Source organism: Schistocerca nitens, chromosome 4 (assembly GCF_023898315.1).
Source record: "Schistocerca nitens isolate TAMUIC-IGC-003100 chromosome 4, iqSchNite1.1, whole genome shotgun sequence".
Taxonomy (NCBI): Eukaryota; Metazoa; Arthropoda; class Insecta; order Orthoptera; family Acrididae; genus Schistocerca; species Schistocerca nitens.
In genome coordinates this window covers 226600251-226672339 of record NC_064617.1, presented here as the reverse complement: position 1 = coordinate 226672339, position 72089 = coordinate 226600251, and the positions used below count along the sequence as shown (strand labels likewise).

The 72089-nt window shown below is 40.0% G+C and overlaps 1 protein-coding gene across 1 annotated transcript; it reads right to left on the bottom strand.

Annotated features, from left to right (window-relative positions):
* Positions 1 to 12929: 12929 nt before the first annotated feature.
* Positions 12930 to 47244, bottom strand: LOC126252948 (RING-box protein 1A). Its single transcript, XM_049953961.1, has 5 exons — positions 47029 to 47244; positions 46913 to 46940; positions 46711 to 46832; positions 33411 to 33496; positions 12930 to 13656 (listed from the first exon to the last, which is right to left on the bottom strand). The coding sequence occupies exons 1-5, from the start codon at positions 47119 to 47121 to the stop codon at positions 13644 to 13646; spliced, it is 342 nt and encodes a 113-aa protein (XP_049809918.1). The 5' UTR covers positions 47122 to 47244; the 3' UTR covers positions 12930 to 13643.
* Between the last annotated feature and the right edge of the window lie 24845 nt (positions 47245 to 72089).

Genomic DNA, 72089 nt, shown 5'->3' with positions numbered 1-72089 from the left:
CACAACTGTGAGGTTGACAGAGGGTAAGTCCCATTGTACCAATTATTAGGGTTTCTTCCCATTCCATTCACAAATGGAACATGGGAAAAATGATTGTTTGAATGCCTCTGTGCATGCAGTAATTATTCTAATCATATTCTCACAACCCCTACGTGAGCAAAATGTAGGGGATTGTAGTATATTCCTAGAGTCCAAATACTGTTTGAATCAATTTTTGTGTAGCTTCAATCAGTAGATCCTGACCAATATATGGAATTTCAATATGAAGCAGAGAGGCAGCAGTCTCAATTGTATGACATGAGTGTACTACATAACTTGTCTTCTACTACATTTATAAAGTGGATGTTTATACATATCGGTACCTTACGTAGTATTTTACAATGGAATGGATTGCAATATGGCTGCAACTTGAAGTTAAAGTACTGTGGATAGAGTCAGGTTGATTAGTAGGTGAAATTTATTTGTATGTTGTCAGGCATTTGTAGTGTTTCATACAGAAATGGACTGAAACTTTCATACACTGCAAGTTGTTTGTTTAAATATGTGTTTGTGGCAGGCTTATTTATTGTTACGTCGCTTTCTGGATTGGTCAATATTTATGTGAAACTTCCTGGCAGATTAAAACTGTGTGCCCGACCAAGACTCGAACTCAGGACCTTTGCCTTTCGCGGGCAAGTGCTCCACCATCTGAGCTACCGAAGCACGACTCACGCCTGGTCCTCACAGCTTTACTTCTGCCAATAAAGCTGTGAGGACCGGGCATGAGTCGTGCTTCCGTAGATCAGATGGTAGAGCACTTGCCCGCGAAAGGCAAAGGTCCCGAGTTCGAGTCTCGGTCGGGCACACAGTTTTAATCTGCCAGGAAGTTTCATATCAGCGCACACTCCGCTGCAGAGTGAATATCTCATTCTGGAATATTTATGTAGCTAGCCCCAGTACGAATAAGGCACTTGACATCTTAAAAGCCAAATACAAGATATAAAGAAAACCCTACAAATCTTGAAGAGAAGAGAACTGAGGGAGATATGACTAATGCACAAAAAATTTGCGCTGGACTTCGAAATTTTGCGTGGGACGTGTGAGCAGCTCGCAACACTATGTTCCTTTTAGCAATTATGGGCGCAATTTGACGTAACAAATGAAAAATTGATGCTTCTACTGTTTAAAATATAAAATGCAGATTCCTCTTCCTTGACAATCTTGTATAGTGTGTGAAATTCCTCTTCGGTAGCAAGTAATGTCTTTCCCCGATCTACACCCTTTTCTGCGTTGTTTTGCAGTTCTGTCTTCTTTCTCTAACATACAAGCTATCCTTGCAAGCTGTAAACCAATTAAGTCCAATAAATGTCGTTTTCGTACAATGTATGCGCACTTCGCGCGTGAAGACAGTTGAAAATCATTTTGTTAAGATCACAATTTTAGCCAAAAAACTATTGAGTTGAGGTCAAGTGACTTGATGTGCCATGACATGACGGGCAGTGTGAATACACCTTGGCGTGATTGTGGCGCGACCGCCAGTGTGAGTTGACCTTGTTGCAGTAACTGCTACTTCTCAGTAACCGTTTATTTCTATCAGCTGAGTTATTTTTTGACACGTGTAGTCTTCGTCCTAAAGCCTTTGTCACATATTGCTATCAGCAGACGCTAATCTGTGCAATATATTTTGTTGTTGTAAATGGCGCATTTTAATTGCAACTTAAGTTTTATTATGGCGTTATTCTCTGGTTTATGTTTTTTGCTGCAGTATTACTTTGCAGTAGTGAGCCAAAATAAAATTTTTTGTTGCAGTAGCCTATCAGTTCTTACCTATTCAAACAACAAAAATTTAACTGAAAACGAAAACAATGATAAATTTCCGGGATTCTAAACAGTTTTCCGGAGAAAAAATTTCCGCTTTTTTTTCTCAAGGCATTTGCACCTTGAAAAAGCGGGCTGGAGTGGCCTTTACTCACAGCAACGTATGTGGATAAGACTGCGACAGTGTCGATTTGCGGACGGTATTGTAATGTGTGGAGACTATTCGCATGATGCTGATTCATTAAGCCATATCAAAATGTCAATTGCAGAGTACCTTAGTCACTCAGTTTCTGGTACTGAAAGATTTGCTCAAAAACAAAAGTATGCGGGAAGCATCAACGCCTTTGTATCCCACACACAACTTTACCTCATCACTTTCCAGTGTATCACAGCAATAGGATATTTACTCCCACCTTTTGTTGACGATTTCTTTGCTGCAGTCGCCAAATTTTGCAGGCGATAAACAACTACCATACACTCTCACTACTCTGGCCACCGCATGCATCGATAGTAGATTCAAAAATTAGGATCCTACGCACATGAACATAACCTAAAGTCTTCTCGTCTTTCTGCACTCAAAATTATCTTCGCAATTCCTATGGGTCTCAAATGTATGTGTTATGAAACTGATATACAACCGAAAATAATTACCATGTTCTGCATCCTTCTGCCCACTAGGATCTCTATTCAACCCTTGACTAGGTATAACCACAACTCCTTGGTTCCACGAATTCGAAAGGGTCACAGAAATTGTTCGTGGTATACACGTTTGACAACTGGCACTGTAGGTACAGTTTTATTGGCATCTTGTACGACCTGTGAGCCTTTGCTCCTAAAAGCACTACTCTACAAAGCTCAAGTAACTCATTAGTCATTAATATTGGAATAGTTCACTTGATGTCACTACAAATGCTCACATAAACTCAAGGTCAGGTGATGAAAGTAGCACTTTACTATTGATGGCTATATACAAATGAATCACTTTTCAATTACAAATAATAAACTAATCAAAAAGAATTTCTCCAACTCATTCCTATATGCTTGAAGTTGAAATTTTAGGAACTAGTTCAGTATTCTCAAAGCAGTAACTGTGGCTACTTACACAATAATTTGAATCATGGTTCACAAGGGACTAATGAATTCAATATCATACATCACACAAGCAACAATTAGCACTTAACACTGGGATTTTGACCCAAAACCAATATATAAGTTATTCAGTGGTTCAACCTTCTCATAGCTAGTTACAAATACCATATAAAGATGTGAAACAAATACTAACAAAGAGAGAGGGGGCTGGCCAGTACTTACCTCAGCTGTACTGAGCTGAGGTAAGTACTGGCCAGCCCCTCTATCTCTTTGTTAGTACTAGTTACAAATACAACAGAATACCAGTGTCATGAAACATTTTCTGCCATTTTCAGTTAATTCAATGGAGTCAACAGACGAAACAATGGAAAACTATTCTGCACTACTCAAGAGCATGCATTCACAGCTTTCTGGTTGTTTTAGCACATTTACTTGTCTTCAATTCAGCAACATGTTACAACAAACTAGTTTGTCCACACGGTCACAAATCACCAGAAAAGGGCATATTTATACCAACAGTACCAGCTTCCCATTATCAGTTTTTCTGGCTGGGAGCAAAGTAAAGGAGAACATGGCATGTGGCAAACATCCAATGCCCCCAACTTACCATTCGAAAAGTAGTAAAAGTAAACAACATAAAAGTCTTGAGAATTGAATAAATAATAATAGCAATAATAAAAATATAGTAAAAATTAATGTAGTGCTGTACACTTCATCATTTGGCTGACAATTATAAAAAGTTGGCTGTTCAGCCCACATAAGAACCACAATAGTAAGTCAACAGATTTTCTTAAGACTGCATTACTGAATTTCGTTCTGGTCCTTTTCAGTTGCATTAGAGAATAGGGAGAACAACTGACTTTACATATAGCTCTTTTAGAGTAATATTTGGCCCTATGGCATAAGTGGAATTCACATAGGCAAATGAGCATATCACGGAGCTAATGAAACATTGAAGATGGAAACGTTCTCTCACTGCTGCAGTAGCAGCTAAGGCAGAAAGAGTACCACATTATGCACAAAAAGAGAGAAATTACTGTAATTTATTGGTAAAATGAACTTCCAGTCAAAAAATTAAATTTTCTCATTGTCACTTATTATGCAAGAATTGTAGAGTATATCATAAGAATTACAAGAAAACGTCCATTGAATTTGGAAGGATAATTCAGCTCCAGTCCTGAAGGTAAGTAGATGGTCTTTGGTGATATTTCCAAGTCTCAGCTTTTTCAGCAACAGGAACATATTTTTGTATGGCTCTCAAAATCTGTCTAGTGCTGCTACCCAAAACTTGCCACAACTCTGGTCTATCAGACCTGAGGGGAGAAATCATTCAAAGCACATACACAGTACATCAAGTTTTACATCAATTCTACCTAATAATTATATGAATATGTGTAACACAGAGAAACACTGTACATCTAAGTAAAATATCTTGCAATTCATGTAACTGTGTTGTGTGCTTTAATTATGTACAACTGTACATTGAAGATATAATTGTGTCATGCAGAATTTTTGGAACTATCATTCCTATTGTAAGGATATTTTAGCCAGATTTCTAGGATTGGAAATGTCAATGGCGGCCAACACCTCTGTTTATCCCAGTTCCTTCTTCTCCTTCTTCTTCTTCTTTTTTTTTTTTGTGCTAAGAAATGCATTATGTGAGGTTGAATCAGCGCCCTGCAGAAGGAACCTGAAAAATTGCATTGTACTATTGGGAAAATTCGTTGAGTATGAGCTGACAGTAAAAAGTAAACACCAATGTGTCTGGTGCCGTAGACACGTTGATACTCGAGAACTGTTGGGGAAACAATTTGCTGCCATTTTACTGCAGCAGAAGGAAATCCCTCATTGTAAAAGTGGATAAAATTTTTAATCTGACAAATAGGTTTTTGAGGCAATACAATTATCTGCTGTAAATTACCTCATTTTAGAAAAGACAAACTGAACTGTACTTCATTAAGTGGCTTAATTTATCATTTGGGACAATGTAAGTGATTTATAAACATTAGTTTTGATTGAAAAAAAATAGACATTAATCAGTGTGCAACCTCTGTTCATTCAAATAGCTGCTGGTCATCAAAATAAAGAATAATGAAAGAAATATTTCAATGAACTGATTAGTCAACTAACTGTAACACGCAGAACTTTAATAATTACATTTTAGTTGATAACCCCCCCCCCATGAACCAAGGACCTTGCCGTTGGTGGGGAGGCTTGCGTGCCTCAGCGATACAGATAGCCGTACCGTAGGTACAACCACAACGGAGGGGTATCTGTTGAGAGGCCAGACAAACGTGTGGTTCCTGAAGAGGGGCAGCAGCCTTTTCAGTAGTTGCAAGGGCAACAGTCTGGATGATTGACTGATCTGGCCTTGTAACAATAACCAAAACGGCCTTGCTGTGCTGGTACTGCGAACGGCTGAAAGCAAGGGGAAACTACGGCCGTAATTTTTCCCGAGGGCATGCAGCTTTACTGTATGATTAAATGATAATGGCGTCCTCTTGGGTAAAATATTCCGGAGGTAAAATAGTCCCCCATTCGGATGTCCGGGCGGGGACTACTCAAGAGGATGTCGTTATCAGGAGAAAGAAAACTGGCGTTCTACGGATCGGAGCGTGGAATGTCAGGTCCCTTAATCGGGCAGGTAGGTTAGAAAATTTGAAAAGGGAAATGGATAGGTTAAAGTTAGATATAGTGGGAATTAGTGAAGTTCGGTGGCAGCAGGAACAAGACTTCTGGTCAGGTGACTACAGGGTTATAAACACAAAGTCAAATAGGGGTAATGCAGGAGTAGGTTTAATAATGAATAGGAAAATAGGAACGCGGGTAAGCTACTACAAACAGCTTACTGAACGCATTATTGTGGCCAAGATAGATACGAAGCCCACACCTACTACAGTAGTACAAGTTTATATGCCAACTAGCTCTGCAGATGACGAAGAAATTGAAGAAATGTATGATGAAATAAAAGAAATTACTCAGATAGTGAAGGGAGACGAAAATTTAATAGTCACGGGTGACTGGAATTCGAGTGTAGGAAAAGGGAGAGAAGGAAACGTAGTAGGTGAATATGGATTGGGGCTAAGAAATGAAAGAGGAAGCCGCCTGGTAGAATTTTGCACAGAGCACAACTTAATCATTGCTAACACTTGGTTTAAGAATCATGATAGAAGGTTGTATACATGGAAGAACCCTGGAGATACTAAAAGGTATCAGATAGATTATATAATGGTAAGACAGATATTTAGGAACCAGGTTTTAAATTTTAAGACATTTCCAGGGGCAGATGTGGACTCTGACCACAATCTATTGGTTATGACCTGTAGATTAAAACTGAAGAAACTGCAAAAGGGTGGGAATTTAAGGAGATGGGACCTGGATAAACTGAAAGAACCAGAGGTTGTACAGAGTTTGAGGGAGAGCATAAGGGAACAATTGACAGGAACGGGGGAAAGAAATACAGTAGAAGAAGAATGGGTAGCTTTGACGGATGAAGTAGTGCAGGCAGCAGAGGATCAATTAGGTAAAAAGACGAGGGCTAGTAGAAATCCTTGGGTAACAAAAGAAATATTGAATTTAATTGATGAAAGAAGAAAATATAAAAATGCAGTAAATGAAGCAGGCAAAAAGGAATACAAACGTCTCAAAAATGAGATCGACAGGAAGTGCAAAATGGCTAAGCAGGGATGGCTAGACGACAAATGTAAGGATGTAGAGGCTTATCTCACTAGGGGTAAGATAGATACTGCCTACAGGAAAATTAAAGAGACCTTTGGAGAAAAGAGAACCACTTGTATGAACATCAAGAGCTCAGATGGAAACCCAATTCTAAGCAAAGAAGGGAAAGCAGAAAGGTGGAAGGAGTATATAGAGGGTCTATACAAGGGCGATGTACTTGAGGACAATATTATGGAAATGGAAGAGGATGTAGATGAAGATGAAATGGGAAATACGATACTGCGTGAAGAGTTTGACAGAGCACTGAAAGACCTGAGTCGAAACAAGGCCCCCGGAGTAGACAACATTCCATTGGAACTAGTGACGGCCTTGGGAGAGCCAGTCCTGACAAAACTCTACCATCTGGTGAGCAAGATGTATGAAACAGGCGAAATACCCTCAGACTTCAAGAAGAATATAATAATTCCAATCCCAAAGAAAGCAGGTGTTGACAGATGTGAGAATTACCGAACAATCAGTTTAATAAGCCACAGCTGCAAAATACTAATGTGAATTCTTTACAGACGAATGGAAAAACTAGTAGAAGCCGACCTCGGGGAAGATCAGTTTGGATTCCGTAGAAATACTGGAACACGTGAGGCAATACTGACCTTACGACTTATCTTAGAAGAAAGATTAAGGAAAGGCAAACTTACGTTTCTAGCATTTGTAGACTTAGAGAAGGCTTTTGACAATGTTGACTGGAATACTCTCTTTCAAATTCTAAAGGTGGCAGGGGTAAAATACAGGGAGCGAAAGGCTATTTACAATTTGTACAGAAACCAGATGGCAGTTATAAGAGTCGAGGGACATGAAAGGGAAGCAGTGGTTGGGAAGGGAGTAAGACAGGGTTGTAGCCTCTCCCCGATGTTATTCAATCTGTATATTGAGCAAGCAGTAGAGGAAACAAAAGAAAAATTCGGAGTAGGTATTAAAATCCATGGAGAAGAAATAAAAACTTTGAGGTTCGCCGATGACATTGTAATTCTGTCAGAGACAGCAAAGGACTTGGAAGAGCAGTTGAACGGAATGGATGGTGTCTTGAAGGGAGGATATAAGATGAACATCAACAAAAGCAAAACGAGGATAATGGAATGTAGTCGAATTAAGTCGGGTGATGCTGAGGGTATTAGACTAGGAAATGAGACACTTAAAGTAGTAAAGGAGTTTTGGTATTTGGGGAGCAAAATAACTGATGATGGTCGAAGTAGAGAGGATATAAAATGTAGACTGGCAATGGCAAGGAAAGCGTTTCTGAAGAAGAGAAATTTGTTAACATCGAGTATAGATTTAAGTGTCAGGAAGTCATTTCTGAAAGTATTTGTATGGAGTGTAGCCATGTATGGAAGTGAAACATGGACGGTAAATAGTTTGGACAAGAAGAGAATAGAAGCTTTCGAAATGTGGTGCTACAGAAGAATGCTGAAGATTAGGTGGGTAGATCACATAACTAATGGGGTGGTACTGAATAGGATTGGGGAGAAGAGAAGTTTGCGGCACAACTTGACCAGAAGAAGGGATCGGTTGGTAGGACATGTTCTGAGGCATCAAGGGATCACCAATTTAGTATTGGAGGGCAGCGTGGAGGGTAAAAATCGTAGAGGGAGACCAAGAGATGAATACACTAAGCAGATTCAGAAGGATGTAGGTTGCAGTAGGTACTGGGAGATGAAGAAGCTTGCACAGGATAGAGTAGCATGGAGAGCTGCATCAAACCAGTCTCAGGACTGAAGACCACAACAACAACAACAACAACAACAACAACAGTTGATAACACAGGATACAATCTACTTTGTAAAATAGATTTAACATTTGACCACAACAATTAATTCTGTCACATTTTACTTACATTTACAATACAGCAATTGAGATTTAAATCCATTGCAACAAACTGTTCAATCTGATACTAACTTCAAGAGGCATCCTTTGAAATGCACCATGCATCGTGTTTTGCTAACAGCAGCAATAGATTTAAATATGAGTGTCAATAATTGTGCCAAATTATTATTTGACTTAAAACTGCATAAATAAACCAGTTTATATGAAAAAATATAATTGTGATGTGAATATTGTGTGTACACAGGTTGTGCTGAATAGTCTTAATTTACTGATGCAGGAAGCTGGGAGTGTTTGGAAAAGTTTCCCAGAACCCTGGTTCATGGGAGATTTACCAGATGGAATCAGAAGGAAAGACTCTCCCCTTTCTTATCTCACCCAGTTAAGCCTCCCCTGACTCGCTGTTCTGGGAAATTTTTCCACAAGTCTCCCCCATTTCCTAAACCATGCCAGTCTTTTTTGTTCAACCCTACTCCTTTTCCTTCAACAGTCCTGCCAGAAGAGTCACTGGCACTGGAAGCTTGTGTATTTCCGAATCATTTGTGTGTCCTCTCCTGCCATCACTTTGTGAGATTTCTTATTTATCCAATTATATGATATTTATAATACTAACTGTTACGTATTAAAATGTGATTCCCAGCAACTATTATGGTATTTCAATTCATTTGGTTAAAGGAACATGAGAAACATTAAAAATACACTATAGGCTTGAAAAAAATGGAAATGAAGTCCCATGCTTCTTTACAGAGCGAAGGGGAACGATGCGGGAGACCCGCACCGCCTTACTAGGCAAGGTCCTAATGGAGGTGGTTTGCCGTTGCCTTCCTCCGACCGTAATGGGGATGAATGATGATGATGAAGATGACACAACAACACCCAGTCATCTCGAGGCAGGAAAAATCCCTGACCCCGCCGGGAATCAAACCCGGGACCCTGTGCTCGGGAAGCGAGAACACTACCACGAGGGGCGGACACACTATAGGCTTACCTGAGGTCAAAAAATTTTTTGATGTGGAGTGACAAACACGTAAACTGCGTACTTTTGAAGCTTAATTAAACTTTTTGCTACTGTTACTGCATTATTTGTAATGTATGAAATAACTAAAATAAATATGAAAAACAAACCCTCAAACTAGATCTTTTTAAGTGTGTGTTAGCATTTAAGATATACGAAACACAAATGTGCCAGTAAAATTTTAAATAATGGTGTAAAAGGCAGGTCTGCTGGGCCTAAAATTTTTCTAAGTGACTGATCCTCAATGCATTGAGATTCGAAACTATGATTTCAGAAATTCATTGCACATATCCGCAGTTAGCATAATTCATTTTGCATAAAAGGAGAATTACTTTGGAAGTAACACTTCTCAAATCACCATTCGCAATATTTTCCCCGGACCTGTTAGAAACGTACATGGTTGTGACATCACACTCATTGAAAGCAGTTTGCAGTTATTAAGTATTGCAGAGTCTTAATCTTAAAGCCTTCAACGCATTTTGCTGCCTGCAAACACTTGTGTATGCACTGTGCTTTGTTGTCATAAATAGTGCATTTTATTTGCTGCATTATTATTCTGCAGTACCAAGTTAAAGTAAAATTCTTTTACTAGAATATCAGTTCTTACCAGCCAAAATAACAATTGCACTGAAAACAATCAAAACTTCCTGGAATTCTAAAGATTCTCCAGGTTCTTCCCAGATGAAAAAATTCCCACATTTCCCCTAGATTTCCCACGGAATATACACCCTGCATACTGACAGTCAACAATCTACCGCACAAATTCAAACCCCACCTCTTAAGCTACCGTGTATTAAGCTATACAATCATGTCTTGAGAAATACCAAATAACAGAAGTTTTAACCCACATGAAGCTTTTAGTAACTATTAACAGTCCATGTACTGTAAAACATTTGTTGAAAACATTCAAGGGATCACATTTTTTCACACAACTTTTTTGTGTCCAACTGTTACTTCCAAGCATGTAAGTTATTCCAACTATTTCAACAGCATGAGCATAATTGGTTTTACAATTTATACAATTTGTTCTTTACTACTACTTTTTCTTTTAAGATTTTTAATGTGGCACAATAACAATGACAGTTTAAAAGAAATGTGTAGATTCATACACACATTCGGAGTACCAACAAACCCATCTTTGGTCTTCATCTCTTGGTCCATTTCTTTTCTTAAGTCAGATTCCACAGACAGCTATTCTATGATATGTTTTTAACTATGACAAACACACGTACCTGTATATTGCAGAAATAACAGAACACTAATACACCACAGCCAGTCAAATTTAAGATTGTGACTTGCCAAGAGGGACTACCAATTACTCTGACAGATAACACATTGACAGCAGTACTGTTAACACATCTACTGCAACAAGCAGAGTGGTGGATGTTTGACTGCCAGGCCAGGCCACAGCATCAAGCATGAGGCTCTGCTGTGGCCAATGGTGAGCACATGGAGTTGGGCCTAAGGCTTTGATGTGGCCACCAGCAGCCTTGTGGTAACCAATAAGTTAGATGTACTATTGCATCCCAAGATCAATTTCAATTTGTATTACACAATCATGTTGCAAAGCTTGTTTGAAGGCCATAGGGCAAGCAACTATGGTACACAAACCATTTAATGATTTTCCAAATATTTCTATCATACTTTGAATGATTGCATAAACTTGCAATTTGTGTATAGCTTTTTTTTCAATAACTGAAGTCCCAAAAAATGGAAAATTGCACGTCTTGTTAGTGAAACCCCTGAAAATACACTTTAACAAATAACCCCAGTGTGGTTTCTAATGACGTAGCTATGATCTACTCTCATATGCACTGAAATTCCTAAACCAGTGACAGTGGAGGACTAGACATCGTAACACGATCCAGTTGTGTGTGTGTGAAGCAGTCACTGTGGTAAGATAGCAAGGTCTCCCTCTACTACTGTGAATTCTCAAAAATAGGATCCAGAAAGCAAATAAAGGAAATACTGTTTGTAAAAAAAATCCTGATCGTATGTTGCAATGCAAGAGCTTCTATGAAAACTGTGTAAGTACAACTGGCAAATACTACCCCATCAACCCTACAACCTCCAGGCTTGAAATTCATAACAAGCACTGTAGGATATGCACTAATTTTCATTCTTTCCTGTAACATTAAGTATTGTTTATCTTCTGTAGAATTCCCAAGAACAAAATGAAGATGCAAACTTGGTGCTGTCTTTGATTAGCACTGTTTGGTTACCACCCTCATATACAATACACACTGACCAAAATGACACTATCCTATAAAGTGTTCAACTTCTGTAATTACACAATTTAAATAATGAAGACATCCATAAAAAATGGGACAGACAGGCCTTAATGTCTACAGTGACTATTTCTAGCACCTGGAGAGGCAGTTCTGTTCATTACATACGATAGTTTATTTTATGTTTGATTTAAAAACATTTTTGGGCTAATTGTAATTCAGCCACATTTTATTACCAGTATCAAAGGAATGAATAAGTGGATGAACTATCAGTCTCTGTGAGATCAAGATATCAGAAAAACACTGTTGTGATGCACCTACTCCAACTGATTGAGGCACATCATGTATCAGTGTTTGACTAACAAAAAGTGAGCACCAAATACATTTAAATCTCTGTAACAGAAAACACAACACACACAGTTGTGCTTTATATCTGAACAGACTGTCAAAGCTAGATAAAACATTTTAAAAATTTACTTCCATTGAATCAATAAGAGTAATATAATGGCTCATAATTTGAAATATTTATCTAAAGCACAAATAAGTGAAAACAACTTATTCTGGTTACCTGTGTAGTTTACACTGTTTGGCATTACAAGAGCACACAACATGATAGTTTAGCATTTATGAATTATCATTAACATCAGTTTCATGTGATACTAACTTTGCTAAATGGGGGCTTAATAGTCTCGTATTAAACATTCACATTTATAGACACCATGACGCAAGATATTACTACCATTCACGATATATTTGTGATCCTGCAATTTTATAATATTCATTCTAACTGACAATAGCACCCATGTAACTAGATTCATCTCAATGATATAAAAACATACCAATTAAAAAAATTAATAGGTCCGGAATGTAGTAACATCTAAAAATTCAGCAATGTTGCTCTCTTTACAAACTGTTGACTTTCCATTAACTGCAAAGACAAAATACCTCTGTTCTTGTAATTTCTATCATCCATTGATACAATATTCTACAACTATTTTGCTAACAAATTAAAAGAAACACACCAAACTCTCATTATGCTCATCTACTATAACTCTGTAAGAAAAATAAAAAATAAAAAAAAATAAACACTGCTGCAGCTTTAACATTATAGCTGTGTGAAGGCAAAGTATTCATGAAGTAATAAAGAGAAACATGAATGGGAACTATCATAAAAGATAAAGGTTGCTCATGAAACTGCTATCTTAACATGAATCAGAAGTAGCTTACAAGTATAGAAACACAGAAACTGTAGGCAGATCTTTTTTAATTAATTCCAATACAAAATTTCCATAATGAAAGAATGCGCTGTTATTGCAAATAATAACAACATTATTGACTATCAAAACTTAGGAATTTCATTTACTATGCAAAACTGTACATTAAACAATTATGATAAACAATACCAAATAATAGTAGTAGTAGTAGTAGTAGTAGTTGTAGTAGTAGTGGTGGTGGTGGTTGTGGTGGTGACAAGGAGGGTGTGGTAATGGAGGTGGCTGTGGTGGTGATCATGATCATGGAGATGGATATTATTATGATGATGATGATGATTATGATGATTGGAGGATCAGCATAATAGGCAGGTATGTCACGTAGCAGTCCCAAAGAAGCACTGACCAATAGCTAAGCATACTACATTCACATACCTTTCTTAGTACTACTATGAAATTGGTTGGCAACTTCTTATAAAGTTTTAATGGCCAGTAAAACTAGAAATAAATTTGAAAGCTTAACATCATCTAAATCACAATCAATAGTTCAAGATACATTCATGACAATCACATAAATTTTGTTTACATTCAGTACTAATTAATAACAATTAAGGAGAAAGATACATTTCAGAAATTTAAAAATGTATTAGACAACATCTGCTTTTTTCCCACTGGAAACACTATCAGCTGATGTAATCCAGGCGTTGTCAGTGCTTCGATGAACTGATGTACATACAACTTTGTCAGTCATCAGTGGCCATACCTAAAAAACAAAATCCCTCATTCAAAACTCTGTACTCACACTGTAAAATTGTTTACTATTAATCAACTCAAAAATTAGTATTACACTGGGAAACAAAACCCTAGAAACACAAACTTATCTTTAAATAATCCTGTTCAAGTTATATTTCAACAGGTGGTAACTTCTACAAGTACCACACTGATCATCGAGAATTATTCAACATACTGAGAAGTTTTTAACAACAGTCCACGAGAAAAGTATGATCAAGAATCAGGTAACATTACCTATTCAACAATGGAAAATCCAGGAGACTGCCGTCATGTGTATGTGAGTTGTCATACATAAGTGTGTGTGTGTGTGTGTGTGTGTGTGTGTGTGTGTGTGTGTGTGTGTGTGTGTGAGGGGGGGGGGGGGCCTCGTGAGTGCTACCTCCGATGAAGCCCTTGTCGGCTGAAGGCTCTTTTTCTGAGTCTTTTTGATTTGCTTATCAGTGACAGCTTCACTGTACGTTGAGTAGCAACTATAGTTTTCGTAATACTGTAACACTCCCTATTTTTTAACAAACCATTTTGCAGGGACTGCACAGAGATACTTCCTGCAAAAGGAGCTATCACAAAGAACTCACATGCTGTATAAATGTGGAAATTCGTTAAACTTTTAGCTCCTGTACTTCGTAACTGAGAGGTGGGATGAAATGTAAAGTACATCTATCATTCCTTTAAGTGATGGTTTGGTTTTGTTAAACATTGCTGAACGCAGGGGCCGACAAATTGCACACAATGGTATTTCTATTGTTTGATACAGATAGAAGTTGCATTAACTGAATAAAATAAATTATACACTAAATCATTCCAAAAACAACTCTCACAGAACTAAAAAAAAATAAAATAAAAAATGGACAAAGCAATCTTAAAAGATAATTTTTTGTGCTAGCAGGAGGAACGGTGAAATACATTGTGAAACCAGAGGTCAGATTTCTGGAAATTCAAATCATTATTAAAACATTGCAATTTAACTAATAAACTGTCTGCATTAAATCTCTGCATGCTCTTCATTGAAGTCATACATAAGTGAAGACCATCCTAGTACTTGCCAAAAGGGAGGGACATGAGAGAACAATACTGATGGATCACATAGGCAGCTGGCTGTAGTGTGACGACTCTACTATGAGCGGGGATGAGATGGAATCAGGACACCAGTATGGAAAGAAGAGTATACAGGGCCCTTTCAAAGAGCTAAACGACAAGAACTTTTTCTAACGAACAGACAACAGTTGAAATCAGGGCAGATGTTAAAGTCAATGTCACCGTGTCTGTTGGCAACAGGTTAATGAAAGATGAGTTGAGACCTCTATAATCTGATATAAATTACTTTACAGTTGACATCTGTCACATGCAGCTGCTGGCTACCACTTGATTATAGGTGGCGCACGAACATGGCAAGTCACTTCAGAAGTGCTGTTACATGTAACACAGAGCAATGTTGGAAGCAGCCCCCGTGAGGTATGATAGGAACAACAGATGCTCTGTCTATAGTGACTAAGTGACCAATGACTGAACTGTTGTAGAAGACACATTTTGTAGCTCTGAATTTAACTCGTGTCAAAACCTAACCACAACCTTGTGATGCGCAATGTATTTGAGAAAGTGGTGGTCAAAAATCTGTGGCGGAACTAAAATCACTACTGTTTTGTTGTCAGTGATTAAAGTGAACCTCTAAGACTGAACTGAAGACAGAAGAATTCGAAACCTAGTGTTAAAAGCAAACTGTAATTTCTCACAATCACTGGTTACCTGAAACAACCCCACACTGGCTACACAAGCTGCTGCATTACTAAATATGAGCAATCCTCATTGACACTTTGTAGCACATTATAGGCAACACAAGCAGATTCAAAATGAAAAGAGATTTAAGAAGAAAAATAAGGGCAAATGAAAACAAAAATAAAACAGCAAAGTATTACAAATAAAAAAATTACACTTAAACCAATGAAATGAATAAAAATAGTAATCAAATTCTTGATAAGATCCATACACACAAAATTCTGAACTTCAGGTTTATACGCTACCCACTGTGCTACGCCCTACAGTGCGTGTTAGGTTGTTATATTTATGACTCTGATACCACGCTTGCAATGATGAGCTGCAACCTTAAAAAATTTGGCTTCATGCAATGTCGTGTGAAGCTTATCTAATGTAAGCAAATTTCTGCGACAGTAATATCTGCGTATATGACACTGACTTGTCTTGTGCAGAAGGATCCAGTAGTGTTTGGTTAGTGCTGTGTATGAAATGTGTGTGTTAGCATCTCATGCACGCATGTGTGTGTGACAAAATAAAGGGCCAGATTCAGAATTTGGGTCGAAACACATCAAGTAAGAAAGAATGATTTTCTCATTTTGAGAAGGCACTAGGAGTGATCTGTTTAATTTGCTAAGAACATGCTAAAGCCAAGATCACATAAGTATTTCTTTATTTAAAACAACCATCTATGACAGACTTTACTGTATCTTCATGTCTTAAATGTTTTTGTTATGAAACATTTTCATTTTAAATTGGACCTCATGCCAAGTTGTAATGTAGATAAAAAACCAGCACATTATAGAAGGTTTGTCATAGTTAAAGTATTAAAAAATATGTCTTGCAAATGGCCATATCCATATAGACAGTGCTCACAGATGATTGTTATGTCACAGTATGAAGTAGCAGAACTGCTTACAAAGCTGTCTAGCTTATGAGGTCTGTTCAAAACATTCTGTGACATTCATAATTTTGAATCAATGATATTTTGGAGCAAAATGTGGTTGGCTTCCCTGCACATTTAATGTGCAACTGCCAGAAGTTTCACTGTTGTGTGTCTTAGTTATTGTTCAGTGCTGTACTGAGTATAACATCTTTTATTTTATTTTTTTTTTTTTTTGAGGGGGGGGGGGGCGCAAAACTTCTATGGTCATTAGCGCCCGGTCCGTGACTTAGGAAACAGTAAAAAACCGAAATTTAAAACCAGCAGCAATGAGAACGAAAGTCATAAAATTGGAGAAACTAAAAGCAGAAGGAAGGCTTAAAAATCCACTACAGAAAGGGGTTGGTTGTCCCCAAAAAAAGCTTCAAATGACTGACGTCATTTCACTGGCACTAATAAACTTGAGAACACGGTCGGCGGAGCGCGTGTCATCTGCTAAAATCGACGATATATCAGGCGATAGCTGTAGACGGGAGCGTAACAGATTAAAATAGGGGCACTCAATTAAAAGGTGTCTTACCGTCCACAGCTGAGAGCAGTGGGGACATAGTGGGGGACGATCGCCGCTTAAAAGATGTCGATGGCTAAAAAGACAGTGCCCTATCCGGAGTCTACTTAAAATTACCTCCTCCCGACGACGCGTTCGGGAGGAAGAGGTCCAAGCACAAGGAAGAGCTTTCACGTCCCGCAATTTATTATGGGTAAGTGTTGACCAATGCGTGTCCCATAAATGAACAACACGACGACATAGAACGCTCCGTAGATCGGCGAAGGGAAGCGATTGAATAGCTGGCCGAGGAAGTGAGACTGCAGCCTTGGCTGCAATATCGGCCGCCTCATTTCCACAGATACCAACGTGTCCCGGGAGCCAGAGGAACGCCACCGAGACGCCCCCCAGGTGGAGCAAGCGCAGACAGTCCTGAATCCGGTGGACCAGAAGGTGCACAGGATAAAGAGCGTGGAGACTGAGGAGAGAGCTGAGAGAATCTGAACAGATAACGTACTGTATCCGCTGATGGCGGCGGATGTAGTGGACAGCCTGGAGAACAGAGTAAAGCTCCGCAGTATAAACCGAACACTGGTCGGGAAGCCGAAAGTGATTTGGGGTGTCGCCAACAATATAGGCACTCCCTACACCTAACGATGTTTTCGAGCCGTCGGTGTAAATAAATGTGGCGTCCGTCATTTGTGCACATAGAGCAGCAAATGCCCGACGATAAACAAGTGAAGGGGGTACCATCCTTGGGAAATCGACAAAGGTCACGGAGCAGACAGATCTGGGGACGGAGCCAAGGCGGTGCTGTACCCCAAGTTGTCAAGAAGGTTTTAGGAAAGCGGAAGGAAAGAGAATGGAGTAGTTGACGGAAGCGGACTCCCGGTGGTAGTAGGGAGGAGGGGCGGCCTGCATACCCTACATCAAAGGAGGCGCCGAAAAAAAGGTCATGGGCTGGATTAGCAGGCATCGAAGACAGATGGCTAGCATAACGACTCAGAAGAACTGCTCGCCCATTGGACAGCGGAGGTTCAGCAGTCTCAGCATAAAGGCTTTCCACAGGGCTGGTGTAAAAAGCTCCAGACACTAAATGTAATCCACGGTGGTGGATAGAGTCGAGACGCCGAAGAATAGACGGACGAGCAGAGGAGTAAACTATGCTTCCAGAGTCCAATTTCGAGCACACTAAGGCGCGATAGAGGCGGAGAAAGACCACTTGGTCCGCTCCCCAGGAGGTACCATTCAGGACACGGAGGGTGTTAAGGGATCGCAGACAGCGAGCCGAAAGATAGGAAACGTGGGAGGACCAGCACAGTTTTCTGTCAAACATAAGACCCAAGAATTTAGCGACGTTGGAAAACGGAAGGTTGACAGGACCTAGATGTAACGAGGGCGGAAGAAACTCCTTACGTCACCAAAAATTAACACAAACGGTCTTACTGGGAGAAAAACGGAAGCCGGTGTCGATGCTCCAAGAGTGGAGGCGATCGAGACATCCTTGAAGACGTCGTTCAAGAAGGCTGGTCCGTTGAGAGCTGTAGTAGATCACAAAATCGTCCACAAAGAGGGAGCCCGAGACATCAGGAAGGAGACAATCCATAATTGGATTGATGGCAATGGCAAACAGTACAACACTCAGCACGGCGCCCTGGGGTACCCCGTTTTCTTGGGAGAAAGTGTTGTGTCTAGACCATACAGCCCAGACACAATGCTGTAGCCGATAGGGCACGCAAGGCTAACGCAGACGGGCGTGAAGTCTGGAACATGAGACTTATAAATGCACTAAAGAAAAATACGTAGCTTTTTTAATACTTAACTTTATTCTCTTGTTGGAATACATCTCTCCTGCATACTCGTAAGCTATTGGCACTGATACAAATGGCGCCTTGCTAGGTGGTCGCCATTTAACTTAGCAGAGGGCTATTCTACTGTCTATCTCTCAGCAAATGAGAGCAAGGCTTATCACGTGCAATCGCTAGCTAGGTTGTCCGTACAACTGGGGACGAGGTCTCCTCAGTCTCTCGAGACCTGCCTTGTGGTGGCGCTAGGTTTGCGATCCCACAGTGGCGACACACGGGTCCGACATGTACTACAGGACCACGGCCGATTTAAGTTACCACCTAGCAAGTGTGGTGTCTGGCTGTGACACCACAGAAAGTACGGGAGAGAGTAGTGTTCACCCGCACCCTAAATGTGCGCTCTGCCATAAATTCACGAAGAAAAAGGGGCAGCCGACCTTGAAAGCCCCAAGAGAACAGTGTGCGGAGGATGCCTGTCCTCCAACAGGTATCGTATGCTCTCTCCAGATCAAAAAATATTGCTACTGTTTGGCGTTTCCGGAGAAAATTGGTCATGATATAAGTGGAGAGAGCAACAAGATGGTCAACCGCAGAACGATGCTTTTGGAATCCGCATTGGGCAGGTGTTAAAAGACCGCGGGATTCCAGCCACCACGCTAAACGGTAATTCACCATACGCTCCAAAACCTTACAGACACTACTTGTGAGGGAAATGGGGCGATAGCTAGAGGGAAGCTGTTTGTCCTTTCCAGGTTTCGGAACAGGAACGACGATAGCTTCCCGCCATCGTCTGGGAAAAGTACTGTCGGTCCAAATTCGATTATAAAGGCAAAGGACGTAACGCAGACTATGGGTTGATAAATGTAGCAACATTTGGACGTGGATACCATCCAGTCCTGGGGCGGAGGAGCGAGAAGAAGAGTGTGCATGTTGGAGTTCCCGCATGGAGAAAACAGTATTGTAGCTTTCGCGATTTTGAGAGGAGAAAGCAAGAGGTCGCACTTCCGCTGCACGTTTCTTCGGGAGAAACGCTGGCGGGTAATTTGAAGAGCTCGAAATCTCAGCAAAGTGCTGACCCAACGAGTTAGAAATTGCAATGGGGTCCACTAATGTGTCATGCGCGACAGTGAGCCCAGAGACCGGGGAGAAACTAGGCGCGCCTGAGAACCATCGAAGCCGACTCCAAACTTCCGAGAAGGGAGTGAAGGTGTTAAATGAGCTAATAAAGAATTTCCAGCTTGCCTTCTTGCTATCGCGGATGACACGACGGCATCGCGCTCGGAGCTGCTTATAGCGGATACAGTTGGCTAAAGTAGGATGGTGGCGGAAAACGCGGAGAGCACGTCGCCGCTCACGTAGTGCATCACGGCATGCCTCGTTCCACCAAGGAACGGGGGGGCGCCGGGGCAATTCGGAGGTGCGTGGTATTGAATGTTCCGCAGCTGTAAGAATAACGTCGGTAATATGTGTGACCTCATCGTCAACGCTGGGATAGTGACGGTCATCGAATGTCGCTAGAGACGAAAAAAGTGTCCAATCGGCTTGGGCAAACTTCCAGCATCGCGGGCGCATGTAGGGCAGTTGAGGCTGCAGTCTAAGGACACATGGAAAGTGGTCACTCGAGTGTGTATCATCAAGGGCGAACCATTCGAAGCGCCGAGCTAGCGGAACAGTACCGACCGCAAGGTCCAAATGAGATAAATTTGTCGTGGAGGCAGACAAAAATGTAGGGACCCCAGTGTTGAGGCAAACTAGATCTGCTTGGTGGAAGACGTCTAGCAATAGTGAGCCACGTGGACAAGGATGTGGAGATCCCCAAAGCGGGTGGTGGGCATTGAAGTCCCCAACCAGCAAATATGGGGATGGAAGCTGACCAAGAAGATGAAGGAGATCAGCTCGTGCCATTGGTGTGGACAATGGAATGTATACAGTACAAAGAGAGAACGTCTATCCCAAAAGGGAAAGACGGACGGCGACAGCTTGGAAGGAAGTGTTTAAATGAATTGGGTGATAATGGAGAGTATCATGGAGAAGAATCATGAGTCCTCCATGGGCTGGAGTGCCTTCAACAGAGGGGAGATCATATCGGACAGACTGAAAATGAGGGAGAACAAAGTGGTCATGGGGACGCAGCTTTGTTTCCTGAAGACAGAAGATGACCGGCGAGTAGGATTGTAAGAGGATCGACAATTTATCCCGATTGGCTCGAATACCGTGGATATTCCAGTGGATAATGGACATAGGGTGAACAAAAAATGGAGGAATGTGACCAAGGTCGCTGTCAACTCAACGACTGCTCTGAACTTGCGACCGACAGCATGGAATGGCATTCAGCCGAAGGCAGAAGATCCTGATCCATAGGTTGGTCAGGAGCAGCTCCTGCCACCAGCGACCGGCCGCCAGCAGTGCGCCTAGGCAACACAGAAGACGGCCGAGGGTGATTTCCGCCAGGTGGTGCTGTAGATGGGACACGCCTTGGCGGAGAAGGAGAGGAACTGGGTTTCTTTGTAGCCTTCTTGGAAGTATGATGTTTAGATGAAGGGGGAACCGATGGTTGGGAAGTTGCCGTACGTAAAAACTCTTCACGAGTATGCTCTTTTTTCGAAGTCTTGGTGTCTGACTTTTGGGCTCGAGATTTAGCAGAACTCGACGAAGGGTGTGCCAGAGAGTGGGCAGGCGAAAGTGGTGAGGTGGAACGGGTGATCTTTGCGCTGGCCGAACTGACGACCGTGGCACTAAAGGTGAGGTCGCAAGTCTGCGTGGCCACCTCCTTTGTTGGCCGATGAGAAGCAAGGACAGTGCTGTATTTTCCTTTCTGAGGCACGGTGGGCTGTCGACTGGCGAATAATTTTCGAGCAGCAAAGGTCGACACCTTTTCCTTTACTCTAATTTCCTGGATGAGCTTTTCATCCTTAAAAACGGGACAATCTCGAGAGGAAGCAGCGTGGTCACCCATACAGTTGATGCAGCGAGGGGATGGAGGTGGACAAGCACCCTCATGGGCATCCTTGCCACACGTAACACATTTGGCCGGATTGGAACAGGACTGGCTGGTGTGATTGAACCGCTGACACCGATAGCATCGCGTAGGGTTTGGGACGTAAGGGCAAACGGAAATTATCTCATAGCCTGCTTTGACTTTCGATGGGAGTTGCACTTTGTCAAATGTCAAGAAGACAGTGCGGGTTGGAATGATGTTCGTGTCAACCCTTTTCATAACCCTATGAACAGCCGTTACGCCCTGGTCAGACAGATAGTGCTGAATTTCTTCGTCAGACAGTCCATCGAGGGAGCGTGTATATCTAACAACAGGGTGCCATTCCGTAATCCGGAACAAGACTTTACTGGACCTGCAATTGTGTCGACACCTTTCTGAATAATGAAAGGGTTGACTGTGGAGAAGTCGTGACCTTCGTCAGACCGAGAAACAACAAGGAACTGTGGCAACGATGGAAGAACTGACTGGCTGAGACTCAGTGAACTTACGTTTGTGAGCAGACATAGTGAAAGGTGAGGAAACCATTGCGTAAGAATCCGCCATGATTACCGGCGTCTCCGATGGCGCCCTCCTCCCTTGTGGGGGCCCTCTCTGAGGGCACTCCCGCCTTAGGTGAGTGTTCACACCTCAGGTCACACCTCCCGACAAACGGACGGAGGGACCAATCGGCACTTTCGGAAGGTATCAGCTCGGGTAATCACCCCTCCCTGGGCCTGGCCGTTACCAGGGGGTACGTACGTGTCCTACCTGTCTAACCGGGGCAGGGAATTACGCGTTACCCCGTCACCGGGTACGCATGGAAGTGCGAGGGTTGGCCTTCAGACACGCACAGGGAGGAAGAAAGAGAAAGGGAAAGGAAAGAAGAGAGGTCTCAAACGCCGCAGCGGAGAAAAGGGTAGAGAGAAGGGGTAAGGAAAAGAGAAGGACAAAGGAAGGATGAAGACTTACAAGCAAGGAAGGCGAAGAATGTGGTATATTTACAAGCGTCCGTCTCCGGACGTAGGCACAAACCATAACCCCAGAGGAGGAGAAAGGGAAAGAAAGAGCCAGAGGTGAGGGGGGGGGGGGGGGCGGCCAAGATGGGGGATGGGGAAGGATGCGGAAAGGGAAGGTATGCAGCCCGGAAAGGAAGGAAGGCCACATCAGCTCGGGGTCCCGTGCTCGCTATGCACGTATCCACAAAAGAGTTGTGGATCCCCTGGGGGGAGTATAACATCGTGTCGCACAGTTTGCGAATTTCGACATGGCAGAGTTAGAGGAGCAATGAATCTGCATTAAAATTTGTGTGAAACTCAAGAAAACCTTTACAGAGATACTCCAAATGATGCAGGAAGCCTATGGTGATGAGCGCTTAAGCCACACACTGTGTTATAAGTTGTTCACATGTTTTAAGAATGACCAGACGGAAGTTAAAAATGACTTTTCAGGACGCTCTTCAACATCTACCGATGATGCTCATGTCAGGAACAACACCACAGCTGAGCGTCCCAAACGAAGATAGACTGCTTGAGAGATTGCAGAAGAACACAATGTATCAGTTGGCTCATGTCACAGCATCTTTGAATGCATCATGTTGCTGCCAAGTTCATCCCAAGGCTCACAAATCAAGCCCATAAAGACCTCCGCTTCGTAATCGATGAAGTGCTTTTGGATTGCGCAAATGAAAATGAGAGGTTCCTTATGAGAACCATAACTGGTGGTGAGATATGGGTCTAAGGTTATCATGTTGAGACAAAGGTTCAATCATGTGTCAGGAAAGGTTCTCCAAGACCAGAAAAAGCTTTCAGGTTGGTTGTTGGCTGGCTTGGGGGATTAAAGGGACCAGACTGCTACGGTCATCGGTCCCTTGTTCCAAAATTTTAAACATCCACACAGAATAAAAAGGAACACTGACAAAGACGACAGACGACATAGGCCAAGAAGACTGAGCCAGAGACCAGCCAAAAGGAAGTAAAAATCACACAGTGTGTGACAGTGGTTGGCCGACCATAGAGACAAGAAAAGGAAAAGCCAACCACCGGGAAACACATTAAAAACTCAGTCTAAAACCATAAGCTAAATGCCAGACTCAACACAAAAAAGGACAAACACTTAGATTAAGTGATAAAAGCCCCCTGCCCGAATAAAACGCAAAACTAAGCCTGTCATGGCAGTGTCATCTGTTAAAAGGGCAGGGAGCGTATCGGGCAGCGCAAATGTCTGCCTGACCACAGCTGAAAAGGGACAGGCCAACAAAATGTGGGCCACTGTCAAAGCCGCCCTGACATAGAGGAGGGTCCTCCCGACACAGTAAATAACTGTGCGTCAGCCGGGTGTGGCCAATGTGGAGCCGACAAAGGACAACTGAGTCTCTGCAATTGGCTCGCATGGACGACTGCCACACAGTCGTCGTCTCCTTGATAGCATGGAGTTTATTGGGTGTGGTCAGACTGTGCCATTCAGCGTCCCATAGCGCAAAAACATTGCGGCATAAGAAGGCTTGCAAATCAGTCTCCGAAGGCCAACGTCCAGAGATGGTTTACTGGTGGCCTCTTTCGCCAGGCGGTCAACATTTTCACTGCCAGGTATCCCAAAATGGCCTGGGGTCCACACAAAGACCACAGAGCGGCCACAACAGGCAAGAGCATGGAGGGACTCCTGGACAGCCATCACCAGATGAGAGCGAGGGAAACACTGGTCGATAGCTCGCAAACTGCTCAGGGAGTTACAGATAGGGAAGGGCTCACCTGAGCAGGAGCAGATATGCTCTAGGGCACGAAAGATGGCGACCAGCTCAGCAGTGAAAACACTGCAGCCAGCCGGCAAGGATCGTTGTTTGTAATGGACCCCTAGAGTTAGAGCATAACCAACACGACCAGCAACCATCGAACCGACAGTGTAAAACACGCCAGAGCCCTGATAAGTGGCTATGATGGAATAAAAGCGGCGGCGGAAGGCCTCCGGAGGGAGCGAGTCCTTCGGGCCCTATGCCAATTCGAGCCGAAGGCAAGGGCGAGGCACACACCATGGGGGTGTACGCAGAGGGGCCCGGAAATGAAGAGGGAAATCCCCAAGCCCGGAGAGAAGCTCTGACGTGGACGACAATCGTACAACCCCACCGGGGCCGACGTTCTGGGAGATGGACAACTGACTACGGGAACAGGAGACGATAATTAGGATGCCCAGGCAAGCTACAAACAGGCACAGCATAAGCGGCCAGTAAACGTTGGTGCCGTAACCACAGTGGAGGGACACCTGCTTCCACAAGTACGCTGTCCACAGGGCTGGTCCGGAAAGCACCAGTGGCAAGTCGGATCCCACTGTGAAGGAGTGGGTCCAGCACCTGCAACGCAGATGGGGATGCTGAACCATAAGCCAGGATCCCCTAATCCAGACGGGACTGGTGTGGCTCAAGCATTGCAGAGCATTAAGATGCCACCAACAGATCTGTTTAAGCTGCCGAATATGTGGGAGCCAAGTCAACCGGGCATCAAAACCCACACCCAACAACCAATGTGTTTCCACCACAGCAAGACGTTCGCCAGCAAGATAAAGCTGCGGCTCAGGGTGAACTGTGCGTCGCCAGCAGAAATGCATAACGCAGGTCTTGGCAGCCGAAAACTGGAAGCCATGCGCTACAGCCCAAGACTGCGCCTTGTGGATAGCGCCCTGCAGCTGACGTTCAGCAGCTGCAATGCCAACAGAGCTGTAGTAGAGGCAGAAGTCGTCACCATACAAGGATGTTGAGAGACATTCCCACTGCCGCAGTGAGCCCATTAATTTCAATTAAAAACAGGCAGACACTTAAAACAGACCCCTGTGGTACCCAGTTCTCCTGAACTCGGGAGGAACTATGGGAGGCCACGACTTACACGCGGAAGGTACGATGCGCCAGAAAATTTCGTAGGAAAATCGGCAGTGGACCCCAAAGACCCCAATCATGAAGTGTAGAGAGGATGTGGTGGCGCCATGTCGTATCGTACGCCTTCCGCATGTCAAAAAAGAGCGATGAGGTGCTGACGGCGAGCAAAGGCCGTACGGATGGCTGACTCCAGGCTCACCAGATTGTCGGCGGCAGAGCAGCCTTTACGGAAAACCCACCCTGAGACGGAGCTAGAAGGCCCTGAGACTCGAGTACCCAACTCAACCGCCGGTTCACCATGCGTTCGAGTAACTTGCACAGAATGTTGGTGAGGCTAATGGGGCGGTAGCTGTCCACCTTCAATGGGTTCTTGCCAGGTTTCAAAACTGGGATAACAATACTTTCCCGCCATTGCGACGGAAACACCCCCTCGACCCAAATACGGTTGTAAAGGTCGAGGAGGCGTCGCTGGCAGTCCACTGAAAGGTGTTTCAGCATCTGACAGTGGATGCCATCTGGCCCAGGAGCTTTATCAGGGCAAACGGCTAGGGCACTGTGGAATTCCCACGCAGTGAATGAGACATTGTAGGATTCAGGATGGCGCGTGTGAAATGAAAGGCTCCGATGTTCCAATCGCTCTTTAAAGGGTAATTCACAGATGCGGAACTGAGAGCAAAATGGTCTGCTAAGAAGTTGGCAATTATGTCAGAGTCAGTACAAATTGCCCCATTCAGCGAGAGCACAGGGACGCTGACAGGGGCCCGATAGCCACAGAGGCGTCTAATCTTTGCCCAGACCTGTGATGGAGAGACATGGACGCCAATGGTGGAAACATACCGTTCCCAGCACTCCTGCTTGTGTTGGCGAACGATGCAGCGTGCCCGTGCACGGAGCCGTCAAAAGGCGACGAGGCTTTCGAAAGATGGATGCCGCTTGTGACGCTGGAGCGCCCGCCTGCGATCTTTAATCGCCTCGGCAAGCGCTGGCGACCACCAAGGCACAGTTCTCTGCCGAGGGGACCCAGAAGAACTGGGAATGGCAGAGTCTGCGGCAGTAACGATGCCGGTGGTGACTGAGTGAACCACCGCATCAATGGCTTCATGAGAAACAGGTTCAATAGCGGCTGTGGAGGAGAACACGTCCCAGTCAGCCTTATTCATAGCCCACCTGCAAGGGTGCCCAGAAGACAGACGCTGTGGCAGTGACAGAAAGATCGGAAAGTGGTCACTACCACACAGGGCATCATGCACTCTCCATTGGACAGACAGTAAGAGGCTAGGGCTGCAGATCGAAAGGTCGATGGCGGAGTACGTGCCATGCGCCACACTGAAGTGTGTGAAGGCACCATCATTTAAAATGGAAAGATCGAGCTGTGCCAATACATGTGCAACGGTGGCACCTCGACTGTTGCTACTGACCCACGCCACAGACAGTTATGAGCGTTTAAGTCACCCAGTAACAAGGAAGGTGGCGGCAATTTGGCTATAAGCGCAGCTTACTAAGGTAAGTCTTTCCGCTCCCGGGATTGGAATGACTCCATATCCTCTCCCTTAAAACGCACATCCTTTCGTCTTTCCCGACGAAGCAACCGTTGGTTGCGAAAGCTAGAATTTTGTGTGTATGTTTGTGTTTGTTTGCTTGTATGTCTATCGACCTACCAGCGCTTTTGTTTGGTAAGTCTCATCATCTTTGTTTTTAGATATATTTTTCCCGCGTGGAATGTTTCCCTCTATATATATACTACAAAGAAACACCCCCTCGACCCAAATATGGTTGTAAAGGTCGAGGAGGCGTCGCTGGCAGTCCACTGAAAGGTGTTTCAGCATCTGACAGTGGATGCCATCTGGCCCAGGAGCTTTATCAGGGCAAACGGCTAGGGCACTGTGGAATTCCCACGCAGTGAATGAGACATTGTAGGATTTTTTAATATTTTTGTTGTGTCAAACCTTTCCTCATGTGCTGGTTTTTACCCACATGACAACATGGTTTGAGATCCACCTTAAAATGAACACATTTGATAACAAAAGATTTTAAGACCTGAAGATGACACCAAGGTCTATTGAAACCGGTTCTTTTGGATACAGAAATATTTATGCGATCTTGGCTTTAGAATGCTTTTAGAAAGTAAGAAAGCAGGATATTCAATGGGAAGTGGACTGACCAATTGTGGCAGCTTGGCAATGGTGAACGGTTTGGGTAAGATGCTGAGCACTTCAATTGGAGGAAACCAGCTCTAAGGCAAGAAGTGCCAACTATCAAGTAATTTAAATCTGACTATAGTAACCATGTGCCCTTACTGCTGACAGCATCATACATAACAAAAACTTTCACAGTTTAGAGCCTTAGTCAACTGGGACATTGAGTGTGGGTCGTCAATGATTCTCACTATTATTTTTGGGGGTGAGACTGGCACCTTTGTGTTGTAAATGATCTGGTGAAAGATCATATCAGACATGGAGAGTCTGAGGACCCATACCTCTCCCAATTCCTTGAGTCAAGCACTTTTTATCTGTTGCTTTTTTCTCGGCATATATCATGTCATCTGCAACTGTATGAGTGACTGTTAGTAAACAAACAAGAATGTGAACTTATGTATGTCAGTTTTATACAGGGAGTAGCAAAGAGACCCATCCTATTTGGCATGTCTATATTTCTGAAACTAATAAACATATACAATGAATTTTGGGTTTTGATGAACGGGAAACTCAATTCCCCCCCCCCCCCCCCCCAATATCATTTCATAAGTGTTCAATATGTCCCCCTCGAGATGCATGGCATATGTCAATGAGGTATTCAAATTGTTCCGACTGCAAGTGAGCATGTCTTCAGTTATAGTTTCCACAGCTGCTGTTATGCAATGTCTCAGTTCGTTCATTGTCTACAGGGTACTCACATTCATTGGTTGGCTTGCGGCTACTTTTGTAACAGAAAAACTTAACTTTCGCACCTCATTTATAATCCAAAAAATTACGCCATCTTGCTATTCACTTTTGTCACAAGAAATGTATCACATGTTGTGAGAAGGTTATGAAAATTGTAGCAGGAGTTCTGACGACTTCTGTTCCTTATTTATGTCTCTGTGTGTGATAGCTGAGTGGTTCTTTTATGAGAGAGTATTTTCTCCCCTGTCAGTTGTCTTACAGTGGTAAAGAGCGTATTGCAGTGAAGCGTTGTGTTTCAGTTTATTAAGATGTGTAAAAGTTATGTTTTTCTGAGTATAAAAGTAACTGCAAGCTGTCCAATGAATGTGAGTACATGACAAACTATGTAACAACCAGTACACATCCGAACTGTATCCACAACACTATCACAATCCCAACTGTATGATGCTTACATATGTAAGCTTACATTTTTGTATTTGTTTACTAACAGCACATACAGTTGCAGATGGCATGATGTATACTGAGAAAAAAGGCAACAGAGAAAACCCAGAAAATATGCCAGAAACAGTGGCAACAATAATAAAAACAGATTTAGACACATAGTAAATATGGTATTGTGAAAGTGTTCACACAAAATAATATTTAAAACTAAACAGTATATTCATATAACGTTTTACAACATTTTATAACTATGCTATTTCTGCATGTTTTAGAATCAAAGAACCTACTGATGATCAAGATGTTTGTCGCTGAAACTATTTTGGGAATAAATAAATAACGAAAGTGTATTGCATCAAGGCGAACCCATAATTCCCATATTGTTACTTCAGTACTGATACGTTAATTGTTGAGGAGAGGGTGAATCCTTGGTAGTATGTTTTAAGTACGGTAAACCATATTGTCGTGTCCTTTATGACTGGGTTACATACACAATATTCCAGCATGATAATGCAGTTCACACTACAAAAGCCTTGAGGAATTTATGGATCCTTGACTGGCCCGCCCAATCTGGGATGTGATGGGCAGAAGTATACTTTCACATAAGCACCCAGCCAGCAATTCTCTTGAAGTTACACTGCATATATCTCAGGCAGTGCAGGGTATTCCTTAAGATGACATTCAGAGGCTGTCTGCTCCCATGTCACAATGAACAAAAGAGAGTTTTCGTGCCCTTGAGGTCTTAGCTCATACCAATGAGATAGTGATCACAGATTCCTAAAGGAACAGTAGTTTAATCATTTAATACCCTTTATGTTCTGAACATCTCCACAAAGTTTGGTAAATATTGGACTGATGCTTCATGGTGAAATACATTCAGATTTCTCTTAGTGTATAAATTTGGAAGACCATACAAGCATATGAAGCACCATTCTCCCAAGTTAAGTCTAGTATCTTACTTCTGTTCCGCCTTACTTGGACCCTCAAAAGAATCGAGTACATTTAAATGACTAGATTAGACGAGTCACATAGGAAAAAAACCACATAAGAGATGAAGAGAATTTAAAACTCAAGTGAAAGTAGAAACTGAGTACAAGAGAAGAAGAAAACGAATGATTAGGTACCAGTTGCTGAAGAAAGTAAGAAAAACTAATATTGATCAATGAATTTAACTGTAGGCACCCAAACAACTCTACAATCCATTCACTACATGTTTTATTTTTGAAAATTTTGCTATGTTCTTAACTGGCAAAAATAACCAGCAATAGGTCACTGTCAGCTGAAGGCAACATTCCTTTGAGAACTTGACATCAATACACAGCAAATGTCTTCAGACAGAGTGTTTTCCAGGAAGTGAACTAGTGTGGTAACAAAATCAACCATGTCAGGCAATTCCTGTCGCATCTTACAAGTAAACATCAACTTGACCTTTTGCTTTAAGGAGAAAAGGAAAAAAAAATTCTCATCCAAGAGATCAACCCCCACATTGGATCCTGTGCAAAGAATTGGGTCATAATTCTGATAGTACACAATTATGACCTCCTGACAGTGTAGTTTTTAACTTGCAAGAACCAGTTGTTTGTTACACGCTCTGCCCCACTGCAGCCCTCAATGCTGAAATGCGACATACTGTATACTGGAGTGACAACCAGAGCCCTCCTATGAACATGAAAATGTTTGAAACAAAAAATCTCTGGCACCAGCTACAGATTAGTAACCATGCACTTTGCCATAATAAACTAAGCATGTTACCAATGTCGAAACAGCCTATCACAAACCTCTCAACACTCCACTGTATAGTACAGTACTTCGCACATGGGTATTAAGCAGCTGCAGTGGGATGGAGCGACTGCCAACTGATGCACAGGCCACTTTCATGTCACACCTATGTACTATCACAATTATGAACTGTTTCTTCCACATGAACTACTTCTGAGGCTGATATCTTGCAAGTGTGCTTTTACCTCATTAAAATACAAGGTCAAGTTAGCGGTGTTTCCTTGTAACACAAACTAATATTTTTTGTGGGCTGTTCTGAAATTCATTTTCTTATGTTCTAAAAGAAATGTCATGTAAGTCTTCAATGCAAAAATTCTTGCAAATTATATTTCAAACCACATGTTACATTTTCACCTGGCAAACAACATACCACTAGTTACATTTTCTTCCCTTTTTGATTAATGGTCTGTACTGAACTCAAAATGTGTACACAGTTGGTTTAGTAGTCTTTCTGAAATTTTCCACCTTGCTGAAAATCTCCCCGCAGATGGTTATTTCAACTTACAAAGGCAATGAAAATCAATACATGAATTTTGTTGCAGAAAATGGAATAGAAACAAGCTTTTCAGGTCATAAAAATTCTTTAAGAATGAAGTACTCAGGTAGCAGCTGTGACTGATGATCCAGGATATATTAACTGAATAATGTTTGGAAGGGAACTGTGATCTGAAGACACAACTTCCATAAACATTTTGTTCCAAAGGGTTGTTTTATATTTTCTAGAGACTAGCATTTTAGTGAATTTCTCACCAATTACCACCACATACTTCTGGCTGGTAAATGCATTTCACTGAGTTTCTCACAAATTTCCACCATGAACTACTGGCCTCATTCATTTATCATCCAAGACCCCATTGGGAAAATCTGTGAGAAATTTACTAAAATGCTACTGTCACCTAGAAAAGATAAAATAACCTTTGGAACGAAACAGTTTATGGAATGTATATCTTCAGATGGCACTAAATATTACCAATAAACACAATATAACTGAAGTCAATGAGAACCAAGTGTACCCATAGAATGCCCATTTTGTTAAGCCCAAACCAGTGTGAGTAATTTCATTCAAGTCATTCACAGCATTCACATGTCGATGACGTGTGTGAATTGCAAATATTCTTCAACTGACAAGCTTCCCTTTAAAGCATGCTTTGAGCAGCAAAACTTTTACTGTGACACGTCCATAAAGAGAGCATACCTTATTCCTGTGCCATACTGGACTTCTGCTTCTGAAGACGCAATATAAAGAAGAGCTAAAACACCCAATATTGTCACAAGCAACCTGATGCAGTTCGTCTTAAGTCTCAGCATTTAAGCTTCCACAAATTACTTATATTACTTCTCTGAGCAGACTGTTTCAAATGAACACATTTTTCTAAATCGAGACAATAATGTCTTAAAACTAAAATCTACAACCTACTGACTTTTGTGTACCATTAGTTCTGCAGTCAAACATTTCTAATACATAACACTTTCCTCTTAATTACATTCCTGTTTACTCCAACATTAATTGTGTGCAGTAGTATGCTTATGAAAGTTGTTATTCAGTAACCAGTTTATTCATGAATTGGTACAGAGGAGTTAGCAAATGATTCATGTATGCTGATATCTTAAGTACACACATTTGATTAGCTCAATTTTATTGTTCTGTTATGTTATGTTTCATACTAGCAGGCTTCATATGTAGCTATACAAATTCTATTGAAATTAATAATATTTGGAATTTACTTAAATTTTCTTTCCTCGTGATGCATTAAATGTATGAACTGCACAGAAACTACTGTTAAAGATGTTGAAATTGCCTAATGTATACTTGTCTGATCAAAATTATATAACTAACACCGCGAATAAAGAACAACACTCGTTATATAGAAGTAGTGCTACGGCCTAAATGAGGCAAGTAGTCTCACTTAGCCCTCACAAATCTCTCCCCAAACAGACTACACTCAATCCTGCTAAAGCACAGGGTTAGTAACTGGATACATCAATGTCAGAGAGGGTAGGGGTGAAGTCTTTGTGATAGGGTGGGGGAACAAACGCAAGTCTGATGGCTGATCTAAAGTTACTGATGCACTGTTTTAGCCTATCCACTGCAATTTTTGAGTAAGTAGGTGTCTTTACTCATACCGTTTTTTATTTTCTTTCCATAAATTTCCATTAATTCAAGCTGTCCGCTTCCGAATATTCTTTAAGTGTTCATGGAAACACTTATAGCAACTAAAAAGTCATTCGACGCTATTCTATTCATTTGCACCTGACACACTTGCAATTGTCTGCATTATTTTATTTTTATGCTAATCACCCAACCAGAATACCCATTAGTCTTTGTAACTCTTCCTTTCCCACTTTCCACAACCTTATAAAATTCTGTTTACCACCAGAATGCACAAAATTTTCCCTTGCAATTTCAAACAAATGTTGTGCTGTACAAAGTGCAATCATGCAACAAATGCTTTTACAGTTTTCTACAACTGCCAATACAGTAACAAATGTGCTGAAATATCCTTGATAAGCAATGTACATGAAAGCCAAGTGCTAATGTTGTACACCAACCAGGCAAACAACAAACAGATGATATGCTTAACCTTGTCTCAAGCGAATGAACTATTAGGAGGAGTTATATCTTTGTCACAATAAGTTACCGATTTTCTCCCTTCTGTAACAGAAATATGCCTCGCTGTTTTCAGTGCTGAATAAATACTATCTTAAAAATAAAAAGATGCGCCTGTATCAAAGACGTCCAGCAAAAATCATTAAAAAAAAAAAAATCTCCTAACAGTGTAATACAGTGTGTGAGCCTACTTACTTCTGGAATTCCCACTCTCTGTTATCCAGTGGGCAGACCTGCCTTGTCTTGAGCCAGCGTGAGATACAGTGGAAATGGAATGCATGCTGCAGACAGATTAATAGCTTTAAATTGTATCGATCTGCAGTGCATCACAAACTAAAAAAAATATCTAAAAATACAACACATAATACAATTAAATATACACATAAATAAGAAGCATAAAAACTTTTCTTGAAATATAAAACCAGAATGTATACAAACTGTGAAATCATTTTAAATTAAAGAGAATTTCCTCTTAATACAAAACAAACTGAATGAACTTAATGAAAATATTCCAGCTGCTATGTAAGTTGCAGGCAGAGCTGAGAGAGACACTTTCGCATAATACCTATCACATGGATCACCCAAAATATACAGTACACCTTCCACAACGCAAATTTTTGTAATGAGTTAAGCCAAATGTCAAACCACTAAAACTATTGAATTTCACTCACAATTTCTGGGACAAGCGATCATGCAAAAAATTAAGACTGTTTTTCTTTTATTAAGAGCATCTGAACTGTAAAAAAGGTAACTAATATTTCTGAGAAATTTAAACTATAAATATGATTAGAGAGCAGACCATTTCGCTACACCTTCTCGGGTCATTAATGGAGGGAGAGTCAAACTTTCCCACATAACCTTGAAGGAAACCACGACGGGCACTTAAGAACTAAAAAGGGACTCTCTGAGCAAGTCAAAAACCCATGTTTGCATGTCACAGATTAGCAAATACCAAAGTGTCTAAATAGTGAATTAGTGCTGGTACCTAATGCCTTCTTTTCAAATACAGTTCAATGAATATAACAGGATCAATGAGACTTAATTGACTTGTCTCAAACAAACTCTACCAAATGATATTTAATAAAACTGGTCCCATAAAAAAATATTATGAAACTATGAACTCTTATGTTTTAACAGAGCTGCAATCATAACATTTAAAACGCAACATTCCCTATTACTGAATTACATATTTCAGTATCAAAGCTTCAGAGGTTACTTTAAATTACAGGTAAATGACATATTAAGGACTTTCTGTGCACTGCTCTTGCACTATATCAAAGTCAAACATAATTCATAAGACTACAGTGAATTGAAAAACATGTAAATTACATTATGGCAACCAAACATGGTAGTGAGCAATGTCTAACAGTGCACCCTAAGTGAATTTTATAATTTTACATTTAACTGTGAAAATATGTATGGGAACTCATCCTGGGTCACTTCTGCAATCAAGCACAAACAAGTTCAGGCCAACATCTTATCCTAGTATCTCCTCTTCCTTGCACAAATTGTTAGTGCCTCTTACTCACTTTAAATAAAAAACACAACAACCGAGGAAAATAACTGATACACAGACGAAAAGGTAACATGCAAAATTAGCAACAGAACACAACCAAGGACATGCAGTGTTCATCCTACGTGTACTACATCAAGCAATTATTTTTTTTCCCCTAAAGTAGTTTTATCAACAAGCTGTCATCTATTTCCTTACAGCAACAGCATGGGTCACAAATACGTGTAGAATGTGATTAATGATGTACTTAATGAGTTAAGAAATTCTCTCGCAAGTCAAAAATGTTCTTTTGCTTAAATAAGTACAATGTGCAAACCCAGCAATATGATCCAACTTCCTACATACAAAAAATGTAACATACCAGCAACTTATCCTAATAAATATGCCCGTAATTTTAACTCAGCTGAGTTTCAGTGAAATTAGCACTGGATTGATGGTATGTAGAGTAGTAGTGAATAAGCTGTGTTCATTTACAACATGATCTTAGACATATAAAAACCTATGTTAATAATTTTAAGCAGTTACTTTGCATGCACTTCTTTTGTTTTGCTTAGCATTTTCTTTGATATGTTACAATAATAGCAGTACAACAGCTAATTCATCAAAGCCATAGTGCTCAAAACATCAACATTATCCTCACATTAAAACTCCACAACACCTCCCATTTTCAACCAGGCAAAGAACATGTTCTATTTACATCCTTCACAGCCACAACACAATTTAAATCATTTACAAAGATACACCTGTTGGCCATTATGTAGCACCATTTTTGAAGCCAATATGCTCGCAAGGCCTTATGTTTTGTCCATGACTAGCCCAACAACTTTTCTTTGACACTCCAGTCACCTGGAGAGGAATTCTGCCACGTGCAAGACACAGTTTTGCAGTTTGGTTTCACCAAGACATGTTTCAGCACTTTTTATGCTATTTTCAGTGGGTATGAAGTTAAAATCCCATGAGTTGTTAGACCGAATCATATTTCTTCAAACTATCGACTTTTTGACCACTCTACTGGGATCTTCTTCAGGATCTTGTTGGGTCCCTATTGACAGAGCATTATCAGAGACCAGTGTTGGCTTCCCTTATAATGGGGATCATTCCCGTGCTTGTGCTGGAGCAGTGGGATTATTGGTTAAAAAACCTTGTGGCTATCACTGGCGGACTACCGCCATTGAAGGGTAAGATAAGTGTTCCCACACTAATCTAAGGAGGAGGGGTTATTGGCTAAAACTCTTGTGGCTGCCATTGTCAGACCAACATCACTGGTTAGAAACGGATTTTCCTGCCCTTATGCTAGAGAAGAGTCAGTGGTTATTGCATTTGTATACAAATGTAAGTATTTTGTGCCAAACATTCATACAATCCACCTGAGACATTGACATGTAACAACAATTTTGCACAAATAAACCCACTGAGGATATCACAAAAAGTGCTGAATATTTAAAAATATCCTTGGAGCAACGTACATTTAAACTCACAAATGCTCTCAACAAAATGAACACTTTAACCAATAAGTTTTAGCGACCTATCCCAGTTCTGTATGTGTGTCACAAAGTTACTAGCAGGTCGTGCTACACTGGCAGTCCTGTTGGTCATCAGACAAGGCGGCAGCTCCCCCAGGATAAACTGTCATTTGACTATGGGTGTTTTTCTGTTACACCATGAAGTCACAGTGAGCATCTGAACTTATTTATTGCCAGCACTCAAAATCCTGTAACATCAAAAGCTCTTTCATCACAAAGATGTGGGGGATTTAATCATCACAGCTTTGCCACATGAAGTACCCCTGTATTATCTTAGACTTATTCTGGGAAAATATGTATCTCATAAATTATAAATTCACACAGAGGTTTCAGTAGGCTTCTTGTGATTAGGAATTATTATTTTCATTACAACCCTATTCTCTAGTATTATTATTATTATTATTATTATTATTATTATTTCTTTCTTGTCACAGACGTTATGTCTGGTTAAAAATGGAAGGTGACGCGGACCTTGATCACGCGTGACTTCCTTTTAACTGTACGGTATATGTTACATTGCATTTAGGAACTTTCGGGTAATTGAACAAGTGTCAATAATCACAGATATCCAGTTGTGTTGGTTCCTAGATTTGTTGCTTGGTAATAACAGACCATGAGGTGTTGATTAACTTCATCTGACCATCTCATCCTCTGTCTTTGTTTTCCTTCTAGGGTGGTTGCAGGAAGCATATCCTGCGAAACACCTCTATTTGGATTTGAATCATTTTCCAGTTGGCTAACAGCGTCGTTACCATTGTGGGCCAGCATAGGGTTCAAGCGTCGTCCCCGACCATGACGGCGCTTGTCCGAGGCTTCTTTAGTTCTGTCCTGAACCAACTAATCACACTAAAAGGGGGGGGGGGGGGTTAGCCCTATTAGTGGTTTGTTCTTTTCGTCGCCTTTTACGACTGGCAGAACATACCGGAGGCCTATTCTTTTCCCGGGCCTCCACGGGAATTATTATTATTATTATTATTATTATTTCTATCTTGTATCAGACGTTATGTCAAAAATGGAAAGTGATGCGGACCTTGATCAAGCGCGACTTCCTTTCAACTGTACGGTATATGTTATATTGCATTTAGGAACTTTCGGGTAATTGAACATGTATCAATAATTATGGATTTCTGTAGTTGTATATATATAGGTTTGGATGTAGCTGTATTGCATCATCATCATCATCATCCACCCATGCACACTTCAGCCACATTTTTTAGTCGCATAGTGTGCAGAGGCAAAACCAAATTGAAAAGTGGGAACCCACCACCACAGCAGTGCTTCACCTGCAGCTTCACAATACCTAATTCCAAATGCTATTGTCACTATTACATGGACAATTTTGATCCCTTAATTACTGCTTGGAATTACGAGGCCTATCCACAAACTACATTACGTTTTGGAATTAAAAATAAATAAAGTATTGGAAATTTTTTTTATTATATACCGATGAAAGCTACACTTAAATACTACTTTTCTACATAGTTGCCATTTAAATTAAGGCACTTATCGTAGCGATGGACTAGCTTGGAAATTCCTTCGGCGTAAAATTCGGCTGCCTGCGCCTTCAACCACGTGGTTACCTCTTCTTGAAGCTGTGCGTAATCATCAAAACGCTGCATAGCCAACCACTTCTTCATTGCTGGGAATAAGTGGAAGTCGCTCGGTGCTAGGTCGGGACTGTACGGCGGATGAGGAAACAAGTCCCACTTAAAAGATTCGAGAACTTCACGAGTGGCATTTGCCGTGTGGGCCCGGGCGTTGTCGTGAATCAGCAAGATCTTTGAGCCCAACTTTCCCCTGTGCTTGTTTTGTATTGCTCTTCTGAGGTTGTGCAGAGTTTGGCAATACCTTTGAGAGTTTCTTGTAGTGCCTCTTTCCAGGAAATCCACAAAAATCACACCTTTTCTGTCCCAAAAGAGGTAATCACGTGGTTGAAGGCGCAGGCGGCCAAATTTTACGACGAAGGAATTTCCAAGCTCGTCCATCGCTACGATAAGTGCCTTAATTTAAATGGCAACTATGTAGAAAAGTAGTATTTAAGTGTGGCTTTCATCTGTACATAATAAAAAAAAATTTCCAATACTTTATTTATTTTTAATTCCAAAATGTAATGTACTTTGTGGTAGCCCTCGTACTTTCTTCCACATCACACAGTTCTTGGCACCCCTAGAATCACCCACATGCAGCAGCACTGCTATGGTACTGTTCACGTCATGATGCTGCTCTGTTCACTCAGTGCAAATCTACTGTAAGTGCAGAACACACATGACCAGGCATTGCTGGAGTCACAAAGCACAATAGCAGTCCCATTCTGTGAAACATTCTTTATAGTCAATACTGGAAAAGTTATTACATCACCTCAAACAATTTATTTGGCTGATGTGTAAGTATTAAGTACACCTCAATGACACACTTCTTAGAGAATCAGGTGAAATATAAACTCACACACACACACACACACACACACACACACACACACACACACACACACACACAAACAAACAAACTTCATGAAGCTGGTGAGGAGTTCTGGCAAACAATAGTTCCAAAATCAAAGCTTTTAGTGGAGCAGAAACTAGAGTTAGGTTAAATGAGAGTGAACATCACAAGAAATTGTTTAATGGAAAAAGGGAAGAGGATGCAGCTGGTGATAAAAACATATAGAAGAGGGGAGGAAAATAAATCTTTGACGCAAGTAAGGAGGAAAATGGGGCGAGTAGTAAATGATAGGGGGGCCAATTACATTTGTGAGGGTTTAAGAACCAAATTAATAGTGGGGACCAGGAAATATTGTAGACCCTATAACTAAAAATCAAAACTACTTACTGGACACCGCCAAAGCAAACAGTATTTATGTGACCACTCATTGTAAATGTATGCAAACAGTGAGGCCTGTGGCCATTAATAAGCTTAGTTAAAGCTAGAGTGCAATTTGGAAAAACTTTATGTAATGTTCGGTCTATGTGGACTAACACAGGATGCTCTCTCCTACTGATAAATACTTTGCTACCAATCAGACAGTGCAAAGCTGAACTGATTATCTTTCTCTGTGTATCTGCCCTGATCCCACATCTCATCTATTCAATGATTATCAACATTCAGATACATATATTCAAAACTGGGAAAGACCTCTGCACATTTAAGCAAATTTCAAGTCCCTAAAAAAAGAAAAAGAAAAAAAAAAAAAAAGCTGTGGAGAAGACTTTCGATGGGAGGAAACATTTGACAGCAGTACAGCCAACAACAACACATGCTGCAACTCACCATCAGTATTATTATTTTGATTCAGGCACTGAAAAACATTCAGTCAGTATAGGACTCTAGCTAGAGCCCTCACATCGCAGTCTCTTTCTCATACCTACCTTCAGATAATGTAATCTTTAGTTTAAGAGGTTGTTCTATATGCTCTGCCATCTGCCAGATGCAAACATTCCACAGAAATGGACCATGTATCAAGGCAAATTTAATACTTTGTCTAATGTTAGTGGACCCAGGAAAAGTCTCCTGTTAGAAGATTCACAGTTTAGTCTGTTTATCTCAGGCATCCCTTTGGTTGGCTGGTTGGTTGGCTAGTTTAAATGGAGGGGGGGAAGGGACCAAACTGTGAGGTCATTGGTCTCTCGTTACCAATAGAACAATTACCCAAGGGAAAGAAGGCAACAAAGAAGATATACAGCATAACAGGAGAAAGGAAGAACGAGAAGAACATAAGGACAACAAACACTACAATTGACAAAACAGGACAAGAAAACCACAGAGATGCAAGAAACAGGCAGAGGAGATTAAAAACAAGAAATCAGATTACCATGGCTGGCTGACCATGAGAATGAAAAAGTAAAAGCCAGCCACTCTGCAACACATTGAAACCTTCACCCTAAAAGCCCTAGGGTGGAGGACACAGAGGGACAAAGGACATGCACTTAAACTCATATCAAATGATAAAACTCACCCTCATGCATAAAACGTAAAACTACACTTTCATAGGTGAACTACTGTTGAGGCATTGTCCCCCAATACTGATGGTAGGGTGCTGGGAAAGTTAAAAGTCCGCTGCAGAGCGGCTAAAAGTGGGCAGTCCAGCAAGAGGTGGACGACTATTATTTGGGAGCCACAGTGACACAGGTGGGTCCTAGCAATGGAGGAGGTAACCATGTGTGAGCCACAAATGGCTAATGCGGAGTCAACAAAGGACAACTGATTCCCGGTGAGAAGCCCACAGGGAAGACTTCCACACATTCACAGTCTCCTTAATGACACGCAGTTTGTTGTGCATACTGTTATGCCACTCCATCTCCCAAATCCTAAAAACTTTGTGGCATAAGACAAAATACAGGTAAGTTTCAGAGATGCCCAATCCAAGAGTGGTTTCCGCATAGCCTGTTAGCAAGTTCTTTGCCTGGGATTCCAACGTGTCCTGGGTCCACACAAACACCACTGAATGACTGGACCGTTCCAGGGCAGAGATGGACTCCTGGATGTTCGCTACCAAGGGATGGCAAGGGTAGCACTAGTCGATAGCTTGCAAGCTGCTCAGGGAGTCAGAACAGAGAAGAAACGACTCACCTGAACAGGAACGGATGTACTGAAGTGCACAAGACATAGCCACGAGCTCTGCAGTGAATACACTGCAGCCAGCAAGCAAGGAATGCTGTTCAATGTGGCCTCTGTGGACATAGGCAAAGCCAACATTACCATTAGCCATTGAGCAGTTGGTGTAAACAACTTCAGAGCCCTGGAACACGTCAAGAATTGAGAGGAAGTGACAGCAGAGTGCGGCGGGTTTAACGGAGTCCTTAGGGCCATGCAAAAGGTCCAGACAAAGCTTCATCCGAGGTGTACATCACGGTGATGTACATGAATGGACCTCAAGCAGAGGTGGTAAAGGGAAGGACTCCCATTCGGAGAGAAGGGATCACACGCGAACCACAATCGTGAGCCCTGACCTGGGCTGCCAATGTGGGAGATAAAATGCTGCAGGCGGGAAAAGGAGGCGGTAATTCAAACGCTCGGGAAAACTATGAGTATGTGCAACATAACTGTGTGCACATCGGATCTGCAATGGAGGGACTCCGGCCTCCACCAGGGCACTAGTCACCAGACTTGTTCTAAAAGCTCCCATCGCTAGACGAATGCCACAGTGGTACACTAGATCGAGCAAATGCAACGCTGAAGGTGCCGCCAAACTGTAAACCCCTTTGCCTGGTTTCAAAGCTGCCAATATCGTGGAATGGGACAAAAATTTCATTTTAAATGTTTTCACCTGAGATGATGCTTTGCAGCACTAGTTCATATGGGTATGAATGAGGGACACAGGTGGACATGGCATAAGAGATCTATTTCTGGACTAGGTTCTGAGGGAAGTAATGCGAGTCTGAATTTTTTTGCTTAGCATTATAGATGCATAGTCTTAAGTGGCTATAATATATATGATAAGTATTTTAGTATAGAAAGAATGGGTGCTGTGGAAGAGGTTATACTATTTTTGATTGATGAAAGAGGACTAAGTGAAACATGTACACAAGTAGTAGTTAAACGACTGGAGGATTTAGTGCAGAATGTCTTAGCCTAGGCTCCATACCATGAAACTCAACAATGTGTAGGCAAATAGTTCCTCCTGCAGATTGAATTAATCTAAACTGCTAACAAAATGTATTGAGATCATCTCTGATGATTACCGTAACTGGTCAACAGAAGTTAAGTCGGGCAAAGAATGCATCAACAGAATCAGATGTGCTTATCTCACTGCAACAGGCACATCTTCAGATTACACTTGTAATAATTAAAAAACGAGATGTCTCCTTTTAGATTTACAAAAAAATGGTTCAAATGGCTCTGAGCACTATGGGACTCAACTGCTGTGGTCATAAGTCCCCTAGAACTTAGAACTACTTAAACCTAACTAACCTAAGGACAGCACACAACACCCAGCCATCACGAGGCAGAGAAAATCCCTGACCCCGCCGGGAATCGAACCCGGGAACCCGGGCGTGGGAAGCGAGAACGCTACCGCACGACCACGAGATGCGGGCTTAGATTTACAACAACAAAGGAAGGAAGATTGTGGTCAAACAACCTGTTAAAGTATTCAGAGACTAGGTGCCAAGCTATAAATTTAATATATCATGTCCGAGTCCACTTATATTGCTGTTTTACCCACATTAAGTACACAGCCTATACTGAAAGTATCTGTGACCCTTTACACACTTCCAATATTCCATAAAACAGTCATTCAGTTCTTCATGTAACACGACAAAAACACTTCAAAATATTTGGTTCATTTGAAGATTTCATCTTTCAGAGTCCTTTAAGTATGATGACTGAGTAAGCGAAGAGGCACAGGAAATAAATTATCTTGACATTTAGAGCACCATCCCTCTTCATGTGTGTTTGTAAATTGATAAACCGGGAAAATTAGCAATGAAGTTGCTTGTTTTCCAGAAAAGTGAGTCAACCCTATTCTTAAATACCTATTAAAAGAAGGTGCCATTTCCACTTTTTTGCAATGGAATTATTACAGCCAAAGTGGAAAATGCCACCTTCTTTTAATAAATTAATGGCTGTGGTAGCCATTATGATGAAACTGTCAACAAACTATGTTAGCCGGTCTGTACTCAGCTAAAAATAAATAATTATAACCACTCAGTGCTTGTGCGATTTCTGTACACACAAAACACTAGCGTCATGATAGCTCAATGGGGGAAGACTCCTCAGGGAAGTCAAACACAATAAACATCATAGCAACACCCTCTAAACAGCCAATTTGCTATACTAGGTCACATCAATATACCATGAAGAAAAGTAGCACTATTTTTTTTGACATATGGCTAATCATGGTACACTATTGGCTCTCACAAAAAGTGTGTGTCTGGGAGAAATGCATGCACTCTACCTTCCAATTTACAAGAATTTACACTAGTATTTTAATTCCACCTGCTAGAACTTAACACTATTTCTTGCCGAGTGTTTGCAACTTCATGCCCTGCAGAAAATGGAGTGGTGAAAGTTTGACATGAAAGCTTTACAGATTACTGGTGTAAAAATCAAGAATGCTTGATCTGCAGTTTTAAGATATTCAATAAACAGTACCTTCTGTACACCAGGAGTTGCACTAGAAATGTATTGTTTGCCAAAACCAGTTTTCAGGATTATACCCCATCATCAGTAGCATCCGATACAAAGGAACGAACAACTATAAACACAGATTTCTACAAAAAATTGTAACTGTACATATAGTAGCAGTAATATACATCTATTTATATTACATACTTCCATAGCAATGACATTTAAGTGAGTTAATGCAATAAGATCTGAAATCTAACCTGTAACATGGTACACGGTTTGCCATGTATGTTACTGCTGTCAAATCTTAGTCCGTGAACACTCTTGATAAAGACAGATTTCATTTCCAGTCAAATTCACTCACTCACATGCAATTGCTATAAAAATACACAATGTTCTGCAAAAATATATGTACATACAAGTGTGTGTTCCTTTGTATTAGATGCCACAGGCGATGAGTTTTAAACCTGAAACTCAGTTTTGGCAAATAAAACATTGTTAGTGTTGCTCATGGCATATAGAAGACATCTTTAATAAATTATTGGTGTTGGATACACTGAAGTTCAAGTAAAATTAAATTATTCATGGGATAATGATTTCTTAGTAACCTACTGGGTTCATCTCAGTACACATACGGTAGATGCAATAAATCTAAAGATCCAAGGAGCAATTCTCTGTTATACTTCGTAGAAGGGAAACTTTCTGGCAGCTAGGGACAGCCTTTCCCATCATTGTTAAACTGGGCCTGTAAGTATGCAAATGCCAGTATATATGAATTATGTTGTTCTTAAATTGCAATACCTTTAGGAGTCTAAAATATTTATAAGAAGGATCAGAGATGAATATTACCACTAGCTGTTTTCAAGACAGTTACCAGTAGTCCTACCATAACTGTTCAAGCAATTTGTTCCTACATAACTGTCGTATCACTCTCCTGACAAAGTGTCGGAAGCTAGCAAGAAAAGTGTAAAGCTAAGTAATAAAGGCTACTTTGATCCTGCAAAAGTGTTCAATAACAAATGTTAAGAAGGGACACGAGTGTTTAGAGTACGGAACTAAACATCTCTTGTTGCCACAGCCATATTACACATGAGTATTGATAAAGAGTAAAACCATTCCCTTCCATACTGAACTATGCTCACACATCAAAACCTTCGCTATTCTGGCCAGAGTATATTATTAGGACGGCAGTTAATACAACTTCCTGTAGACAGTGTTTTGGGTTTGCTGAAGAATTGAAGATGCAAACATCATTTAGGCTCCACATTGAACTGCAGGTACAACTCCATTATTTTCTGTTTTGGAGAACACAAAGGAATGCGACAAACATCGCTAATAAATTGCTGTGGTGGCTAAATTACAAGTTCGCAAAGGCTCAACTAGTTTTCTATATTTTATCTCAATCTGAAGCTTCATTGTAGCTTTCTACTATAAATGAACTGGCATAACACTTCAAGCACCAGGTCTCTAGTGAGCCAGTGACAAAGGTAGAACATGGAGAAATTCAATTCTAAATGTCACTACTCAGTGTCTTATGGAGTGACATTAAGCCTATTCAACAGAAAGCTGCAGTTGCTGCTTCTGGTGGGTAGGCTGTCTAAATACTTTGTTGGTTCCCTATATGTTAGAGATACAGAAAACTTATTTAAAATCGATAGTTAAATGGGAATATGGTGGTGACATGAATCAGTGGCTGTGTTGAATTATGATACATGCCACAGGTACAAATAGAAAGAATTCAGTACTTTAGTGCAATGAATAATTCAACCAATCAGTTTTTAATTGTTATCTGAGAGGGTGTGGTGAAAAGAACCATGTCACACCAACAAAAAAAGCTCTTCACTATATAGGAAGCCATTAAATGTACAGTCCCAAATAGAGGGTATCACATTACCAGAGCATATCATACAAAGGAAATCCAACACATGGCAGAACCCATTTTTATAATGACGACAATCTGTGAATACAACATGTCAACTGAACCTATGAACACCAGATGTTCACTTAGTCCTGTAACATAATAATGATGTGACATCTGATGCCATACACATGCAGCCAGAAAGGAAAACTAACACTGACAGTATTTCTTCTGACTTCTAATTAGTTTCTGAAATGTTAACTTGTGGTGACAGTCTGACCTACAGTGCACCCAAATCTAGGTAAGGCTAAAACATGATACTTTGCTAACTAGTTGACTAAGCGGTATATAGTCCTTCAATCCAATAAAAGAAATGATTATCTAAGTTTTAACACTGGCAAAAAGTCATTTCTCATAAGTTGCAGTACGGTTCTCTTCTGGTATTTTCAAAAATTATGTACAGCATGTGTACACATTATGCAGCAATCTTTATCATTTTTCTGAATTTATGTAGCAATTTCAAACTTTATGAAGAAAAGTGTATAATGAAGATCACAGACTGAACTTAAATACCTAAGATATAATTGGACCAATGATTGAAGTCTCACATGTGGTCATAATTACATATATTGGTTCAATTTCACTTGTGGCAGCATTGCCTACCGATGTTGCAAACGACTGTTGAATGCTCGGAGTTATGTGACATTCATACTGAAGGAAACATTCTGATTTGAAATGTTCATTTTAACAGCATAATTAATGTACAGAGTAGACAAGGATACATACAAGAACCTTCAAACATACAGCAGGAACAGCATTAATTATTTACTTCAAGGGCAGCCGCTGTCAACATTACACGATGCAGCCACTGTTTATAGCAAAATTTTACCAATGTATGAAATGCTGAGTGCACAACGGTAATGTATAACCTTGACCTCAAGCTATTTACACCTTAATGCCGTGACAACTCCCGTTTTTTTTAGGGGCAGCTCTGTCACACTATTTGTGATATTCGTTCTACATACACCATGATATTTCAGAACAAATAGTCACAGTTACCACAATCTATAGAAATACTGGTATTTGTCTAAACGAAAACAACAATGTTTATAGAATGTATTAAACCCAATACAGCTTACTGTCTTCACTAAACATTTAAATTTCTGATAACTAACAAAATCAACATCACAACGACAATAGAAAGGAAACAGAGCTCATAATTTGTGTACAACTTTTCTATCATCTTAAAAATCATAATGATTGTCAACCACTGGCACAAGGCAGAATCTGATCAATGCTAATTTCCTAAATGATGCATCATCCATCAGAACTCTAGAAGAACAACGCAAAAAATACAAATTTTTGTAAATTATGCACTTGCGGGTAGCTTCTTTGACATATAAAGAAACTTTCTTGCGCATGTCCGTTCACTTGCCAAGGCCGCAAGAAAGAGAGAAAAGGGTGTTTGCTCTGCAACATGCGTTTTATTATGATACACAAACCACAACAAATGGACAGGGCGATGTTTACACCTGTACTCACATTACAGACTCCCCATGCTACTGTGCACTCTTCGCTGGTGGCTGACGCCTGATTAGCCTGGCACTCTATACACAAATCCATTATATGGTTCCGGCAAATTGCACAGTTATCGACGACGATATCTATAAGGAAAGTAACAGTTAGCAGGAGGCCATTTCGTATAAAACAATTATAACTTTTTATTGTCACCGTCAACACATACCCCATGCCCACAGCGCGACAGCATTCCACTGAAAAATAGTTATGACATTTTAAAATACGAAATTGATTCCACACGCCAGACAAAATAGGATCTGGAATGATTCCTAAATTAAATACCTTCTTTACTTCAAAACGTTTCTTTTCTCCCTTTGTGCTGCTGGATGCTGCGAAATCTACCTCCTCATCGTCAACATCCATAGCTGAAGCCATTCCAACTTTAAAAACCCTTGTAACTGCTACTTTACAAATACGCAACAAACATTCACTCCTGAAAGTAAATTTCCCTTCAACTGAATTTCGCCAAAGACTTTACGTTAATGGTGATGACATTGTGAATTACTTCATGTGCTTGTATCTCTGATTCCCAAAGAGTGCTAAGGAATTTCATTGCATATCAGTTTTCAGAAACAGATTCTAATCTGTTGCTGAATGTTATGAATTGCAAATTACCCTTGAAAAGAATATTATGTTCACAATGTTTGTTTTCACTCCATAATTTTTTCCCTTCCCTTTTGTACTGATTCGCAAGCAGTCGGTACTAAGATTCAGTCACTATTGACGAAACGTCAAAATACTCCACGATGCATTGTAATGGCGTCATTCACACAAGCCATCGACGGAACGGAACGGGATGGAACAGGAAGACAAGGTCAGGTTTCTCGATTAGAATGCTCTGACTTGGTAGGGAGAACGCTGCTGCAGTCTGCGAAAATAGGAACACTGACCGTTCCGTTGCGTTGCGTCAAGTCACACAAAGTCTAAACACCTCACAAAGCATTTCAAGTGGTGGGATTCACATAGATAGTCAATGACTCATGTCACATCAATAGTTCTCTGGCAGAAAGTTTTGACGATCTTGTCGTCTGGTAACAATAGAAGTTAACTTATTTTCCTGGCCTCACATGTATGCTAGTAATGGATTTTGTGTTTTTGCATCTTCTTAATTTTCATTTTTGTTATTGTACTTTGTTTTCGTAGCAAACTGCAAATGTTCCATGACGACATGGATATTTTTTCTATTGAGTGTTCTTCCGAAAGTAAAGTAAGATGTCTGTAAGCGAGAAATTATTTAGGTTTTACAATAATAGGACAGAGGTGATGTGCACACTGTATACAGAGTGAAGAAAAAAATGCCATACTTGGAGGCGGGCATGCGACTCCTCGGCCAAATTCAACACAAAAGTTTATATAGCAAAATCAGATCATGTACATTTCGAAAACGCAGATATGAAAACAAGGAGCTGGAAACACTGTCACATTGTGCAGCACATCAGAACTATAAAGGAACGTGTATCATCCCACACTACCATACCAGCTACTGTAGCTCACTGAGTTGACTGCTCAGACTCAGACTCACATCCACCATGGGGCTATGGTTCGAATCCTCATCAGGTTCCGTTATTAATTTTTTAGATGTGTGTTCCATAGGGCTCGTCATTTATAAGCGGGAAATCATTTTGTCTTAGATTAGATTAGATTAGTTTTTCGTTCCATAGATCAGTGCTGAGGAGATACTAGTGGATGTGGAACATGTCAATTTTTTTTAAAGCTGAAATAATAATAGTAATAGTATGAATATATACAATACATCATTTGTTTCTATTAAAAAATTCGTCAATGGAGTAGAAGGAGTTGGCCACTAGTAAGTCTTTCAGACTCCTTTTAAACTGATCTTTATTTGTAACTAAATTTTTTATGTTTGCTGGCAAATTATTGAAGATAAGTGTTCCTGAGTAGTGGACCGCTTTTTGAACTAAAGTAAGTGCTTTTAAGTCCTTGTGCAGATCATTTTTGTTCCTGGTACTGTATGTATGAACTGAGCTGTTTGTTGGAAAAAGAGATATATTATTTAGGACAAATTTCATTAAGGAGTAAATATACTGAGAAGCAGTAGTTAGTACACCCAGTTTTTTGAAGAGGTTTCTACAGGATGCCTGTGAATTTACTCCACAAATAATACTTATCACATGCTTTTGGACTCTGAGCTTTTGGTTGACTTGTAGAGTTACCCCAAAATATTTTACCATATGACATTATTGAATGAAAGTAGGCAAAGTATGCAAGCTTTTTCATTCTTATGTCGTCTAAGTCTGCTAACACTCGAATTGCAAATACAGATTTGTTAAGGCATTTCTGCAATTCTATGGTGTGCTCCTCTAAACTGAATTTATTATCAAGTTGTAATCCCAGGAATTTAAGACTGTCAACATCTTCTATCTGCTCTTCTTGATACTTTATGCGTATGCTGGGTGGAAACCTCTTACAGGTTCTGAATTGCATATAGTGAGTCTTTTCGAAGTTTAATGTCAGTGAGTTGGCTTTAAACCATTTATTAATATCCATGAAAATATCATTAACAGATCTTTCTAGAACTACACTCGACATACTATTTATTGCAATACTTGTGTCATTTGCAAACAAAACGAACTCTGCTTCTGGCAGTGTAACTGATGAGAGATCATTAATGTACGCAAGAAAAAGCAATGGCCCTAAGATGGATCCTTGTGGGACACTGCATGTAATTTCTTCCCATTCTGATGATGACTGATGACTTAATTCACTAGTCCCTCGCAGTGACACCCTTTATTTCCTGTTGGCGACGTATGACTTGAACCATTTTGCAGCACTGCCCATGACACCATAGAATTCTAATTTATTTAAAAGGATGTTGTGGTTCACACAATCAAATGCCTTTGACAAATCACAGAAAATACCTGCTGATTGTAATTTGTTATTTAATGAATTAAGTACATTTTCTCTGTAGGTGTTAACAGCCTTCTCGGTATCAGAACCCTTCAGAAATCCAAATTGTGTTCTTGATAATATGTTATTTGTGGTCAGATGGTTGAGAAGCTGCCTGTACATTACTTTTTCTAAAAGTTTTGAGAATGCTGGCAAAAGTGAAATCGGTCTGTAGTTTGATGGTATTCTTTATCCCCTTTCTTGAATAGAGGCTTAACATCTGCATATTTTAGCCAGTCAGGAAATGTCCCAGTTATAATTGACTGGTTACACAAGTAACTTAGAATTTTACTGAACTCACAAGAACATGCCTTAATTAACATTGTTGATATTTCATCGTAACCACTAGAATGCTTTGCTTTTAAAGATTTTATTATGGAAGTTATTTCTTTTGGTGAAGTGAGTAACATATTCATGTACCTGAAGCTATTTGTAAAGGCTAGTTTCAGATATTCAAGGGCATTATTTACTGATCCTGACAATCCCATTCTATCAGTAATGGATATAAAGTTCTTGTTAAATAGATTTGCACACTATGCCCATCGGTTACTAATGTGTCATCTACCCTTAATGCTATTTGCTCCCGTTCCTTTCTGGTTCTATCAGTCTCCTCCTTCACTATATCCCATATTGTTTTTATTTTGTTCCCTGACATTGCTATCTTAGTGCATTTGTTTAGATGTCTGAATTATTTTTTTTTAATATTTTACAGTATTCCTTGCATTTAGCTAAATCATCAGCATTGCAACTATTCTTGGTTGACAGATACATTTTCCTTTTTGTCTTACAGGAAATTCTTATTCCTTGTGTAATCCATGGTTTTATTATAGACTTCTGTTTAATTTGAGTAATTTTTAGAGGAAAACAGTTTTCAAACAAGGTAATGACATTGTTCATGAATGTGTTATTTTTTCGTTCATGACATGGGCACTATAAACAAGCTTCCAGTTGATATCTTTGAGCAGTTTTCTAAAACTCTCAATTTTTGGTTGATTGACTACTCTTATGTACGCAGATTTAGCAGTCTTGATAATCTGCTTAGAATTTACATCTAAAACAAGGAGCTCCATGTCATGATCTGACAGTCCATTTATTACAGGTTTTATGTTATGATTTTGTTACTTCGATTTGTCCATAAAAATGTTATCAACGGCTGTCCTTGAGGATTTAGTGATCCTAGTTGGAAAGTTTATGGTGTGAGTTAGATTGAAAGACAACATTACTAACTGCAGTAAATGTTTACTGGAAGATTACATTAGAAAATCTGTATTAAAGTCACCAGCAATCAAAATTTCTTTGTTTCTTCCTGTTAAATAACCCAAAAGAGCTTCTAGATGATTTATGAATAGATTATAATTTCCTGCAGGCGCTCGGTAAATAGTTGCTATTATATAGGATCTGTTATGGAACTCTGCTTCTGTTGCACATGCTTCTAGATGCTGCTCTAAACAGAATTTATTAATGTCAATGTTCTTGAATGTATGGCAGTTTTTACTAAATTTGGCAACTCCTCCTCCATCCATATCTACTCTGCAGAAGTAGGAAGCTAGCTTAAATCCTGAAATGTCTAACATATCTATACCAGTGGTCACTTGATGTTCAGAGAGGCAGATTATGTCAATTTGGTGAGATGAATTCATTTCATCAATACAAATGATACACATGGCAATAGCATATCACATGGCAGTGGGAGCCATTACACTGCATACAAGCGTATACTAATTGTGCAGTGCACAAACATAACTGGTCCTGTCAAGTTAATGTATAACGACTTCCTGTCAGAGAACAGAAACAATGAATACCTCGATATGCGGTGCTTTTGGTGCTGGGTGTGTCTGATAACCAAGCTACTGCTACCACTAATGCATATTTTGTGCTGTGCCGTAAAAGGCGCTGTCGAAATAAAAATGTTTTTGTTGCCTGGGACAATATCTTTGGGAAATAGGTAATTTTCGTCTACACATAAAGAAAAAATGCCATACAAGGACTAGACATACTCCACAGAGGAAGCAATTCCTGCACCCATTCACCAGTCATCTCAGTAAAGTACCCACGATATTGAAAGGCAGTTCCAGATATCACAAAGGCTGCTTGTTGAATTGTGTAAGTAGGCTGTTTATGTGTTTGTATGTTGGCAGCGCTATGTAGCGCTCTGCATTAATAACTCTGACAGCACTGTGAGCACTCTGTAAGAGACTCTGTGGCTGGTCAGACTAGCAGTTGGAGGTGAACAGGCAGCAGTGATGGAAGTTGGGTGTGAGTAGCCAGCAGTGATGGAGGTTTGAAGTGTTAGTGTGAGTGGACGATCTGGACGTGTGTCCTTCATGGAAATGTAATTTGTAAATGATTATATAATTTTTGAAACTGGATGTCACACACGATTATATAATTTTTTAACTGATTGTCACATTATTAAGGTAAATACATTGTTTGATCTGCAACAAAATCTTTCCTTTGCTAACCACATGCCTATTAGTAGTTAGAGCCTTCAGTAATTAGAATCTTTTATTTAGCTGGTTGTTTTAGTGCTTGCGGCATTGCTGTAGTTCTTGTGATGAAGATTTTTGTGAAGTAAGTGACTTCTGATATGTATGGGTTATTGTTAGGATATCTTCTATTTCAGGGCCATTCTTTTGTATTAATTATTTGAAGTCAGACTATCAAATTTAAAGCAGTCAGATCGAGTTATCCTTGAGTATTGTGGTGATTAATGAAAAGGAAAGTTTGAGTTCTGTTTCTCAGGGCAAATTCTGTAGGTCAGTGTTGAAATGATAAAATAGCAAAGAGACAGTATAGTCAATTTCACTCAGCAGTTTAAAAGTATTAAGCACTCAGCAGTTTAAGTAAAATCTTAATTAAGAAGTTTCATCATCTCAGTTATTTCAGTCTAAGTAAATAAAATCATTTTTATTAAGTTTCATCTGGCGACCCTTAGCCGAGGATATCTCACTGGACTCTTCTGATTTTTCTTGTAGTTTGAATAATTAGTGCTAGATTAGAAATTATTTATTGCTCGTTTCTAGCATGTAATTGTATATAGAGAATTTCCCTTATAGTTTTAGTTTCTCATTGTTGTACTGTATTGTAATAAGCAAAGCAGTTGTGGCATGCATGTCGATTTGCATTAAGTATCTCGCAGTCTCTTTTGCAATTAATTGGATATTTATTATTTTCAGTGTTATTTTAGTGAGTCTTCTTATTTTTTTCAAGTTCTTTTTGGTGTGTTATCATGTAAAGTAGTGTGACAATCATGGCGTGTGGAAAGCATAAACTAGGCTGCAAAGCAATTTGAGAAATTGCAGTGAAGACGAGAGTAGCGTGTTACCATCACCTTGTAACGAATTGACAAATGTTTAAGACAGTAATTTGATAATTGTGTATAGGGACATAGACCAGGCAGTAAATAACGGTGTAGAAATGGAAACAATCAGTGAACAGAGAAGTACTGCCGATCGATCGGTCGGTAATTGTTCGCCTCAGGAATGCGAAATTACAGAACAAATTCTTGCAAATTCCATAGATTTGGGTTTTGCGATATTACCCAATTCTGAATTTACTCAAGACACATTTTTTGTTTTCCGATATATAAGTATTTCCAGTGTGGATACACTGCTGAAAAGCGCAGTGGAACATGTTTCAGTCACCCATGCATTTTTATTGCTACTACTTCAAAAAGTTAATCAAATGAACCAGGAGCTTCAAAAATTTAACACGACCGAACTACCACTTGAATTAACACATGAAGATTTAACTGCTGAGACATCCGAAATCGAATCGAAACATCAGAAAGTTTCTGAAGATGTAAAAACGCAAATTTCTGAGCATTTGCTCACGTCCATAGGTTTAACCTTAAAATACCCTACACGTGCCTCCTGGGTGGTGCTAATTGAGTAACAGTGATTACAGGCAGCCAGACTATCCAAAGGATATCCTGGCAATGACATATCAACTGAATAGCAGAAACAGTTCTTTTCAGAGCTCATAAACAAGAAACATTGGACCAACTATCAGACTCCTTCAACTGAATATCGAAATCATTAGCAGGGCAAAGTGTGACTAACTGTCAAAGTTTTTGCTGGACAACAATATCGATGTCGTCGTCATTCAGGAAACTCGTGTTTCCAGCGAAGAAATATTCCGAAGCCGAGGTCAAATTCCTGGATATTCTGCACTTGGTGCAACTTACCACGAGGTGTATGGAATTGCTACATATGTCCGTAACAACATAAACGAACCTTCACTGATTTCTCCAAGTGTGGAGGCAGATACACATACAGTTGTCATACAATCGCATGGCATTACTATTACAAATGTTTACAAACTACCCAAAACAACATGGCCTGATTGTGTCCTACACACAGCAGAACATTCTGCAATTTACATAGGAGACTTCAATAGTCACCACGAACTTTGGAAGTACTCTCAAAATGATGAAAATGGGAGCATGCTTGCAGACTGGGTCTAAGAGAATAATCTTCATCTAGTGTTTGATGCCAAAGATCAAGGCGCTTTCAGGTCAGCTGCTTGGGACAAGGATTCAAATCCTGACTTATGCTTTGTTAGCTGCAACGAAACTGGCTTTCCCATCAACACCACAAGGAAAGTAATAGATGCCTTTCCTCAAAGCCAACACAGACCTGTAATAATACAAATTGGCTGCACGGTTCCTGTCATACGATCAACTCCGCATGCTCGATGGAATTTTCAGAAAGCTGACTGGATGAAGTATTCAACGGAACTGGATAAGACCATTCGATGGATACCTCCATCACATAATAACTATCAATGCTTCATTGGTGCAGTAACAGCAACAGCTAAAAAGTGTATGCCAAGAAGATACCGAAAAGAATATGTTCCAGGATGGAATGATGAAAGTGAAACACTGTACCAACACTTCCAGCAAAGTGGTGACCCAGAGATAGCTATGGAACTATTGTCCAGCTTGTACATGTCTCGGAGGCAGAAATGGGCAGGAACAGTCGAAAATATGGAGTTTACCCACTCGAGTAGGAAAGCATGGAGTCTTCTGAGAAAACTGGCAGGAAGTGCACCAGCAGGCAGAAAAAATTCCGAAGTAACACCAAACCAAATTGCTTCCCACATCATTACTACCTCAAGAGTACCTCCTGAGAAGAAACATACGAGACATATCAGACGCCGGCCGGGGTGGCCGAGCGGTTCTAGGCGCTACAGTATGGAACCGCGCGACTGCTACGGTCGCAGGTTCAAATCCTGCCTCGGGCATGGATGTGCTTGGTGTCCTTAGGTTAGTTAGGTTTAAGTAGTTCAAAGTTCTACGGGACTGATGACCTTAGAAGTTAAGTCCCATAGTGCTCAGAACCATTGGAACCATTTTTGAACATATCCGACGACAGCTTCGTGACCTGAAAAAGAAGGCACCTCCCTCATCTGAGTATACCCATCCCTTCACAACTTCAGACATTGAGTCTGGACTGAAGGACCTCAAACCTCTTAAGGCACCTGGAGTCGGTGGTATCCATCCAGAATTCCTGATCCATATGGGAGGAAAAGCTAAGAAATGGCTGGCAGAATTCTTCACTGACATCCTGCTGACTGGTCAACTTCCATCGGAGTTTAAAAAGGCGAAGATAATATCATCAGCTCTGAAACCTGGCAAACCCAGCAACAAGGTAGAAAACTATCGCCCCATTTCCCTACTCAGCTGCTGCTACAAGCTTTTTTAAAGGCTAATATATAACAGAATAAGTAGCGCTATCTTAGAGAATGTTCCAGTTGATCAGGCAGGCTTCAGACCAGGGCGTAATTGCTGCGACCAAGTATTGTCTCTCACATCCTTCATAGAGTCAGGATACAAAATGAAGCAGAAAACATCTAACTGCCGCCTTCGACACTGTGTGGAGGGAAGGCCTTATCTACAAAGTTCTCCGCATCATACCCTGCAGAACAATGTCTCGACTGATTAACAGCATGCTAAGTGATCGGAAGTTCCAGGTAATCAGTGGAAGCAACATAAGTAAGGAGAGGAAGCTGAACAACGGATTGCCTCAAGGGTCAGTTCTCTCACCCTTACTGTTCAACCTATATCTATCTGATCTACCTGACACTTCGTCCAGAAAATACTGCTATGCTGATGACTTGGCTCTAGCCGTAAAACACCAGGAAATGAAGACAACAGAAGAGATTCTGGCCAATGACCTGTCTGCATTAGATAATTACTTCAAAATCTGGAGACTCCAACCCAGTGTGAGTAAAACAGAAGTGTGTTGCTTCCATCTAAATAACCAGTTGGCGAATGTAAAACTGGAAGTAAGTTTCAGAGGCAGAATTCTTCGTCATAATTGGAACCCAAAATATCTTGGTGTAATCCTGGATCGTACACTATGCTTCAAACAACACCATCTTAACTTAGCTCAAAAGCTGAGGACTCGAAACAACATCCTCCATAAGCTATGTGGAACTACCTGGGGATCTTCAGCAACCACCCTGCGATCTTCAGCTCTGGGCTTGGTGTACTCAAGTGCTGAGTATTGTGCACCCGTTTGGATGAACAGTCATCATACAAGGCTTGTTGATACCCAGCTGAATACGACAATGCACATAATATCTGGCGCAATCAGATCTACTCCAGTTTATTGGCTTCCACTGTTAACCGGTATAATGCCTCCTGATCTACACAGATGTACTGCCCTTATGAGAGAATTCTACAAGATCTCCAGGAATTCTAACCTACCCATGCATAGCGACCTGCCACTTTTAAATCGCAAGAGACTGAAATTACGCCATCCAACTCTGTGTGTTGCTGCTGACATGGTTGCTAAGAATTTCAAACCTCTTGAAGAATGGAAAGGTCGGTGGGAAGCAGTGACAGATGTGCACCTGCATAACATCTTCTCAGGTGCTAAACTTCCAAGTGGATTCGACTTACCACGCAAGACCTGGACTACTCTCAACAGAATCCGTACCGGCCATGCCCGATGCAGGGATGCTCTCTTTAAGCAGAAGAAGCTGCCTGATCCAGCTTGTGACTGCAGGGCTCCATACCAGACTGTTCACCATATTGTCAGTGAATGCAGGATTCGAACCTATCGCGGCGCCAAAGAAGACTTCCTGCTGGAAACTCCAGATGCAGTGCGCTGGATTGAAGGACTGGATATTCAGTTGTGCCAATATGTACATCTTTATAGGTAATTTAATTTCATGATATGTCTGTATTAGCCATACGCTAAATAAATAAATGTGAGCATTTTCATCCCATCTTTTCGCAACATGAAGACACATTACAGAATCATGAAGCAGCCATAAAAGAACTGCAGATTATTGTTCACGAAAATCACGACGCCTTGCAAGCTAAAACTGACTCAGTTGCATCTACCGATACGCTTACGCAACCTGTAAAAGATCAGGAAAACTTAATGGACATAGTAGATAAGAGTAGAACACAAATGGACACACTGAAACTTGGTTCAGAAAAACACACAGAGGAAATGAGCACATTATCAGAAAAAGTAGTCCAACTTTTGGATCAGCTAACTAATTTATCTATGAATGTAGATGATGATCTGAATAATACAAAACCGGTAGCCTTTAATGACACAGAAGAGTATGAGCAAATTAGGGAATTCAAACAAAATCAGAATCAAATTCATACGCAACACAAAAGAGAAATGCAGGAAGTGCAAGATCAGTTGGCGCCGTGATACAAGAGTTACATATTTCAGAGGATACTCCCGTTCAGACACGGGAAGAGGGCTTTAGAAATACAGAAGCGTCACAAAGTAATAACACTGGGTATTTTGGAGATCTTGAAAGAAGTCGGCAAGGTGCAGCGAGCTTTGAGAAGGAACCGTCGACACGATGCAAGAATGACAGATTTGTGACTCGTCATGATGACTTTCACTATAAGCTCTTCATCACAATGCATAAATTCAGAGCATTCGAGAATTCTAGTAATAATACACATCCACAGGCTTGATTTCATTAAATTTCTTATTGCTTTCCTCCTAATTGGTTATTAAAGTACAAAAAAAATTAACAAAAGATTACATCACATCACATTTCTCGTGTAAAAACATTTATTGAGAAAAAATTTGCTTTCTGACTCAGTCTTTGCCATTAAACTTTTCACTTCACGTTACTATTACGCTTTGTCACATTTTGCATGCAGCGATGTTTTGAAGTTAACTATCCAGTCGAGAATCTATGGAACACATTAAGAAAATGATTTTACGAGTTTACTTCTATAGGGAACAGACGACACAGTCTCATTGTGTGTACATTTTGCTTGTTAGTTGCACGATTACGTCACGTCTATAAAGTCCACAGTCTTGGAACATATATTGCTAACGAGGTTTTACTGCAACAGTTTGGTTTACTTGAAAACACATTTTTTATTTAAAGTTCTTTCTGAGAGGTTACAGTCGACACAGTATTTGGTTTGTTTGACAGCTACATGATTATACTGCGACGCTACTAATGAGTGACACAATCTTCATTATTGCTTTTGCAATGTGTCTATTTTATGTCTGCACAGTTTTTCTACATCTTCTGAAAAGTAAAATATGTTTTGGTAATGACTTTTGTGGACAGCTACAATGAGATAGGTGTTTTTCGTAACACAACAATATGTTAGAGCATAGTACTTTCAAGGTCATGGCAATAGACGTAATAACTACGACATTTATACGCATAGCACTTTACTTTTGTATAGGAGAAGGTCAGTACATTGACTTCTGGAGAACTTTGCTTGTAGACGATGAGAACTACGACACTTGGCACATTTTTACCGTTAGCCAATGTTAGAATTTACCTTACACCAAAAAGCATAGTTTAGTTCTACATGAAATGCATTTGAGTGATTACCTTTTGGATTTGGAACATTTTTAGAAATAATTTTGAACTACTATGATACCGAGAAGATTTTCGGTGATACATTTCATTCGGCAGTATTAATCTGTAACATCTGAGGTATAACCCTCGTGGGGGTACGCCTACTTTTTGTACCATGCATGTGGCAAACGCAAGGAGCCCTAGCTAATATGGGATTTGCTTATATAATTTTACACATTGGTACCATATTTCTCTAACGCACAATTACACAGCTATCTGGTCATTTTAATGAGAGAAACGAACATTTACTACGTCAGTGACACATACCTATGTAATTACACACTTCGATTACTTCACATTTATGAAATTGTACTTTGTCTGTCCTTTGTAAACTGTTCATATATTTTCGAAACCTTTGTGATACTGTGAGAGACTGGAATGATGTATTTTTATGGGATAATTATTTTTGAAGTAAGTTTAAAGTAGATGACACTACTGAAATGAGCAGAGAATTTATTTTGGAGGTTTTGCGATAACTGAAAAAAGCTATGACGATTTTGAGATTGGATTGATCTGTTATGATGATATTATTACAATGACGGTGTGTATTATGATGTTGAGATACGGTTATGATCAATGAGATGACGCTATATGAGGAATTTGATTATGCTATGTATTTATTATGATGAAATATTGAAGCAGTATCGACGTATATGTATATGAATAATGAGTAGTGGTTAGGGACTCTGGTTTGTGAAAAAAATGTTGGAAACCAAGAATCGTACTTTAAGAGTTATGAAAGGTAAGTATATATGTGAATGTGAGTACCAGAATGCCGACAGAAAACTTTTGGACATTGTTTTATGGGAACAAATGTCGAAATAAGAAGAAAGATCTGTGGGAAAATGAAGTTTTAATTGGAAATAAAGTACCACAAGTACTGCAGTACTAAATGTTACACTGAAAACAAACCTTGTCCTCTCCTTTTGTGTTACTCTTCTGTGAATTTATGTGCAACCTTGGTGTGTCTGTGTTCTTCCTGTCTCCGTGTGTTTACTTGATAAGATAAATTTGGTAGAATTTTTTTCTTCAAATACTAAGCTGCATTCACTATGATGAGGAATATTGTTATCCTCAAATCTAACATTTTTTTATTTTGAGAAGTTGTTTCAACATTATTTATTCTGTTATGTTTTCTTTTAATGCTCATGTATCAAGTTAATATTTCAAAGGATATTCTCATTTTTCATTTATTTACTTTGAAACGTCCCCTTAGAAAAATTTATGAGTTACTGTTTTGATAAACCTCTTACATTATTTGATCTTCAAATAGCTGAGCAGAACTGAATGTGCTGAGACATTCCTCTCTTTACTTATTCTGATCAACACTAAACTGACCCACAATATTTTTAGTGCAACGCAATCTGACTTTCAATAATCTCTACAAAAGAATGGCCCTGACTAACAATAACCTATACCTTCCATGAATCACTTACCTCACAAAAATCTTTGTTACTCGAACTACTGCAATACAGTGAGCACCAATACTGCCAGCTAAATAAAAGATTCTAACTACTGAAGGCACTAACTACTGATAGGCATAGTTAGCAAATGAAAGATTTCGATAGAAACAAACAATGTATTTACCTTAATAGTGTTCAAAAGTCATAATATATATATCAGTACATGACATCCAGTCTTACAAATTTACTGTTTCTGATGGACACACGTCCAGATCATCTGCTCTCAAAACTCCACCATTTCTCTCCCCACATCCACCACTGCTGGTGGCTCACCTCCAACTGCACAACACTATGCGCTGTTAACAGCCAACTGCCCAACACTACAATAGCAAATTCCAACAATGCAAACCAGCCACAGATTTCACACAGCACAGCCAGTGATTTTCATACAGAGCACTACATGGCGTTACCAACAAAAAAACCTAAACAGCCTACTTTCATAGCCCCCATGCTCCCCACAAAAAATTTTACAAATTGTTTTGGGCAGTGGACAATACAGATTTGAAAATATTTTTCATAAGTACAATAAGAAAGAAATCAAATGCAGATACTTATTGATACAATGTTGGTCAAAAGCTAAAATTTTCTCACAGTCCTTAAAGACAGTCCTGATAATTCATCACAGTAAAATCGCAGTGTTTTTCTCAATGTATTATCAGTAAAGGAAAATGCACATGGAGGTAGTGGATTTCCATGCAGTCATGAAGTAGTAGTATTGTCCTTCCAACAGGAAGACAGTGCTGACTCTTGACATGCAGACAGGTTATGGGCCACAACAGAGCAAACCCACAGCAGATTCAGTCGAAATTTTGAAGAATATTGGTAGATAGGTCATCACAGAGCAGACCCACTGTAGTCCTAGTAGAGATTATGGTATTGGTGGGCCACCAGAGGTGCAGACCCACTGCAGTCCTTGTAGAAATAGTGGTATTGGTGAGTCATAAAGGTGTAGACCCAATGTAGACCCAGCAGCCATTTGTTGCGACTGTGCAGGTGCACAATCACCATCGAAGAATCTTGTGGACAATATAGCAAGTCCATAAACCACCACTTGGGCACTCACAAAGTTTTTGGAATTGTCCTTAGAACCAACAATGCTGTTAACTAGTCCCTTGCTGAATTATTAACATATGTGCAAACAATAAAAGTCCCAACTTCTCACATACTGTGCATATACTATGACCAACAGAAATGTGTGCAGTGAAACGAATGCTTACGAGTTACTTAATTTGATGAACCGGTGACCATTACAATTTTATAACATGAGAATACAATTACAAAGGTACAGAAAACATCATTAAAGAACATAATAGTACATATAACATTTATAGTAATACAGGCTTTACAAAAGAATAGAAATAAACTTATACATCGGTGTTACAGGAATTATTACATAAGTAAATACATAAAAGATCAGAATAGCTTTCGAAAATAATGTCTAAACATCTTTACAAAGTAAATAACATATTATTAATGCAATTTATATTTGAGGATAACAGTATTACTCATCATAGTGCATGTAGCTTAGTATTAGAAAAGTTCTACAACATAAATCTTATTAGCTAAACACACAAAGACAGGAAAAACACAAATACACATAGTGGAATAACACAAAAGGAAAGGACAGGGTTCGTTTTCAGTGTAACATTTGGTACTGCAGTGCAACCCAAAACTTCATTCCATAGATCTTTCCTGCAAACAAAAATCCTATCTAACCCTGTTGTCCCTAAACCCTACTGTTTTGTTCATTTGCTCTTTTAAAATAAATATTTCTCATTGTACAATACTCATTTTTGTCCAAATCTTTTTCATATAACTTCTCAATGCATTCTTTCCCTATTCTTCATAGTTAGTTTCTTATACAGTATGCCCCCTCTTAAGCTAACTTAAATCTACTGAGCTCAGACATATATACTAAGGGACGAGGCAATGCAGCAACACACAACAAATTAACACAAACAGCAATGATAAAAAAATGCAAATTGGCAAAGCAAGCAGCAGTATATCTAAATTAGCAAAGCAAATGCAACATTACAACTAATATGAGCCAATGTGCAGCAACAAGAAAAATAGATCAGTAGCAAAACTGGCTTAACAGAGTAATACAAAGTGAAATTGAGTAGCACTTTGCCTGGTAAACAGCAGCAGCAAGTGCTATAACTTATACCTAAATATGACAAAGCTCAAGCAGAAAAAATAGTACACTAAAGACAACAATGCATACAAGGAAAATGTCTATTCACATCTTCATGTCTATGTAATTACAGTGGTGCACCACAAATCATGTACGCAGTTACTGCCATTAGTCCCTTCTTATTGTTCTTTCCTTTCCAAGTGCTCATTTTTCGAAGAATGTGGATCATAAAATTTTTATTTACTAGATCTGATGACAGAAAGTGTTCACATTAGCAAATGCATTTAATTTTATTTTATATAACCAATGCTGCAAGACAGCTGGAAACCAGATATCAAATGAAATAAGCAACTATGTAAAGCAAAGCTCCACAGTATAATCATATGTTTCCAAGTAATAGTGTGTCATATTTGCGATGCTTTCTACAAAGGAATGTCAATAGCGAGGTTAATGGCCTCTTTTTTCTCCACCTAATGGCTTTTTCTCCAGGCGGCTGGTGCAGCTGGCTGCTCACAATGCATTATGTCAAGGTCACTTGGCTTTCTTACCGAAATATTTACGACAGCAGTTTGCACTACAGTGACAGTCTAATATAAAAATTTCACAGGTCGAGAATTTGCGTTACAAATGTGTAGAAACAAAAGCCTATAAATATAACAATGTCCAAAAAATTTTCGCCGTCATTGTCATACATTCATGCATGTACACACATTTCATAACTCTTAAAGTACGATTCTTGTTTCCAACATCCGTTTTCACAAATCTGAGACCCTAACCACTACTCATTATTCCTTACCTTATTACACATACTCATATTCGCCGACACTGCTTCAATATTTCATCATAATAAATTCCTCATATAGCATCAGTTTATTGATCATAAACATACCTCAACAGCATAATACATATCGTCTTCATAATAATATCAGAACTTCTCAGTCAAATCTCAAAATCGTCAAAGCTTCCTCCAATAATTTCAAAACCTAAAAAAAATTCTCTGTTCATTTCAATAATGTTATCTACATCAAACGTACTTTAAAAATTATAATCCCATACCAAATACATCATTCAAAGCTCTCATAGTATCACAATGGTTCCAAAAAATATGAACAGTTGACAAAGTACAGAAAAAATACAATTTCATAAGTGTGAAGCTATCCAACTGTGTAATTGCGTAAACATGTGTCACTGATGTAGTAAAAAAATTTTTTTTGTTTCTCTATCAAATAATCAGATAGCTGTGTAATTCTGTGTTAGAGAAATATGGTACCGATTTGTAAAGTTGTATAAGCAAATACCATATTAGCTAGGGCTCCTTGTGTTTGTCACACACATGGTACACAAAGTAAGGATGTACCCCCCTGAAGATTAATGCAATTATACCCTCAGGTGCTACAGATTACAGCAATCGAATGAAATGTATCACCAAAAAATTTTTTGTATCTTTGTAATACAAAAATCTTTAAAAATAAATGTTGTTGTTGTTGTTGTTGTTGTTGTTGTTGTTGTTGTGGTCTTCAGTCCTGAGCCTGGTTTGATGCAGCTCTCCATGCTACTTTATCCTGTGCAAGCTTCTTCATCTCCCAGTAACTACTGCAACCTACATCCTTCTGAATCTGCTTAGTGTATTCATCTCTTGGTCTCCCTCTACGATTTTTACCCTCCACGCTGCCCTCCAGTACTAAATTTGTGATCCATTGATGCCTCAGAACATGACCTACCAACCGATCCCTTCTTCTAGTCAAGTTGTGCCACAAACTTCTCTTCTCCCCAATCCTATTCAATACCTCGTCATTAGTATTCTCTTCTTGTCCAAAGTATTTATCGCCCACATTTCACTTCCGTACATGGCTATACTCCATACAAATACTTTCAGAAACGACTTCCTGACACTTAAATGTATACTCGATGTTAAATAAATTTCTCTTCTTCAGAAATGCCTTCCTTGCCATTGCCAGTCTACATTTTATATCCTCTCTACTTCGACCATCATCAGTTATTTTGCTCCCCAAATAGCAAAACTCCTTTACTACTTTAAGTGTCTCATTTCCTAATCTGATTCCCTCAGCATCACCCGACTTAATTCGACTACATTCCATTATCCTCGTTTTGCTTTTGTTGATGTACATCTTATATCCTACTTTCAAGACACTATCCATTCCGTTCAACTGCTCTTCCAAGTCCGTTGCTGTCTCTGACAGAATTACAATGTCTTCTCCATGGATATAATACCAACTCCGAATTTTTCTTTTGTTTCCTTTACTGCTTGCTCAACATACAGATTGAAAAACATTGGGGGGAGGCTACAACCCTGTCTCACTCCCTTCCCAACCACTGCTTCCCTTTCATGCCCCTCGACTCTTATAACTGCCATCTGGTTTCTGTACAAATTGTAAATAACCTTTCGCTCCCTGTATTTTACCTCTGCCACCTTCAGAATTTGAAAGAGAGTAATCCGGTCAACATTGTCAAAAGTTTTCTCTATGTCTACAAATGCTAGAAACATAGGTTTGCCTTTCCTTAATCTAGCTTCTAAGATAAGTCTTAGGGTCAGTATTGCCTCACGTGTTCCAATATTTCTACGGAATCCAAACTGATCTTCCCTGAGGTCGGTTTCTACTAGTTTTCCATTCGTCTGTAAAGAACTCGCATTAGTATTTTGTAACTGTGACTTCTTAAACTGATAGTTCGATAATTTTCACATCTGTCAGCACCTGCTTTCTTTGGGATTGGAATTATTATATTCTTCTTGAAGTCTGAGAGAATTTCGCCTGTCTCATATATCTTGCTCACCAGATGGTAGAGTTTTGTCAGGACTGGCTCTCCCAAGGCTGTCAGTAGTCCTAATGGAATGTTGTCTACGCCCGGGGCCTTGTTTCGATTCAGGTCTTTCAGTGCTCTGTCACACTCTTCACACAGTATCTTATCTCCCATTTCATCTTCATCTACATCCTCTTCCATTTCCATAATATTGTCCTCAAGTACATCGCCCTTGTATAGACACTCTATATACTCCTTTCACCTTTCTACTTTCCCTTCTTTGCTTAGAACTGGGTTTCCATCTGAGCTCTTGATATTCATACAGGTGGTTCTCTTTTCTCCAAAGGTCTCTTTAATTTTCCTGAAGGCAGTATCTATCTTACCCCTAGTGAGATAAGCCTCTACATCCTTACATTTGTCCTCTAGCTATCCCTGCTTAGCCATTTTGCACTTCCTGTCGATCTCACTTTTGAGACGTTTGTATTCCTATTTGCCTGCTTCATTTACTGCATTTTTATGTTTTCTCCTTTCATCAATTAAATTCAATATTTCTTCTGTTACCCAAGGATTTCTACCAGCCCTCGTCTTTCTACCACCTTGATACCTCTGGTGCCTTCACTACTTCATCCCTCAAAGCTACCCATTCTTATTCTACTGTGTTTCTTTCCCCCATTCCTGTCAATTGTTCCCTTATGCTCTCCCTGAAACTCTGTACAACCTCTGATTTAGTCAGTTCATCCAAGTCCCATTGTAACACTACTCCTTAAAGCCTGTACTATAGTAAGCTGACGGGCCTCACCTTAAGAGAAAGGATTTTTGTATAGACATTGAACGCATGTACCTGAATGGATGCAAATCAGACTTACACCCACTCAGTAATAACAATGATACGTCAATCAAGTCCGAAATGCAACTACATATCAGGACGGACAAGAAACAACACAGAAGACGTTACCAATTTCTTAATAATACGGTCGCCAGCCTAATTAGGCATTAACTGAGTTTCTTCCCTGTACAAGTTGATGTACGTTCAAGCATAACAACACGTAGTAACACTGCATAATATGGTAAATTTTAGAACCAGAAAATCTACTGAACTCATAATTTCTCTTTCTGTACCAATATGGATAAACCATAAATAAACAACATTACACTATAATGTTTACTACGAAACTTCGTACTGTCTATTGATCTGATTAAAATCGGGCATAGGTTACCCTAGAAATAGTACTTTCGAAACACACACACAATGTCAATTTTGATAAATGTAAAACACTGATAAATTTTGGTTTTTTGTATTGGCTTTTACTTTGCTGGTCTAATCAGTTTAGAACACTTCAGAATTCAAATGAATAAGAAAGAGGGGGGGGGACCCTGAAACTGTTACGATCACTGTATTAAAACAATTAATTTATTAAAATAATTAAGCACTCAAAATTTCCACTATATGAGTTACTACTCATTTTAGCTTATTTCCTGCTCATTTAATTACCATTATATCTGCCTCAAAATAATTAAACTTCATTACTAAACCAATTTCAAAATTATCTTCCCACTTTGTCAGACCTTTGTTATTTACCTATAGATTCATTAACAAAACAGTTCTTTAAACATCATTCTAACATAGCTAGGTCTGCAAGTAATTATTATTAACATAAAATCTTCATCTCGGGACACTCGGATTGCACAACATGTGGAAAGGACCATGTCTAGGTTTGTTGTGAGGATAATTAATTGATAGGACAGTTCTGGTAATATTTAAGTTGTTATTGAACAGTATGGAACAAAAGTAACACTGGTCCACACGAGTACAGTACTAAAAGTTTCAACCTGTTCGTATCGAAGCGGCGGTCGGCAGGCGGCGAGCTGGCGAGGCACAGGCACACATACAATCACAGCAATGGTTCTTGATGTATCGGCACTTTGCTTCTTCTTAGCGTCGCAATTCTTTTCCATTTAGTGCCTATGGAATTTTGCCATGCTGTATAGGTGTCGGGACAGCACATCCGAGGCTCAATGAAACTATGTCTTCCAGGAGAGCCTCCTCGATCCAGAACGTGTGGCTCAGACCAATGCCCAACTCCGACTACTACTGCTGAGCCCGTTATGCCGTGCAGCGCCCGTGTGTATTTTCCCGCGCTTGCCTGCCATCCACCTTTTACCGCTCCCCTACAGACAGGGTATTCACCAGAGGTTTTGCATTCTACATATCCCAATACATTGCCTATGTATGGACCAGACGCACAATTACAACTTTAACATCTTACAACAGATTCAACGTTTCTTACATTTCAATTCTGTTATAACATTGCTTGAAATTTGACATAAATATTAATATTTACATTCAAAGTTGTTTATAGTTTCCTTAACATAATGACATCAAAAGAAAAGAAATGAAATCAGAACATCGATTACACTAATTTATCAAAAATCAGAAGAAAAAAAATTATGATATGTACCATAGGACAACGTTGTTGCTGTTACACATGCCGCTGTTTCCAGTAAATTTCACTAAGTGCAGATTTGATGGGAACACTAAATTTTATATTTATACAATGGTTCTGAATCTTTGTGTGAAAGTCCCATCAAAAATTTTATACCACAAACTTCCTTTCACTCACATTATTTAGGTCTATACTTTTTAACATATGAAGAACATTTACCTATCGTTTGCTTAAGTGCCTTTGGCACAGTCCAACCTCCTATCACAACATTATTTAAATAGCAAATTACTTATCATTATTAAATTTCTCAGAGAAATAAAAAATCAAAGTCTGGAACACAAACATTTAGCTACAAAAGCAAATACAAATACCTATAGACACAATAAGACAATTTGTTGCTGCTTGCATTGAATGGCAGTCCATTTCCTTACTTACTAATAAACAATAATATTCAGAAAATTTACTGCACATATTTGCTGCCTATTATTCAGATTTGGGCAGTCCATTTCGCATCTTTTTATCACATCTCCCTTACCACACTTACAGTTCTCCTTTGACTATTTATCTGCCCTCCTTGGTGTATGGCAGTCCCTTATATTATGACTCATATACTGCCCACTTTGGTTTTCGGCAGTCCCATCTTTTATCTGGCTTACAGCATTTCCTTTTTTTTCTTTTCAACCCTTTTCTCCATACCTCTTTACATTTATAGTACATTTGGTAATCTGAAACTCACACAAGTACATTAGCTCACTGATATTGGTATAAATTCATTTACAAAGATTTGTTACATTTGGAATAAAATAGTTTCAGCATAAGATACAGCACATTTACTGCAAATTGCTTTCTGAGTGTACTTAGGTCACTCACTCCTAGGAACATACAGTTTCAGGTCCACAAGATTTCTTACACCTAAAGGTCTTTTGGATTTTGGGTAGATCAGGTAGTAAGCATTATCGTGTGGAATGTTCTGTATTATATATGGTCCATTATAAATATATTTAAATTTGGAAATTTCATGGTTCAGTTCACTAGACTTTTCGTGGGTTTTTAAAAGAACATAATCCCCAATTTTAAATTTTGAAACTTTCAGATTTTTATCATGTCGTTTAGATCTAGATTCAGCTTTTTGCTTTGCCCTTTTTCTGACTAATTCTTTCTTTTGATTCAACCCCATGCTTGTACAAGGCGGAAACTCTAGTTTTTCCTCAATTAAACTTTTACTTCTGCTGCCTAACAAAATTTCTTCCAGTGGGAACCCAGTAGATTCATGATGTACTGTGTTCATGACATTCTCAAAGTCCGATATAAATCTGCCCCAGACTCTAATTCATGCCCCTTCCTGTTTTTTCCACAACGCACCTTGGTTGACTGTGACATCGTCCCAAGATACGTTCCTGACCTGTGAACCATTTATATCTGGGGGCTTTCTAGTTTTCTGAAGTTCAAAGTCTTTACTTACTTGAACTCTTTGCAACAATAACACTGAGTCGTCCGGTGGCTCCTTTTTTCTGTGTTCAGTCTCAACATCTGGATTTTGTTTTGAAACTTCATCATCGGTAGGTACAATATCGCAATTAACTGTATTCCTATTACTTTCACTAGTACCGAAATACTCGTCTTCTGAACTATCGTCCGAATCCGACCATTCTGGATCGCTTTCAGGTTCTAACATAAAAGCTTTTCTGAGACAGGCACTAAGTTCTTCCTCTGCATCTTCATCAGGCTTTGATTTTAACTCAGTATCTTCTTTTGGCAAAACAGCCTCATTATCGGCTTTACTCACATCCACTGTTACTTCATATTTAGTGTAATCCTCGTGGACTTCAATTACTTTTAGGTAATTACCTGCCCCTTCCCCACGGTGCCTTTCGGTAGCAGCGTGTACTGTTGGCGGATCGTTAACAGAAGTTACTTCCTCTTCAATGCTTAGGATTTCATCCTCCAATACCTTCCTATCTTTAATCATTGTCCTATTGGCAGCACGCGTACTTTGCGCGGCGCTATTTACTCTCTCCTCTTCAAATTTGGGCCAAGTCACCTCATCGACGTCCCTACTATTTCCTTTTCCACTAATTAACCTCCTTGCCTCATACTCCTTCTTAAAATCTTCCCACTCACACTGCTTGAGGCCCTTGTACAGATCGTCCATCTGCACACGCCAATCAGTTACTTCTGCTAATTCATTCTCGCCATTTACTTCATTGCTAACACAGCTAACAACACCTCTCTGTGTACCCACAGTTTCATACATATAATATTTCCTTCGCCACGGAATTACCACTCGTATTCACCAGCTCTTACGGCAATGTTCGTACCTAATGCTGCCGCATTGCTAGCGGCTTCTCTCTGAACAGCTGTTCTGCTAGGCTGGGCCGTTGACCTCTGATGCTCCACTCGCCTGTTAACATGTAGCACTCTGCGCAGCGAAGATGAGTCATCTATGTGCGCACCTGACGCTTGTTCCGCAACGACACGTTGCGTTGTTCCACGCCTGTCTCTAACCTGTCTCATAATTTTACTGTCAGTTCGGTAACTTTTCTTAAATCGGGGCCGGTATGTACTGTCCGCTTCCGTTTGGCCCGCAACGTTCGCGGAAATCAGTTTCCCGCGTCGTTATTATTTCGCGCGGTGTACCCTCTACCGCGACCTAGATAACTCCCTCTTCCTCTGCCTCTTCCTCTTCCTCTCTGTATCACGTTGACGCGAAACCCATCGCCGTCATTTCTCTAGTCATTATTACGATTATTCCTGTTACTAAAATTTTGATAATTGGCACGACTTTCGCGCCAATGGTCTTCGTCTTCGACCCTTTCGAGAAACGCTTGGAAGCTACGATGATTGCTTCCCACATATCTCTTTGAATCTTCTGGAAGCTTTTTATAAAGCTCCCATATGATTTCTGAATCGGATCCTCTTCCTCTTAAATGCGTCAACTTCCGGTACCAATATTCGCAGAAATCTTTCAAAGAATTCCTGCCCCTGTTATCATGAAGTTTGGCCATGATAAACTAGCGCCACATATGATCCTGTTTTTGTTCAGACCAATATTCTTCCGTAAATTTTTGTTTAAATTCTTCGAACGTCATTTGTTCGGTATCAAATTAATTCCCCAGCGCTTAGCGTCACCTGCTAAGGCGCTAATTACTACGTTTATCTTTTCCTGACCAGACAAGTGTTCAGGAAACATTCTCTCGCAATTTTTGATGAAATCTAACGAATGCCATCCGTTATGTTTCTTGGCGGGATCAAAGCGTTCCTCATCTTCCAACAGCTTTGTAAGTGGTGTGCCATTACAGACAACACCTGGCCTATCTTTGATTTTACTCTCGAGATCGAAAATTTTGCCTTGAATTTTTGAAGTATTTTGTTCACAATTTTGTACACATCCGGTAACTTTTTCGCCTAAATCTCTTTCGGTGTCTGAAACTGCCTTTTTCAACTGTAATATTCCATGTTGACATTCGTTTACGATCTCAGTTTTAAGACCGAAAACTTTTTCGTCTACTTTTGTGTCAACTAGAGGCTCTACTTTCTCTTGGATATTGAGAATTTCAACATCAAACCTACTGTTAATGTTGTCAATTTCCCCCTGCATAGTATCCATATTTTTACTAAATGTGTCAATTTCAAATTTCATAGTATTTATCATGGAACTTAAATTACCCACTTTTTGTTCTACCTGTTCTATTTGTTTACTGATTTTAATTCCTTGTTCTTCGACCTGTGCTTTAAGCTGATCATTCTGTGTTTTGAGCTGATGGCTCTGTGTTTTAAGCTGCTCGTCAACGTGTGTTTTAAGCTGACTAACCTGACTACTAACTTGTTTTTGAAGCTGATCATTCTGCGTTTTGAGCTGCTCGGCAACGTGTGTTTTAAGCTGATTATTCTGTGTTTTGAGCTGCTCACTCTGTCCTGCAATTTGTTTGGTTAATTGTTCAAATAAATCGTTCATGCTTAAAATTTTCACAATTGTTCTACGGAATCGGTGTGTTCCGATCCTACTTCAAAAGTTGCTTTCGGTTCTTTCTTTATCTGTGGAGAATCAAACATGTCAGTGGATTCGTTCACGTACCCACTATCGTCTACAAAGTCATCCTCTACTTCCTGTTTTATTCCTTGCTGTGTTCGAGACGATCTCGACATTTCAATCTGTTCGTTAACGTGTTCGTGATATTGTATGTACGCCAATTGTCTACCACTAACGCCATCTGTTATCTGGCCGCTTACACTCCTGTCATTCCCAGTGGCATTTTCCATTACGCTCGGCCCATCTACCGTGTCTACATTCCTGTCCATACTCAATGCAAATTACACCTCTCCACCGTACTTGACGTTCACTGCTATTTACTTTACTGAATATTGTAACAATTCGTGCCACTGAACATCCACTGTTCGGTATTCACATTAATTTGTGACCTACAACAACTGGATGTCCTGTCACCGGGAGCCACCTGTAACACTACGCTTGGGCGCACGATACTCCTTAAAGCCTGTACTATAGTAAGCTGACGGGCTTCACCTTAAGAGAAAGGATTTTTGTATAGACATTGACCATGTGTACCTGAATGGAGGCAAATCAGACTTACACCCACTCAGTAATAACAATGATACGTCAATCAAGTCCGAAATGCAACTACATATCAGGACGGACAAGAAACAACACAGAAGATGTTACCAATTTGTTAATAATACGGTCGCCACTCTAATTAGGCATTAACTGAGTTTCTTCCCTGTACAAGTTGATGTACGTTCGAGCATAACAAC

Bases quoted from the DNA above. Each gene is read 5' to 3' on its own strand.
- LOC126252948 (XM_049953961.1), bottom strand. From the start codon at position 47,121: ATGGCTTCAGCTATGGATGTTGACGATGAGGAGGTAGATTTCGCAGCA. The intron at 46,941-47,028 runs GTATTTAATTTA...ACTATTTTTCAG, and splicing joins AACGTTTTGAAGTAAAGAAG to TGGAATGCTGTCGCGCTGTG. The intron at 33,497-46,710 runs GTGAGTACAGGT...ATCTGTCTGCAG, and splicing joins TAGCATGGGGAGTCTGTAAT to CATGCATTCCATTTCCACTG.